Source organism: Aegilops tauschii, chromosome 6, assembly GCF_002575655.3.
Source record: "Aegilops tauschii subsp. strangulata cultivar AL8/78 chromosome 6, Aet v6.0, whole genome shotgun sequence".
Lineage (NCBI taxonomy): Eukaryota > Viridiplantae > Streptophyta > Magnoliopsida > Poales > Poaceae > Aegilops > Aegilops tauschii.
Window position 1 is genome coordinate 475,912,207 of NC_053040.3, and position 69,809 is coordinate 475,982,015.

Below are 69,809 nucleotides of genomic sequence, written 5' to 3' on the forward strand. Positions count from 1 at the left end.
TGCTTCGAAAGAATCGACGGATTTCTAGAGATCAACTAAGGAATTCTCAGATTGTTGGCTCGCTTATGTATTTGGCGAGTGCCACGAGGCCTGACATCTCTTTTGCTGTGAGCAAGCTGAGTCGGTTTGTGTCAAAACCGGGAGATGATCATTGGCGTGCACTTGAGAGAGTTATGCGCTACTTGAAAGTCACTATGAGCTATGGGATTCACTACACCGGGTATCCAAGGGTACTGGAGGGTTATAGTGACTCGAACTGGATATCTGATGTTGATGAGATTAAGGCCACAAGTGGTTATGTTTTTACACTTGGTGGTGGTGTTGTTTCCTGGAAGTCTTGCAAGCAGACCATCTTAACGAGGTCAACTATGGAAGCAGAACTCATAGCATTAGACACTGCCACTGTTGAAGCAGAGTGGCTTCGTGGGCTCTTGATGGACTTACCTATGGTTGAAAAACCAATACCCCCTATCCTGATGAACTGTGATAATCAAACTGTGATCGTCAAGATAAATAGTTCTAAGGACAATATGAAGTCCTCAAGGCATGTGAAGAGGAGACTAAAATCTGTCAGAAAATTGAGGAACTCCGGAGTTATTACGTTGGATTATATCCAAACGTCGAAAAACTTGGCAGATCCCTTCACAAAGGTATCACGTAATGTCATAGATAATGCATCGATGGAGATGGGTTTGAGACCCACCACATGAGATGTCCATAGTGGTAACCCACTCTATGTGATTGGAGATCCCGTGAAGTAGAAGTGGGAGACAAGCTGTTGGTCAGCTGGGAGGAGAGTATCCCTATTTTAATTATCCCACTCCGTGAAGATGCAATACTGTAACGCCCGGGACACACCCGCCGGTGGTCGTTACTCCTGGCGGGATCTAGACTGGCCCCACAAATCAATACTAGTCTTTTCTGCGCACTTTGTCCTCACTCGTGCGCACCCGGGAGCAACTTCCCGGTCGGTCACCCATCCTGAAACTACTCCAAGCCGAGCACACTTAACTTTGGAGTTCTGTCCGAATGGGCTCCCGGAAAAAAAGGAATTCCTTATTGATATGAGTAATCTATCATCCCTAATAAGCCAGGCTATCACATACACCCCCACTCAGAGGAAACGACGTCCTCGTCGGGCCATAGGAACGCTCCCTCTTGGCACATACGTCTGTGCATCTAGTCCGGTACATGTTCCATGCCGTGTGCCACGATGGGTCACAAACGTCATGAACAACATGATCGCGCACCTGTCCGCGAACATCCATGTAACCGCGAGGGTCGGCTCTGATACCAACTTGTAACGCCCCGGACACACCCGCCGGTGGTCGTTACTCCTGGCGGGATCTAGACTGGCCCCACAGATCAATACTAGTCTTTTCTGCGCACTTTGTCCTCACTCGTGCGCACCCGGGAGCAACTTCCCGGTCGGTCACCCATCCAGAAACTACTCCAAGCTGAGCACGCTTAACTTTGGAGTTCTGTCCGAATGGGCTCCCGGAAAGTAAGGAATTCCTTATTCATATGAGTAGTCTATCATCCCTAATAAGCCAGGCTATCACAAATACTCTCCTGATCTGCATGGCAGGTTGATATTTATCTTAATGTGTTCCAAGTGGCTTATTTGAGTAAGCAGAGATGTTGTCCTGCAGAGCATCTCCTGAGGAACACACCTATATGAATTTGACTGTTAACGTCACAGTCTGTGAGAATTGAGTGTTCTCTAATAAATTCATGAAAGGCCCTGGAGTATGACGTATACGCTCCACCCGCGGGGAAGCCTTGCGGCAGCCTAGTATCGGTCAAGAATTTGTGTGAAACTAGTCTCGCAGAAAACTTGTAGTTCAGGGCATAGTCCACTATTCAAGTTGTGATCTAGTGTAGCATAAAACTCTAAGTGGAAGTTCAACTTCACAGTCTCCACTAAGCACCAGTATATAAACAATATTTTGGAACTAAATGGTGAGATGTGCCAATGAGACTTTGTGGGGGATTGTTGGAATTTTGCTAGTAGGCCTTTGGCCCAAAGCCCAACTAAAATTCTGAAATTCTCTTGGCCCATTCATGCACACATGTGAGTGGAGTGAGTGAGACTAAAGTTTAGTCCCACCACGGAAGTTGAGTGAGACTTGCACCTCTTTATAAGGTGAGCTCTTCTACCACTTGTTTGAGAATGAGAAGAGGAGACCTACACGCGCGCACCTCCGCCTCGCTCGCCTCGCCATGCCACGCCTTGTCACGACGCGCCGCGGGTTGCGGTATTGAGCCGAGCCGAGGACAGAGCTATGCACGTTGTCTATATTTTTGCTGCTCGGGAAAAATTAATGAGTCGGTAATTAATAATTAACGGACGCGTTAATTACTGAACCGTTTCCGATTCTTTTGGATCGCGACTCGGACGTGGGGTTTACTCCCACGACCTAGCCGGCCCGCACTATATAGTCAAGCAGACGTCTACCCTAGCCGCCAATGTATCGTATGGTTTCGCACCACCGTTCCAGATCATTGCGCCGCCATGGCAAGTCTTCTCCATCCCTCCTTTCGGCGTGCACCACAAGAAGGGACAGCAGGCCTCCGGAACCCCGCCTCTCGTGATCTTGTACGGGAGAGGGGCGATCAGGTTTTTGGGGAGCGCACTCGTGCGATTGCTGCTAGCGACGACTTCGCCAACGACGACTTCTTCCCTGACCTCGGCAATCTCATCCTCGACGACATGGGCGACAATGTCAACGCCGGCGGTGCTGCACCCGCTGCATCGTATGTGATTCTATCCTTCTTGTTCGAGATCATGGTAGAATTCATGTTTCTAGTATGTGCCCTAGATGTGATCTGTTCATCTATTAGGCTAGTTCGCATGATTAGTTTAATCTCTGCTATTGCTGTCATGATCTATCTTCTGTTTATTCGGATAAAATCTCGTAGTAATTTGCTCATATTTCCAACACCTACGACTGTGTGGATTTTGTGGATGGATGATCCCCAACGCCTAGGGTTGAAGGTGTCTAAATAGCCAGTCTCCTCATGCCTCCTCCATGGATATGCATGCTTGCCCCCTTTGATCCATGGGCTTTAGGTGAGCCCCATTCTCTCGCAATATCTCCCATGAGGTCCAAGGATCCCTTAGGAACAAACAAGGATGAAATCGATGAAGATGCGAAAGTTATTGCAATTCCCGTTGCCAGAATCACCTGGTACAGGCACTGTGTGCGAGTGCGGATACTCGTACTGCTGGAGATAGGCCCTATAGGAAATCATGTGATGATGATTATTTCCTTATGTATTATCATCACTGATATGTATAAATAAGTATGTGACTTGTTTGTGAGACTACATATTGTATATTGATAGTTCTGATGGTACGTAGTTCACAACGTTATGCGAACACAGATTGTTTGACCAGTATACAATTCGGTTGATGACTATGTTTCACAAGTCATGGGAATAGAGACGCTAAACCGTTAGTATGGACTCGGGGGTGGAGATCACCTACACACACAATAAAACAACGAAAAAACTCTCCATGTAAGCCCTTTATTAGTCCTTCAATTTTGGATGGTTGGGAAATATCTTTTGTCAAACTCCATGAAAGGCCTCCGTATCGATTCCATCTTGGGTCATTCATCATGCTAAGTCCATAGGAATTCCAAATCACCTACATACACAACAAGAACAAAGAAAACAAACTCTGATACAAATTAAAGACTGTGCAATGCTCACAAAAAATGAGTGCGAACCAGAAATCATGCATAATGGACATGAAAGTGGTACATTGGGACATAATATGAGGAGTTTTGATGGAAAAAATGAGCTCTAAAATGTGTCATAAAATGGAGCCATCACACGATGAACCTGAGCTTGTTGGGCTATGGATGAACATGGTGCTCGAAGGTAGGGGAGAATGAATCCTAGGTTCGGATGAGGGGAAAGATGAAGGGGTTGCCTAGGTCAATTTGCTTTGGGGGGTGGGGTCATTCAGATGTGGGAGGTCCAAACCCAACATGGTAGGCCGGTCCCAACTCCCAAGCCCAGCCGACACGCAGGCAAACCCAGTAGGCACCAAGGGATGTTTTGTTAGGTTTTAGATGTGGGAGTGGAAAGGTATGGGGTGGCGGTTGTCTGCACTTTTTTCTTTCTCTTAGAGGTTGTTTGGTTTGTAACTAAGATCACTTAGGTTGTCACACCTAAGCTTAGGCAAGTTCGACCAACTTAGAAGGATGTTTGATTCAAGCCTCACCTTAGGAAAGATGATTTTTGCAAAATTGGAGCCCCAAATCACATACACTCAAAAGTGTGGCAAGATTTCTTTAGGCTTACCAACTCGTAAATTTCATTTATTGAATTTAGCTTACACAATTTTGCCAAGAAATGTGTGGCAAAGTGTGCAGGACAAGGTCTGGAACCAAATGACCCCTTACTCCACTTCCTCCTGTTGAATCTGCTCGATAGTGAGCGACACCAAAGCTAGAGAGGGGCAAGGGAAGGCGAGTGCGAGTGGGCGGCAGTGGGTGGTGGCAGGTGGCTGGGGACTCATCTAGTCGACGTCGAGGGGGCAGCCACCACCGCATGACCTGCTCGAAGATCTATATAGGATCATGACCCTAACCCAACCCTGACCCCATCACTCTCTCTCCACAAGTTCATCCAACCCAAACCGAATCCAGTCTCCTCGCAGCCACTTCATGATGAATATTTCCAAGGAGGACTTGGAGTCCTTTGAGTGGATCCTATTCCTGCTGTATTAGGTGCACTGGTTCTACGAGGAGAACTCTGTGGAGCACAACCCCTCCCTCGAGTGCCTCTCCTTCGAGGACTATCCCGCTGAAATGCGGGTCGCGCATCGAGCTTCCCATGCATGCACATCAGCCGTGACTTCCGCCACGTCACCAGGCTCTTCCACCACCCACGATGGGTTATGGCAATTGCGACGGTAGTAAAAATGAGGGTTGGAGGAAAGGGGTGGTGCACCGACGACACTAGTATAGGGAGATGTGGCTCAGAGGGGTAGGGTTCTATGACGTCCCAATCGACTTTAAATAGCCGACGCCCGGGCTGACGGAGCGACGACTTGAATGCGAGCGCCTGGATTTGGCTTATCCTTCACCGCACCACTGTGAATTTCGGGTAGACGCACGGCTGGTTAACCGACTTGAATGCGGTTGGAAGCCGTTCCGTTGTCCTGTTTGGTCATGTCTGCTATGAACCGACATGAATGCAGTGCATAGAGCGAGCGGGTGCAGCGGGAGAGGCGACTTGAATGTGGAGCGGCGGTGTGAATGACGGACAGGGGGCGGCTGGTCAGCCGACTTGAGTTAGGTAGAAAGTCGTCACGTCTGCTTTAAACTGGCATGAATGGGGCGCGAGTAACTCGTGGACGCGGCGGGAGAGGCGACTTGAATGTGGAGCGGCGGTGTGAATGCCGGACATGGGGACGGCTGGTCAGCCGACTTGAGTTTGTTAGAAAGCCGTCATGTCTGCTCTCAACTGACACGAATGTGGCGTGACTAGCTCGTAGACGCGGCGAGAGAGGCGGGACAAGGGTTTTGGACATGGGCCATCGGTGTTGGCGGCGTACGTGGTGGATGTTCGGACGCCCACAAACCACCCCTATGTTTGGTTCCAGTTTGTGGGATTCCGAACATCCGAACCGGTTCGGACAAATTTGATGGTCGGCGTTTGATGACAAAAAAAATGCAATCCAGCGATTTAGGAGTGATTTGATGAACCACCTTAGAGTTGCCCCAAGGGTTTTAGTTCGCTAGAGCCTGGTTCAACAAAAGAAAAAAAAAACATGGCAGATAGTTTGTGCAGCAATGAAGTTTCGATTTACGTAAAATAGAGAGTACGCTTTCCGGCTTGAGTCACAGCTCCCATACTCCACTTCCCCCCTTCTCGAGTCCGGCCTACAGTGAGGAGACCGGAGCCAGAGGGGCGGGCGAGCGCGAGAGCGAGTGGGCGGCGGCGGGCGGTGGATGGCGATGGCGGGCGGCGGGGGACTGAACCGGTCATCATCGCGGGGGCAGCTGCCGCCGCAGGAGCTGCTCGACGATCTCTGCAGGTGCGTATCCCTAACCCATACCCCGATCCCCATCTCCGCAACTCCATCCGACCCAAAACCGAATCCAGTCCAATCCAATCGAATCCAATCTCGTGCCGCAGCCGGTTCGTGCTGAACGTGCCCAAGGAGGACCTGGAGTCCTTCGAGCGGATCCTGTTCCTGCTGGAGCAGGCGCACTGGTTCTACGAGGACAACTCCGTGGAGCACAACCCCTCCCTCAAGTCCCTCTCCTTCAAGGACTTCACCTCCCTAAGTAAGATTCCTCCTTTTTGTCCCCTTCCTTTCCCTTTAAATCCCTCTCGTCACGGTCCGGGACTCCGAGCCCCGTCGAGGATGATGATTCTTGGCGGCTTCGTCGCTAACTCCGACATTGTCGCCGTCGCGGTCGCCGTCGTCCTTGTGTGTGCAGTGTTCAACAGCTGCGCCGCTCTCAGGCCCTACCGCGCGCACCTCGACGACATCTACAAGGACTTCACCCACTACAAGTTCCGGGTCCCCGTCTCCGGCGCCATCATCCTCGATGACAACTATGACAGGGTAATTCTTTGTGCGCTCTGTCTTTTATGCCCATCCGAGAGCATGTTACTGCATCCCTAGATGTGGTTTAGGATTTATAGGAGTGGGCTGCTAGGTCGGAACAGCAGCAACGGCTGTACTAAAGATTGGGATTTGGAGATAAGCAGCGCGTCTGATATCAGTCGCTCTGCTCGAAAGGATGCAATTTAAATCCTAGCATGTGATACCTGTTAGCCTCTTATAGATGAATCGCTTAATTTTCTCAATTTTTACATAGTACAATTTCACACTCTGCTATGCAATAGCCCTCAATTTCCTCAGGAATTTTGTTGAATCTCAAGGTTTGCTGACTTTTCCCTTTTTCTCTGCAGTGCTTACTTGTGAAAGGATGGAAGTCTAGTGCCAGCTGGAGTTTCCCCCGCGGAAAGAGGAGCAAAGATGAAGAGGATCATACTTGTGCAGTTAGAGAAGTAAGTTTCTGGGCTTGATCCATGTTGTGCTTTACAGTTTCCATCAGATATATTGCGCTTGTAGTGAAGCAATAATGTCTGTAGATATTGCTGGACAGTCATTTTCTGGTTTGCTGAACATGGAAGTCCTTGATTTTTACAGAATAGTTTCCTAACAATTCAAATTTCAAAGCTCTAGATATTCTATGCACCCCAACACATTGCATTCTTGAGTTAACGCCTGCATCTGTTCTCTACATATGGGCGTCTTCTTATGCCAACGATGGACCACATCAATTTTCCTTTTGGCAATGTGTCACTGTCACAATGTCAAAGATAACAATTGAATCCCGAATTCGTAGCATATTCAGAAGTAAAAGTATCATGTTTCAGCTTCATTCTTAGATGTGTTCTTTTCTAGGTGGGACTATCAAGCTCTCTAGTCATCTATACTATTTTTCTCGACCGAGAATGAGGCAATTTAGCACCAATTAGCTGTATTTATGCCTATTAGTTCTCTGCATAAATTACATGAAGATCTGAAGTTTATCATATTTTTTCTTTTGTCCAATTACGAGCTCGTCCTGTCCATGTTTTACACTTCCCTGCTTTTCATTCTGTAACCAGTTTTACCTAAGCGACATTTATTTGCATAACTATGCAGGTTCTGGAGGAGACTGGGTGTGATGTTTCTAAGCTTTTGAAAATGGATGACCACATTGAAGTTTCAATTGGACAACAAAGAGTTCGACTCTATATTATTACGGGTGTTAAGGAAGATACTGTTTTCGCACCTCAAACTAAGAAAGAGATCAGTGTATGCAAATTCTCAAATCTTTCCTCATCCTTCTATTCGGTAAAACAATTTTTTTCCGCACCTATCAACATCATGTTATGAATATATGGTATGGTGTTGGTATGCATGTCATGGTTCCTTAATCGGTAGTCTTCAATTGTATTTACTACTGTATGTAATAGTTTCTCCTTTCTGAATAACATATTGTAATTGAATGGTCCTGATGTTTTGCAACAGTGCATCCCGGCTGAGAAGTGGCACTATGTAGATATGTGTTACTATTTTTGTAACCGCTGACACATGCCCAGACTCTTTGCAATTTCACACATGTTTTTTTAATCAGCACATTGCATCCCCACATGTTCTTATTTCCTTGGTTTGAACATTGCCACATGACCAAACTGCTTGCAAATTTTTATTATCCCGTATGCTATCTTAGGTATAGCATTGTGTTAGTAATTTTTTTGTTTGCTCGAGCTTCAAAGCTATTGTCTTTGCATTGTTTGGTTTTTATTTACTATTCTCTTTCTTCTTTAAACCTTTTTTTTGGTAAATCAGTGAAATTGCCACTGCTAACCTTTTCTCTCTGTGAATATGGCAGGAGATCTCATGGCACAGAATTGATGATCTTCTACCTGCTAGTGATGATGCAATATCTCGTGGAGTGAATGGGATGAAGCTTTATATGGTTGCACCATTTTTGACGTCAGTACTTCTTTACACTATTTTTTGTGTCTTCCTTTGTGCAGAAGTTGTTATATGCATTGCTCCCATTGTTGCTGTTAAACTCTTAGCATGTTCGATTGGTTCTGCTTCTTAAATGTATTTTGTTGGTTCCACATTATTTGGTGCCTTATGGTTTTGCTTGTCCCAGGGGTCTGAAATCATGGATAGGCACACATCGGTCCCAAGTATATCAGAAGCCAGATACATCTGCTAGAGGTTTCTTCTGCTCCCTCTTATGCCCATTGTGGTCATTGGCCTAGATAAAGACATTCCTGAGTACCCACGAGTTAATTCTGTATTAACTGTTTTGCTTCGAATTTACCAAGCCCTGTTCTCTAAAGTCCAAAGTCAATCCACAGATGACTTTCTGAAGTGAACCAAAGCTAATACACAAGTATAACATATTCGAGGGCAATATTATATTCATGAGCAACTATTGGCGCTTGATATATACCCATGTTGAACCTGTTGTGACATGTACTGCTTTCCTACATTGTTGTTAACCCTGAGGTAACATCACTGCACAGGTACTGTGTGGAAAGCGAAGAATCCCTCGGGTGTCTTTGTGCCTGTTGAGAACCCTGTTATTACTAGAGCAGGATCCGACATGCAGAATCCTGTTATTAGTAGAGCAGGATCTGGCACGCAGCACGTCGACAACCGCCCTGGCAAAAGCTTCAGAAGCTTCAGGTTCGATACGGCCAGTATTCTGCAGTCAATGGATGCTTCCTTTCTGCATACCTAGGATCCTGACAGATCATCAACTCCTGTACCCTTGATGTGTATAGACTATGGAATGGCGTCGTCGCTCGTTGTTAACTGGAATCCACGACGCCACGATGTTTCGTCTCCCCGTGCTGTGTTTAGTTGGTATCTGTAATCTAGAACACTATAATTGTCACACCTTTCTTGAGCTGTTATAAATGTCATGTCTTTTGCACACTTAAGTTCTTGCTTTTGCTTGAGGTGATATATGTGATGTCTGAAATTGTTTGCGTGGTAACACTGGATGGTACAGGAAGAATTCTTGTGCGTTATGGCCCTCTTTCTTAGCATGTGGGTCATAGATTAACCAGCCTTCTAATCGGTCAGATGCTGAATAAGACTGTCCTTACTTATTACAAGCCTCTTCAGAAATGGTATAAGGGCCAGTTCTTTTGAGCCTATTTGGCTAAGGTTTACGTACACAGCTTTCATATTCTCTTGCAACATCACTTCTCTTATGCCACACTCTCCTGGTAACAAACATAGGAATACATATAAAAGTGAACTGCAGGAACGGCATAGGTGAAAGCACATTGATTTTACCGAAAAAGGGTTTCCCCCGCTTTGTATTCCAAAACAACCAACACCGACACAGGATCGCTGGGGCGAACAACACAACAAGCCCAAAAGAAAAAGAAGAAGCAAATGCCGACAACGGCAGCTCGACAGAGCGCGGATGACCCGTCACCGCTACGCCCACTAGAGACAAACCACTATAACCTGAGGCTCCGGACCACCACGTACAAAACAGCACCTCCAAGAAGGAAAGCGACGCCGACGACGCTGCTGCCCGGACATGTCCTAGGGTTTCCCCGGCACGCGGAGGGAGGTGGGGGATGGATATCACCGACACCCTCCAGGAAGGAATGGTGGCACCCGCAGGTGTCACCGCATCGGGGCCGAAGACCGGCAAGGATTTCTCCCGTACTCCAATCCCCACCGCCCAACGGACCGGAGCCGACCAGCCAGACCGCCGCCCACCACCATGCGCCATCATGGTTGCGCCGTCACCCACGCCGCCTCACTGCGAACACCAACACGAGGCCAAGAGGGCCGGAGAGAAGCGCCCCGCAAAGGGAGAAGCAGCACCGAAGCTGAACGGGAGGGAACCACCTCCACCGCCGTCATGCGGGAGGCCAGAGCCTCCGGCACCGTCGCGGTAGCCGTCCGGACGCGGTAGCAGGGCATGCCAGGCCACCCCTGGCCCGGCCAGGCCCGAAACGAGCCCGCTAAGCCCCGCCGCCATGCTGCAACAAGCCGGCGATGGCGCCGCCAGCACCCTGCCGCTCATCGCCTCTCCCGCGCCTCCCGGAAGCAACGAAGCAGACCCACCCCGCCGCTGGCCCGCCCTGGCCCAGATGGGGCCTGAAGGGCCTAGATCTGGGCCGAGCGGGCGCCGGCAGACCGCACCGCCGCGTCGCCCCGCCGTCCAGAAGTCCACCCCCGCTCGCGCCAGGAGCCCCCGCCGCCGTGCTGGACCGCCGCCGCCTAGAAGCACCGCCCGGGGTCGCCCCGTCCCGCGCCGGCGGACACCCGAGAGGGGAAAAGCCAGGGGGCCGCCGCCACCAGCGTCGCCCGGCCCAGGCTACAGCGGGCGCCGGCGACGACGGCAGAGAGGAAGGGGGAGGGAGAGGCGCGCGGGGGAGAAGGCTGGGCGCGGTCGCGGGAGAGGAGAGGACATTGATTTTTTGGAGCTAGCAGTGCATAAATCCATGAATGACATCACTACAGGAATAAATCATAACACTTGCAGTTCTTCTGTTACCACATGATGAGCTTTCTTTGCAGCTATTACCGAAAAAGGCTTTCGCCGTGCTTTATATATAAAGCAAAGATCATCAACAAACCCGGTACAACCGCACGCCAACAGAACACACACACCCAAGGCAGGATACAAAGATGCTGAGCGCAGCAACACCACCCCTAGCACTACAAGAGTAACCGGAGATCTAAGCCGTGAACACGCCACCGCGAAGAAGTGAAGCCGCATACGGCGAACCGAGGGCTCCAAGGCGGCGCCTTCAGGAAGAGAACGACACCGGAGCGCCGCCACCGCCCGACACGAGGGTCAGGGTTTCTCCTGGAGCAACCCGACGGGCAATGAAGGCCGCGACGACGTCTTCAAGAAGGGGACGATTTGCAGCTATTTCCTATCACAAATGCAGCAAGAAACAGTGAAAAGTATGACAAAAAAAAAATCATAGCAACAAGTCTTGTAGCACCCATGAACATAGGTTTTAGTAATTCAACAAGAAGGCTTCAAATTAGCATTCACCGCAGCACACCGATATCACTAATTCAACATTGAATCAAACACAAGTTTGCTAATAACTTGCAGCATTACGCAGGTGAAGTAGGCATCGTCTGATCAAAACAACAAGGAGTCCAGGACTCTACTAGCCAACACGAAGAAGTACCACCATGACCAAAAGTGTCCTTGCTATAGAGTTTAGGGATAGGGAACTCGGTAAGATGGCAGTATGGCATATCAATCTATTACCATTATTTGCACGGATAATATGGACTTCCGTGGTGCTCGTTTGGTTGGTCAACAGCTCAAAGAGGAAGATATCGTCCATCTTTTGTTTTTGATTTTGCGGGTGATAAATTGTATTACTCAAACCATAGTAGTGTTACACTCAGCATTTGCTAGTTCCAGAGCGCAAGAGGGACCAGAACCTATCCAAGTCATTGTTCTACCTCTATGCGAGCGAAATTGGCTAAGCTATTGCTAACCTTATTTTGAGACCGACTAATATGAGTAATACAATTTTCACGAAGAGATAAGAGATACCTAATCTCTTTAACTAGAGATGCACAAATAGACCTGTCTTGATCACGCCCCTCGATCATCTTGACCGCAACTAATGAGTCCATCTCAGTGACAGATTCCATCTTCAGATCATTGTCTTTGACAAACTTCTTCCATCCACTTTCAACTTGATAATCCTCACATGAACCGCTGAACTTCCCCTTCCATTTCTTCCCAAGTAGCTGGAAACGGACGACTTCCTTATCTCCAAGAATGGTTAATAGATACTCCCTCCGTCCCAAAATAAGTGACTCGATTTTGTACTATGGTGACCTCGTAGGTCATGCCGGGCTGGCCGGCGGTTCCTCCTCGGTCATCGGCGGCCGATCCGGCGTCATCGTCGTCGTTGGGCTTCGGGCGACGAAAGGTGGCGGTGTCGCGGCAGGGCTTCCCGGCGGCCGACTGATGCTTGTGGATGATCCTCTCCGCTTCCTCCTGCGCTGTGCACAGTGCGGCCGCGGCCACCGAGGATGTGGGCTGGGGGAGAGGGCGGCGGTCGTTGGAGGAGGCGTCGGTGGTGGCGTCGATCTCGGCGAGGGACCATTCCTCGATGTACCTGGCCATCTCCCCGTCGAGGTGGCGGAGCGTACGCCAAGTCCGGGTCCGCCGCGATGTGTGGCGGGGGGGGGGGGGGGCGTCCAAGTCCGCGAACTTGGTCGGCGCGCGGCGTTGCGACTGTCCCGCCAGCGCTGCTCCTGGTCGACGTACTCCTGCACCGTCATGGTGCTCCGGGAGGACGAATAGCTCCGCTGATGTCCCCGCTGCAGAGGTAGTTGACAATGCGACCACACGCCTTGGTAGGGGCGGCAGCGAGCGGCGCTCCTCCTTCACGACGCGCCAGGGCGGCGGCGAGAGCCGCTCCTCCTTGACGCGTCGGGGCGGCGGTGAGAGCCGCTCTTCCTTCACACGGTGGCGGAGAACGTGGAGGGGATGCCGACACCGGCTTCACGGGGAGGAGCGCCCCCGGTGGCGGAGTCGGGCCGTTGATGTGGACGAAGGAGCGACGGAACATCAACTCCATCTGCTCCTTGAACTCCATGTCGGTGACGGCGTAGACCTGGCCTGGCACCACCAGCGCGGACTGCAGCGGCGGTGGCTGCTGGTCCTCCTCGTCACTAGAGGACATGACGATCTCTGCTCGCGTCGAGTCGCCGCCAGCCGATGAGGACAACGGTCCTGGAGTTCGAGGGCAGCGTCGCCACGATCCGCCAGAACCCGCCCCAGAAGGTGCTTGCCGGCGCCGACGCCCAGGACTTGCCCATCGCCGGAAATGTGGAGGGAGATGGGCGGGACGGGGAGGAGGAGGAGGAGGCATTGTGGACGACGTCAGAGCGCGGCTTAATAGTCGTGGCTAGGCCATGCGAAGGGCCGATCAGCCGCTTCAATGCGATGCAGCGGCTGGAGTTGGTTCCTTAGGAACATGCGTCCGCATTGAAGCGACGGCTACGGAGAGGTCGCATCGGTCAGCGCCACCCTCCCTCCCTCCGGTCACATCACGACATCAATGCCGGCCTCCGCGTGCTCTGGGTCGGCATGAATGCGACGCGGTAAGCGGCACATGCATCGGAAGGAAAGCGCGGATGACGGGTTTTTGGTGGGCCAGGGCGGTCAAAAGCAGGCATGGGATCGGTGCGGACTCCCGTAATCCTCGCCCACGTTAATCTCCGATTTGTGAGAGAAATCATGCCAGGACCGCCCCGCGGACCGATACAGGACCACGTTGGATAGCTTGCACGGTTGCGGGAGGTTTAAGGATCAGCGTTAAGATGCCCTTATGGCCTTATCTCACTTTTTAGGCACCGGTTTGGGCATATGTACATGCTTAGCACCTTGCTCATGTCCTTATGAATAGTAGTAAGATCGTTACATAGAGACCAGCATTCGAGAAAGGCATTTTGGAGCTCGGCCTCCATGGAGGACGTTTTTTTTGAAAAATTTAAAATTCATTTTTTTGTTTCAAAAATCTGAAAAAAATTGTACAAGGACACAAGGATGTGATGCGTCTACGTGTAAAATTTCAGAATGAAATATCTTGAGATACGATATGTGCAAAAAGAACAAATTCATAGACTTTTGGGATGAATAGTATCATGTGTTAAAAAACCATAGATTTGTCTTTTTTGCACAGCCCCCATTTCAACTTATTTCGTCCTGAAAATTTACACACATGTGTGTTATGCCTCCATATATGTATGCATTTTTTCAGAATTTTTTAAAATGTAAAAATATGAATTTTGAATTTTTCAAAAACCGGCCTCCATGAAGGCCGAGCTCCAAAAGCTATTTTCGCCAGCATTCATCGTTACAAGTTATGGCATAGTGCTCCGAGTCTTAGGCCAGGTAAATACTCAATAGACCAGCATCCATCGTTACAACGGTATCTTGTTTTACTACGGTACAACCGAGTAATACATATATATGGCGTAAAAAGAGGAGACTGTAATTGGCTTTCTGCGGAACAGTGATCCCAAGAAGACTGCTGGAACGATGTACAATCAGTTATGACCACAGCTGCATGGTCGGCAGCAAGTACAAGGTGGACAATTGGGTTCAGTATCTGCAAGAAACATATACAATGTGGTTATAAACAAATACAAGGTGGACAACAGCAACCAATATTCATTAATGGCCTGAATTTCTAGCTTGACCGGAAAATTCTGAAGAAGTATATCCGATACTTTGTAATGGAATTGAACTCCATGTTAGCTCACCGGCAACAAAAAAGGGTTTCAATTATTACGCCTAAGGTGATCTATTCCTGATGGCTGATGGCAGTCACGGAGTGTATCAGGTGAAAATGAGTTTGGATAAAACATTGCTGGGATCAAACTAATTAATCAGGATATCATGAGATGTAGGGAGATTATTTGTCCTGGTAGTTCCCGCAAAATGAACAGATAAAAGTAGAAGATAGAGATTGTCATATAAAAAAACTCGATTTTCTGTGAACAAAACTGGTATATCAAAGAGAGGTACAGGTTGCACATGGTAGAATCACAAGGCAGAGCACATACTCGAAGATGCCGGGTGAAAGAAAATGAGCAGCATGATCCCGGTTGTAACAAGTCGAAGAACCAAGAGGTACCTCCAATCCATTATGAGGGAAAATGAAGGCCGTTGCACTCACTATGGTTGGGCATTATGCTTCATCTCCGTCTAAATAAAGGATCTGTACCAGGACTAGTTCAAAACATACCTACGAGACAAGAACTTTCAATAACTTTGACTGGAAAGACAGCAGACAAAACTGATATTTCGATAACTTCGACAAGAAGTTTCTATAACTTTTAACAGTGATATATACTGTATAAGACAGACAAGTAACAGAGAAAAATCTATTCAAAGACCAATCATGTTGACTGGAAAATGCTGTTCTGATGGCAGCGCAATGACTTTGCGTGCGACTATTTTTCTCCATCAACTATTTAGGCAAGACAGTGTGCACAAGTTAGAGAACCTGCAAAAGTTTGATATGATCACACTAGTTTTCAGTCTACTGACGAAGTTGGACAGGAACTTCTCACAGGATTTTCATACGCGTCATTGCCCTCAAAATCTACCAAACTGGGGGCAATAAGTAGGAAGAGAAGTCGTTTGAAATGTACTACAAATATCACACTCCTAGTGCGAAAACGTTTCAATAGAAATTAATAGGAACTGTAGCACGACTGTGACCTCAAAATGGCATAATCCAAGTCAATCTGATATAGTCCATGTTTATACTACATATAATTTCACACACCCAATGTGGACAGACTAACAAACAAACTGGTACTCCATCGAGGAAACTCCAACCGTAGGTCCAGAAGTTTATAAACGGCACGTTTGTTGGTTTCAGTTCTGAACACAAAGCTAGACTTGTATGCACCAAGAACAATCAGCCAAAGGCTTCTATAATCCAGCAGCAAACCTCTATAAAAGGCAATTTACCGCTCTTCCAGAATCAAATCAGCCCAAGATCCATGGTTGCTCACATTGCATATCAACCAGATGGCTTGTGCATTAGTGTTAGCCATCCTTGTCTCATCGGTTTTGCATCCTTTGTCTCTGACAACATTAGCTGATGAATCCGACAACAACCGAGACGCTCTGCTCTGCCTCAAGTCTCGCCTCTCCATCACCACATGGAACACCACCTCGCCTGATTTCTGCACTTGGCGCGGCGTCTCGTGCACAGGGCAGCCACAACTACCCCTGGTGGTGGCCTTGGACATGGAGGCACAAGGCCTCACCGGCGAAATCTCGCTCTGCATGTCCAACCTCACGTCGCTGGTGAGAATCCACTTGCCGAACAACCAGCTCTCTGGCCATCTCCCACCAGAGATTGGCCGGCTCTCTGGACTCCGGTACCTCAACCTCAGCTCCAACGCGCTCAGCGGCGAGATCCCGGAATCGCTGTCCTTATGCTCTAGCCTTGATGTCTTGGCGCTGAGCAGCAACTCTGTTGGAGGTGCGATCCCACCTCTACTCGGTACGCTTCGCAACCTATCCTCTCTAGACTTGTCCAGCAATAAACTTTCTGGTGAGATTCCACCTCTACTCGGGAGCTCACCGGCTCTGGAGTCTGTCAGTCTCGCCAACAACTTTCTCGAGGGAGAAATCCCGCTGTTTTTGGCAAATTGTTCCTCCCTTCGCTACCTTTCTTTACAAAACAACAGTCTTTCTGGGGCCATACCGGCAGCTCTTTTCAACAGCTCAACCATCACAGAGATACATGTTTCAATGAACAATCTTTCTGGACAAATTCCACCTTTCACAAACTTCCCTTCAAAGCTCAACTACCTCCATTTAACAGGGAATAGCCTAACTGGAATTGTGCCGCCCTCAGTAGGAAATCTCACACGGCTTACAGGTCTGTTAATTGCGCAAAACCAGTTGCAGGGAAACATTCCGGATTTATCCAAGCTATCAGGCCTGCAATTCCTTGACCTCTCATACAACAATCTATCAGGGATAGTGCCACCGTCCATTTACAGTTTACCTTTGCTGAGCTTTCTTGGGTTGGCCAACAATAATCTTCGAGGAACACTTCCTTCTCATATGGGAAACACTCTTTCTAACATAAATTCATTGATTATGTCTAATAATCATTTTGAGGGTGACATCCCTGCATCGCTAGCCAATGCCTCCAGAATGGAGTTCCTATATCTCGGAAACAATTTGCTGAGTGGGGTGGTTCCTTCCTTCAGTTCCATGACGAATTTGCAGGTCCTAATGCTGTACTCAAATCAGCTAGAAGCTGGAGACTGGACATTCTTCTCGTCCTTGGCAAACTGTACACAGCTGCTAAAGGTGAACTTGGGCGGAAACAAACTACGTGGCAATTTGCCGCCTGGTTCTGTAGCAACCCTGCCCAAAAGTATGGTTAACTTGATTTTACGGTCAAACTACATATCTGGCACTATTCCTTTGGAGATTGGGAACCTGTCTAAAACTTCCCTACTTTATCTTGATAACAATATTTTCACAGGGCCTATACCTTCTATTCTTGGCCAGCTAAGCAAACTGGTTGTTCTTAGCCTATCACGGAACAAGTTCTCCGGAGAAATTCCACCTTCCATTGGTAACTTGAATCAGTTGACGGAACTTTATTTACAAGAAAATGAATTAAGTGGAAGCATACCTACAAGTTTAGCTGGCTGCCAGAAATTGGTGGCACTAAACCTTTCCAGCAATGGCCTCAACGGAAGTATCAATGGGCGCATGTTTAGCAAGTTGAACCAACTGAGTTGGTTACTTGACCTATCACATAACCAGTTCACAGAGTCCATACCTCTGGAAATTGGTAGCTTGATAAACCTTGGCTCCTTGAACCTTTCGCACAACAAACTCAGAGGCAAAATCCCATCCGCACTTGGTGCATGTATCCGGTTGGAAGCACTGAACTTAGACAGGAACCTCCTAGAAGGAAGCATTCCAGAGTCATTGACAAACCTCAAGGGTGTCAAAGTATTAGATTTCTCCCAAAACAATTTATCCGGCACAATACCAGAATTCCTTGAGACGTTTACTTCGCTGCAATACCTAAATATGTCCTTCAATAACTTTGAGGGGCCAGTTCCGATAGGTGGAGCCTTTGCTAACACAAGTAGTGTTTTTGCCCAAGGAAATGCACTTCTTTGTTCAAATGTTCAAGTCAACGATTTGCCCAGGTGCTCCACCTCGGCATCTCAGAGAAAGCGCAAGTTCATTGTTCCATTGTTGGCAGCTCTGTCAGCTGTTGTTGCATTGGCCTTGATCTTAGGGCTGGTTTTCCTGGTTTTCCATATTTTGAGAAAGAACAAGAGGCGGAGATCAAGTCAGTCCATTGACCACACATATACGGAGTTTAAAAGATTAACATATAATGATGTAAGCAAAGCAACGAATGGCTTTTCTCCGAACAATATAGTTGGTTCTGGGCAATTCGGGATAGTGTATAAAGGTCAGTTGGACGGAAAAGACAGCTTGGTGGCTGTTAAAGTGTTCAAACTTAATCAGTATGGTGCATTGGATAGCTTTATTGCTGAGTGCAAAGCTTTGCGGAACATCCGGCACCGAAATCTCGTGAGTGTCATAACTGCATGCTCAACTTACGATCTGATGGGGAATGAGTTCAAAGCTCTCGTATTTGCATATATGGCAAATGGTAGCCTTGAAAATCGACTTCATGCTAAGATCCAGAAGAATGCTGATTTGAGTTTGGGGACAGTGATATGCATAGCAGTTGACATTGCGTCTGCTCTGGAATACCTTCATAACCAATGCATCCCACCAGTGGTTCACTGTGATTTGAAGCCAAGCAACATACTCTTTGATGATGACGATAATGCGTATGTCTGTGATTTTGGGCTAGCAAGGTTAATTCATGGTTATTCATCTGAAGCTCAGAGCAACTCAACAAGCATATCTGGACCAAGGGGAACTATTGGATACATTGCTCCTGGTGGGTAACTAAACCTAGTCTGAATTGAGTTTTTTTTTATATAATAACTTTATTATAGTGCTTGTCATATAACTTTTTGTTTCCAATCGTTGCAGAGTATGGCATGGGCAGTCAAATCTCAACCGACGGCGACGTCTACAGTTACGGCATCATACTTTTAGAAATGCTAACGGGGAAAAGACCTACTGATGAAGCCTTCAGTAATGGCCTTACACTCCAGAAGTATGTGGATGCATCACTTTCAGAGATTGAACACATTCTTCACCCCAGCCTTATGCCAAAAACTGGAGATCAGCATACTGTTACCCCCAAAATAGAAGAATACAAGCCAACTACAGTGATGCATATCTGCGCTCTGCAACTCCTTAAACTTGGGCTGTTATGCTCCGTCGAGTCACCAAAAGATCGCCCAAGCATGCATGAAATTTATGGCGAAGTAATGGCTGTAAAAGAAGCATTTTTCTCTATGAACAGTTGAGAGCTACAGTACAAGCCTAGAACAGTTTTGATATACTGTATACAGATTTATGTCGCAGCTACTTCCGTTTATTAGGGTCTTTCTTCATTGTAAAAGCTAGGTAGCTAATTTCTGAATCTTCTAATGTACTCCCTCTGTTCACTTTTATAAGACGTTTTAGATGGTTCTAGATGGTTCAGACAACTCCCAAAACAGTTCAAAATCAGCTGTCTAAAACGTCTTATAAAAAGGAACGGAGGGAGTAAATTTCACTATGCATTGATGTTAAAGGCCCTGAGCTATTATGTAAAAGCGAACTTCACTTGGGATAAAAAGCTGATGGCTATGTTTTCCTATTGCTTTCATCAATGCCAAAGCAACTTAGCCTCCCCACCCAACCGTGTGGGACAATAATCAACTATTACCAATATATTTCCAATTGAACTATCTGCATTGGTGTTGGAAGTTGCTGCTTTTCTAATCAGAAATCTCTGTATTTGCCTCCCTACCGAATAATTGAAACACTAGCTAACATTAATGTATGATGTGTCAAGTTTGGACCACCCAGTACTGGTACTAGTAGAGACTGCAACGAAGCCTAATCTTTACGGACTGAGACTACAAGTCCGGTTAAATCAAATTTGAAGCAAAAAAGTACACAATCGATACGGTAATTTTGGTATCTAACACGGAAATAACAGGACTAGAAAAGAAAATAGTACCCTAAAAAAGGAAAAGAAGAGAAAATAGCAAACCCTAGGAACTCACTTTGGCGTCAATTTGGGAATGGGGTTTCCCTGCACGTCGTGACGATGGCCGTCGGCCGCGCAAGGCGGAAGGTGGCCGCCGGACGTCGACCTTCGCCGGCGCGGTCTTGGCGCTCCGCGGCAGCTCCATGTTCTCACTGTCGTCCCGCGGCCTGTTCCCTGACTCGGCTGCCTCGCTCTGCTACTTGAGAGGCGCACAGTTGCAGACGAGACGACAGGCAAGAGGCTTCTTTGGACTCGCTTTTTCCTTGTTAGTTTTTCAAAAAAGAAAATCTGAAGACAAATACTGTAGAATATTCTCGTCTGCTCCGTGGAAAACCGAAACGGAGAGAAAATATGAAATGGGACAGATTCATTCTATCGGAACGAAAGAGAAAACAGAACAACTTCTTGCGCAGGAACGGGGACAGGAACGACCGTATTTTCCGGCGGAATAGTCACGAAAATTGGGGAATTTCCCTTCTCGCCATGGTTGCCTACTTTTGTGTGTGTGTGTGGCCTAATCCAGCGGGCAACAGTGAACAGTTTGTGGCCAGCGCGAACGCTAATATCATTCCGAACTTGATCCCCTTCGCCATTCCTCCACCCGTACATGAAGAGGCCGTATCTTCCGGCCGGTGAAGTTCCCATTGACTCGCTGCATATGCGTTACGATTCTGATTCTGGCGTCTCTACCTCAGCCTCGTAAGTCGTAGCCTCCGTGTTTTTCTCCTTTTGAGGGAAGGGATGGATGCCCACGGTCACCGAAAGTGGACGCCTCCTGATCAAAGTCAACCCACAAGCTAAGCTAAGCTAGGTAGTGCTAAAAGGAAAAGGTAGCCTCATGCTTGCACGCTAATGCAGCACAACACAGTTTTTGAGCTGAAAACTGTAGGGGAACTGTACAAAACATGTACTGATAGCAGAGCTCGGTCGATCAGAGTGCATCAACATCCTGTAGCTCGCTCCTTGGCGAGCACCGATGCATCAAGCAAAATGACCATGGCTGCTCACGTATCTGTAATCAGAGGGTTAGAGAGTTATATTAAGGGTATGCCTAGATCTCAGTCGATTAAGATTTAATAAAGTCTCAGTCAAGTGACAGAACATATACAAAGAAAAAATAAATTACATGGATCTCCATGTAAGAGCATCTATAGCCGAGCGCCCCAAATCGGCCTCAAACACTCGGGCGGCCCGCCCGGTCACGAAATTTCGACGCAGATAGGCGCCTCAAATGGGCCTCAAACGCCTGGGCTGACCGGCACCTCTCATTTCCAGCCCAAATATGGGGCGGATATGGGGGCGCCCGAGCGCGCCCGCCACGTCGGACTCGGCCCATGCTGGCCCACCCGACCCCATGTATATTCCTCCCCATCCGCTCGCCGGACCAAACCCTAGCCACTTTACTGCATGGCGGATAGCGGATTTGAGTGCTTCACCTCCAGATCCGTCGACCCCTAACTCACCCCACGCGGCCCTGAGGAGGAGATGGCCGTCTGGCTTGCGCTCTGCCGCTCCCAGGAGAAGGCTTGTGCGAGGCAGCGCTTGGACTCCTTCTGTCAGGAATCCACTGCGTCCACCTAAATGGCGCATGGATCCGGCGCTAGGTGTGCCGTTGCTGCCTCACCGGAGGTGTGCGCACTAGTAGAAAAAGTCCCATTTGTCCCGGTTCCAGAGGGACTAAGGGCCCCCCTTTAGTCCCGGTTCTGTTACGAACCGGGACTAAAGGCCCTCCACGTGGCCGCTGTCTGGAGCTCCACCTTTAGTCCCGGTTGGTAACACCAACCGGGACTAAATTTTTTTTTGAATTTTTTTCCCGATTTTCAAATTTCTGAATTATTTTACAATTTAATCTCTAATCACCCCTCATCACTGCTCAATTTAATCTATAATCTCTATTCTCTAATCACCCCTCATCATTCCAAATCGTCTAACTTCTCGGCCGGTCACCCATCCTCTCACTACTGCAGCCTGAGCACACTTAATTTCCGGGTTCTATTCCCCCTCGTCTCCAAGTCTGCACTTGTTGTTTTCCTGACAATAGTAAGATGTCAATCCTATTAACCCTCAGGAGTTTAGCTTGAGCATGAAGTCACACGTTTCATTGTTTGAGTTTGAAACTATTATTCTAAAAAACAATAATTATTTAGTAACACTAATATTTCTTGAATAAGTAGTTTGACCATAGTTTGACCAGATTTGACCAAAATTCAAAAAAACTGACATAATTATTTAGTAACACTAATATTCTTGAATAATTATTTAGTAACACTAATACTTCTTGAATAAGTAGTTTGACCAGATTTAACCAAAATTCAAAAAAAACTGAAATTTGAGCATAACTTTTTTCCTTTTAGAATTTGAAGATTCTAAAAATTTGCAAAACAGCCTATGGCGTCAAAATCGGATGCGGATTTTCGTGCTGAACATTTTGATATATTATATGGTTTTTTCCGACATCGTATGCAAAAGTTATAGCCGTTTTACTCTTTCATAACACTTTTTTGCAAAACATGTCCAAATTTAAGTTTTTTTATTTTCCTAACTAGTAGATGTAGTAATATAACTACATCTCGAAGGATTTTATTTTTGAAGTTTTTATCATTTTCTTTTGTTTTTTTCAAAACTAAAATGGCGATACACGCGGGGGGGGGGGGGGGGGGGGGGAGGTTAGACTTTGAGACACGAACCGGGACGAAAGGGCACCCTTTAGTCCTGGTTCGTGTCTCAAACCGGTTTTAAAGGTCTAATGTTTAGTCCCGGTTTGAGATACAAACCGGGACTAAAGGGTGCGATGCCCTTTAGTCCCGGTTGGTGTCTCAAACCGGGACTAAAGGTCTCATTTGAACCGGGACTAATGTCTTTAGCCGCTCGAATCGGGACTAAGGCTCATATCAGTCCCGGTTCGTAATGCAACCGGGACTAATGTGTATATTGAGCTGTGACCAAAGCTCTGTTTTCTACTAGTGGTAGTACATCTGGCGTCCGAAAGCTAGGTTGAATGTAATAATATGGATTTGAGGTTTCTACAGCCATTTGAGGGGTTGAATTTGACAAGTCCAGTTGTAGATGCTCTAAGATCTCATGGATATAGCACCGAATGTATTGAGCACTTAGCTAGCCACATGACACTACCGGAATAATTGGCTATCCAACAGTAATTTCTATGCCAACGGCTTATTGTCAGGGGCGTCGGCTTAGATGGACATATGCCGATGGCCCTGTCCGACGTCAATCAGGTAGTGTGAAGTATCGTATCACACAAAACATTATGCATTTAAAAGGAGGGCGGATTCAACCTAAAAAAGTAGACAATATCTTCCACTAATGCACTCAAGGCGAAAGTTAGGCGGCGGGCGCATGCCTCTTTTGGCTGCACCTTTAGTTTATAGATCATCCCACATTTTCAGTGTGAGTGCTAAAAGGACGGAGAACAGAATACATACTCATATTAGTTGTTGCTGAAATGGACGTATCTAGCACTAAAATCATTGCATCGTAAAGCGCGTACTCAGGGGCGAGCCCACGTTGTGCCAGCAGGTAGCACAGGGCACCGGGTAAAAAAAATGTCTTACGTTATACCTATAGAGCCCACGTACCCTGGGACACCCCTAATTTTTCTAGAGGGGCACCCGTACAAGGCTCCACCCAGCACAACTCAAGTGCAGCCCAGCGCGTGACGAAGGCCCAGTCCAACCTGTCTAATGCATGCAGTGGATCGATCGATCAAATACATCCATACGTGCTTTCCTATTCGTCCGCTCCACGCTGCGCTTTGTGCCCTTGACCTTTGGCTTTCGTCCGTATTCCCCCGTACGCCGTACTCGCCGCCTATCGCCATATCACGGCGAGTCGTCGAATCAGTGGAGAAAAGAAGGAACAGGTACGCTGCATCAGTCCCCAAACCCAATGCGGTCTGCCTCAGCCTCTATTGCATATCCGGTTCTAATTATTGCTTTTTTTCTCTAACCCTAGGGAATTAGGGCTACTGAATAAGACTAGAGATTTTGATTGTATTGGGTAATTGGACTATTTTAAATAATTTTGCATCGAGTGGAGACCAATATTGCAACACTCTAGGACGGCAGCACAATATCAAATAGTTTTTATGTTACAACCGTGCAATTGCAATTCAAGTGTTCTGTGCGTATACATGCTTCATAGTTCTTTTCTTCCTTGCAAATTTTAATTATTTGAATAAATTACAAATTTCAGGTGAAGCTCGGTTTATTGAAAGGTTTCTAAAAAAGAGGAGAACCTCAGTGCAAGATGAAAATGTTGGTCCGTCACACGAACATAATCAAAATGATGTCTCTTTCCCGCCCTCACCGCATGAACGGGATTAATGTCCCGCCCCGCCATCACCAAATGGACAAAATAATGCCTCCAGATATGGAGTTCTGCCAATAATACAAGGAATTCATTTCAAGCTGAAGAAGAGATCAATTGGAAAGGAAAAAAAATTGATCAAAGTAAAAGGAGAAGCATTGATGAGTACCATCCAAATCAGCAAGATTTGGTAAGAAGGAAATATTTGGCCAATGGGCCTTCTCAACCTTGTACTTATTCTTAAGTGGATTGTTCTAATGATGTTATTGATTGGTTGCTTCAAGAATTTGATAATAGCTTCACGGAGAAAAATTCTGAACTGCTTGTTTGCTTGGTGACTTTGAGCCCAAATGAATTATTTCGTGATTTCAACATAGTATTTGACGAGTCTTGCTAAATTTTATCCAAAATATTTTGATGATGGAGAACTCAGGGACCTTAGACATCACCTTCATCTTTACATTGTTGTGTCCGAGCAAGATGACCGCTCCTCTGGTTTAAGTAATATTTGTGAGCTCCCTCAAAAAATGGAGACAAGAAAACATGTTGTCTATCCCTTGGTTTATCAGACTTATTATTGCACAACTGTAATTAATATTTTTCTAAGTGGTTTTGCTTCTTTTGATTTGTAGGCAATCAAGATCTAGTGTTGCATTTTCTTGTCATCGGTTATACTTTATTCATAATCTGGACACTTCGGTTCTTCTTCAACGTTCAATTTCCTGCTATCAACTAATATTTCAAGTGAAACTCTTTATTTTAGATCTCTGGTAAGCATATTCATATTGCATTCTTGGTATATTGTATTGTTATAAGTGTGTTACTTTTATCTATATAATTACATGAGATCGACATATATGTGATAGAGATGGACCCCGGGTCATTTTTGTCCTGGGTCCGCCCCTGCGCGTACTGAATTAGCAAAGAATCGATACAAACATTCGACCAACGGGAAACAAATTTGGAGAGTCTGATGAGGATGCATGCGAATCCGATGCAGCCCGTAGTTTATGCTATGCAATGGGATCGGAGGAGGGAAGCTCATGGAACTCAGAAGGCGGTGCAGTTCTTGGGCAAGCCGGTGACGTGGTCGACGGAGACGAGCTGGGTGGCGACGCAGCTGAGGACGTCCTGCCGGAGCTTGGCCCCGGCGGCCTTGAGCCCCTTGATGGACACGGGCTGGTTGAAGAGGTTGAGCACGGGCAGCTTGGACGCCGGCGGCATCTTGCCGGACGGCAGCAGCGGCGCGAAGTCGTCGGCGACGAGCGGCACCTCGAAGTCGCCCTTGTCGTGCTTCAGCTTGTTGTCCTTGGCGCTGATGTGCGCCCCCGGCTCCATGTGGTTGGTGGAGAAGCTGGTCTGGTTGGGGAAGTTTGGGTAGAGGCTGACGTACCCCCTAAGGTACATCATGTCGATGAGGAACTTCTTCCAGGACGCCTGCCAGCCGTTGGTGCGTGACCTCGGGATCTGCACGGGGTTGGTCTTGGCGTCCTCGGTGAAGCGCGCGGCCATGTAGGCGTAGAACTCGCGCCAATGCTTGGGGAAGAAGACGGCGCCCCAGCTGCAGGGGAGCTGGTGGAGGTAGGGGGTGTTGGCGCCATGCTTGGTGGCGCCGAAGAAGGCGGTGGCGTTCCACCGCGGGCGCTCCTTGGTGACCTCGACGAGCCGCGGCGTGTAGAGTGAGATGGAGGAGAGCTCCGGGAGGGACACGGTGGGGTCGTAGCGGTAGGCGAGGAGGGCGTACTTGACCCAGAGGTAGTAGTAGGGGGACACCTCGATGTCGTCCTCGAGGAGGAGGCCGTAGTCGTCGTCGGAGGCCGGGTACCAGCTCTCGCTGACGGCGCGGATGAGGCCGCCCTGGATGATGCGACGGCGCAGCGTCTTGCCGCCGTGCGGCCAGGCGAAGGCGTTCACCGTGTTGAGCGTCGCCGCGTCCACCTTGCTGTCCATGTTGAAGCTGATGGGCACCTCGTCGCCGAGGTAGTAGGCGTTCTTCAGCGAGCTCAGCAGCCGGCCCAGGGACCCCGCGCGCGTCTGCGTGATGATGTTCACCGAGATCCTCATCTTGTTCCAGTCTGCAACGTAAGTGTTCAGTGAAATGATTGTAGAAGATGATTGGTACGACGAGGAGAAAGAGGGAGGTTGATGTGTTATATAAGATTTGTCTCAAGTCAAATTTCATGAAGTATGACCATGTTTACAGGAAAAAAATATTAATGTTTACGATGTTAAATCAAATATTGTTAGATGCATTATGGAATTAGTTTTTTATTATATAACTTCAATTAAATATTGTAGGCGTTCATAATTTTAATATAAATTTGATCAAATTTTACTAAGTTTGAATTCAGAAGCATCTTATATGACGAGTAAAAAGAAACGGGGAGAGTACTTACTTGGGAGTGAGGCAGGGCGGAGGGTGGCCATCCAGAGCACCTTGGGGATGGTCTTTCTGGGGAGGAGGACGAGGGCGGTTTGGTTGATGGCGACGTCGGCGGCCATGCGGAGGGCGTCCTTGACCTTGCCGTCGATGTCGTCTACGGCGACGATGACGCTGGGGTTGTGCATCCGGACGAGGCCGCGCATGCTGGAGTAGACGGCCTGCAGCACGGGCACCTCGGACCGGGACGGACCGGAGAGCGCGCCGAGGGCCAGGTCGAACACCTTGAAGCGCCGCTCCTTGCACACCACCTTGGGCCACTTGAGCACGGCTGCGGCCTCCTCGCAGGGGCAGTGCCCGCCGCCGGACACGACGAGGTACGCCTTCCTGCCGGAGGTGGTGCGGAACTTCTCAAGCAGCGGCGCCAGCGCCCTGACCTCGCCGAGGGAGTGCGCGTAGAAGAGCGCGTCCACCTTCTGCGGGTTCATGGCCGCCCACTGGGTGACGTAGCCGGAGGTGAGGGCGCGCCACCACTGCTCGTCCCGCACAGTCACGATGTCCTTGAAGATGACGGTCGTCTCGGAGACGTAGGCCAGGCGGTGCTCGCTGTCCCCCCACGTCTCCTTGTCTTTGGGGTTGACGGGGAGCACGAAGGAGCCGGCGCCCATGTACTTCTGCAGCTGGTAGCTGAGGTGCAGGTCCTCGCCGGTCATGAAGGTGAAGGGCGTCTCGATGAAGAGCGTCTTGACGAGCTCCGTGGCGAGGAACCAGGAGCTCGAGAGGAAGTCCACCTGCACGATCCGGTCGACGGTGATGTCGTAGGCCGGGTCGGGGAGGTAGAGCCCGGCCTCCCGCGACCGGAACTTGCGGTAGCTCGGGAAGGTGAAGTCCTTGCCCCGGAACGGGAGGATGCGGCCGATGCTGCCGAGCACGGCGTTGCGGTACTTGTCGGTGCCGGCGACGTGGCAGAGGATCTCGAGCATGCGGGTGCCGGGGATCATGTCGTCGTCGAGGACGTACACGAAGTCGGACTCGGCCTGCAGCGCCATCTGGAAGCGGCCGTAGTACTTGAAGTCGTAGCCGGAGGCGACGAAGCTGACGCGGGAGTCGTTGTAGCTCTCGACGATGCGGCGGAGCGAGGCCTCGTTGGGGCTCCCGAAGGCGAGCACCCAGGCGCGGTGGAACGGCAGCGTCTGCCGCCGCAGCGTGTCCAGCTGCGCGCACAGCGTCCGCCGCTTGAAGTGGTTGAGGATGACCGTGACCCGCGGCCGGCCCGCGTCGTCGGACGGCGGCGAGGGCCAGCGGGAGCGCATGCGGAGGAGCTCGGGGAGCGTCTCGGCGGCGAAGGAGCGGCGCTGGAAGGTGAGTACCTCGTCGTAGAGCTCGCGCTTGAGGCGGATCATGAGCGCGTCGGTGGACTTCTTCTGCTCGAACTCGATGCTCTCGTGCTCGCACACTTCCTGCGGCGACAACAGCGGGTCGCCGACGCCGTCGGGCATGATGCTCTGCTTCCAGCGCTGAGCGATGCGGGTGGCCCAGGCGAAGTCGGGCTTGGCGCGGAGGTCCACGGCGGGGCTCATGTAGTAGAGCAGGAAGGTGGCGTAGATGGCGAAGGCGAGCTGGAGGCAGGTGAGCGCCGCCACGAGGCGCGACGAGTGTTTCGACGCCGACGAGGCGCGCCTCGGCTTGCCGCCGACGTAGTCGCCCAGCCTGTCCTCCAGGGAGTCGTTCTTGACGATGTGCGCGCGGGTGATCCCCATGGCGATGGCGGGAACCTACTAGTTTGAAAAACAACTATTGAGTACTGAGAGAGACTACTCTGCTACTGGCTGACTAGTAGCTTCACTTATGCTGCTGACTTGCTTGCTTAACTAGCATGCAAATGCGAAAGTCTCTGCTACTTTGAACAGCATGCAAGCTACGTACTGTGATGAATTGCTTGACTAGCCAGCATTAACATCTGAATTTAAACGATGCAGTAGGAGCTCAGCAAAGCGAACACGGGTTCAGACAAGAATAAGCAACATACTACAGTACTACTACTTCTGTATGTTTTACGTTTTCTCCAAGAAAAAAGAACAGGCGACAAATTAAGGATGGGCACTAATTACCTTGGATGCAGAGCAATTCCCCAGCAAGAACGCTAGCTCGATCTTCACATGGACATACGTTCGGCGAAGGATAAAGAAACTGGTATTTTTCAGAATGCCAAAACAGCAGTGTTGTTTGCTGGAGCAGAATCAGCAGGCCAAAGGCAAAAGGAAGAAACAAAGATCGGAAGGATAAAAGGTGGTAAGATACACGATCGAGTTCAGGTCGGCCACAGAGAGAGAGAGAGGACTAGCTAGTCTACTCTAGTTTGTGATCATGCTCTGCGTGGAGGGCTTGAGGATCTAAGCTAGGGTGTGGTGCATCGTGTGCTCCCCTTTTATAAGCAATGGCGATCGATGCGCGGATCAGCTAGCAAGCAACGCGAACGTACATTGGGGCATGCATCACGAGGATGAGTGTGACGAAAGCGGGCTAGCCAGAGCTTCATGCGCCGCTCCCGATCGATCGCCCTCACATGCATGCATGGACGGAAAAGCATGCATGCATGCATACCTAAGTTACCCTGTCATTCCAAGCACGTACGTGCACCATGGCAAGTGAAAACTTCCCCAGGTACTGAGATGATTTACTCAAAAAAAGTATTGAGATGATGAAAAAATGAGAGACTAGTGTGCTTTTGGTCCCTCAAATTTCGCACCTCGACTAATTTTGCCATTTTCTCCCCCGCAAACTTACAATATTGGATAGATATGGTTCGTGACAGTGGCATTACTAGTTTTGACTTGACGTTGCCCGATGGAGGTGGTGTTCTACGAACGAAAGCTAGTTTTACTCCTCTATGGTCACCTTTGTTTCATCCGATTCGTCTCCTTATTTTGACGCGAAGTGTACGTTAGAGAGCTGTCGTAGTAGTAATTAGCAACGTGACAAAGCACATTAGCTAGCACCTAGAGTAGTTATGCGTTCATGGGAGTAAACATTTCCGTCGACTACGAAGGCGTCTATAACAACTTCGTCAATCTCAACATGATGCGACGGCTCAGTTTCTCAGAGATGCTCATAGTGGTTGGGTGTGCATGTATGCATTCATACGGATGAGTGTATGAGCGTATGCGTTTGTCTGTGTTTAGAAAAAACGTGACAAAGCACATTTGCTAGCACCTAGAGTACTTATTACTGACTTTTTGTTATCCTTGTCACACGACCTCTTCCCTACCCTAGCCGCCGCTACGCCAGGCGACTAGGGAGGCGATTTTCATCCTCCGATCTTAGCCGGCCAGGGCGTTGGCCCCCTCTCCCTCCGGCTGCTCCGGCGGCAAGAGGGAGGGGGGACCTCGTTCCTCCGCTCTGTAATTAGGTTTTGGATTTATAGGTCGTGGTGCGCCGTTGGGGTGGTGGGAGCGACGCCCGGACGAATAAATCTGCCTCAGCTTCACTCCTACACCGGCGGTGCCGTTCAAGGCGGCGTCTCGGAGTTGATGGCATCGTGTGATTGCCGATTCTTCAGATCGACTGTGTTAGGGTTCATGGATGATGTCGGCGAGGCGGCGGCGGCGACTCCATCAGGTGTGTCTCTCCTTCTGTTCTGTCCCCATTGCTGTGGCGTTGTCTTCGACGTCATGGTGGAGCAGGAAGGTTTTGTCATCTAGGAGTACGCGCAGACGGTTGTCTGCGCAAGTGACAGCTGGAAGATGGTGCATCCCGTGCTGGGTTTGTGGTTGGTGGCTGGCAGTTCTGGTTTCCTCCTTCGACGTCATTGTCGTGCGGGGTGTCAAATCTAGAGTTCGATGGCGTGTCCGGGGACATGTTGCCCCGGTCTGATTCTTTCAACGGCAATGGTTTTGCTTCTGGCAAACTACTTTCGAGGTCCGTAAAGCTGCTGATCAGCGATGGAGCCGCGTCGAGTTCGGGTGAAGAGGTGATCTGTTTTCTTTCCCTTTGGTGGCCGCTTCGCTGATGTCGGAGGAGAGGAACAGGCGCTGGTATTTTGCATAGGATTATCCTATCTTTTCAGTCTTGTAATGTCGGTGCTTACGTGCCTGTGCCTTGTAACCGGATCTTTATTTTATAATTGAGACACGTATTACCAAGCAAAAAAGAGTACTTATTACTCTAGAGGCATTTTATTTTAGATTAATCAAGCCTAGTACTATAAAGATATATAAGAGTGTTTAGATCACTATAATAGAGATCTAAACGCTCTTATTTTTTCTACGGAGGGAGTAATACTTAACCCAGCATTTTTCATAGCCTTCCAAAACGAAGTAACCCAGCTGGATCGTCTCCCGAGAAGGTAAGGGAATGATCGATCAACGATGCCCGCCCAAAATGTCAAACACGTAAACCCTCGCTAAACCATGGCAGTAAGTGCAATACAGTGTGCCATCACAGTAATTACTTGCTAAAGTTTTCTCCAAGTAGTACATACATAATGCGAATGGACGAAGGAAAGGGCCGGGGCATGCAAAAGCGCAGCCTGGCTTGGAGCTAAACCCAAGCGATCTATCGCATGCACATTGGACCACCGGCATTCGTGGATCTGGCGACATGGCGCGCATGAATTGTATTCGTGGTACGTAGGCGAGTAGCACCGGGCGGCATGTCGTCGCATGTGTACGCGATCGAGGAACGCGTACGCTGCGATCGAGTTTGCTGCAGTTGGGGGGCAAAGATGCTAGTTTTGCTTGGAAAGACCTCGATCTCATCTTTTTATCGGTCGCCGTGCCCCCCATGCCAATGGATTATTGGCATACAAGAGAATCCTAAAAGAAGAGAGGTTGAAGATCTTTCCTGCCTATTTTGCTCTGATTATGAAACTGTTCAACACTTGTTGTTTGACTGTGTGGTAGCCCAACAAGTTTGGGATTTTGTTGCAGAGTTTTTTGATATTGACAAAATAACTGGTTTTGAAAATATTGTGTCCTTCTGGCATATGCATAAGAAAAATGCTGTTTTGAATTTGGTGACAACTGCTACCTTATGGAGCCTGTGGAGACTAAGAAACGAGTTTTGCTTTCAGGGGCGCAAATGGAGAAGTGTGAAATGCATTCTTGCAAAACTAAGCTGCTATTTACACCAATGGAAGGTTCTTTGCGACGATGTGCAAGCAAATCTACTGCAACAATGCATTCTCCTTTTGGACAAACGGCGTGGGGAACTTCTCCGGATCGCATGGAGGTGATGCAGGAAGAGACCAACTGAAGACTAGGCGCGGGAGATGATGGATCAATCCTTTCCCCTGAAGATCTGCTTATTTGATTCATCCTCCTGTGTTCTGTTTTCTACTGGTGCTCTGTAATAAGTAGACTTGGAAAACTTATGCGCCCAAGCCAAGACTTCTGATCTGTTTGCTGTAGGTTTCTATCGTTGCTTTAGCTGCTTTGTAGTAGTCGATTCCCCTCAAACTTGTGACTGGTTGCTTTCTGCTTCATTCTATAAAGTGGGGCGGGGGGGGGGGGGGGTGGCTTTCATTAAAAAAAAATCAGGTAGTAACAAGAAAAATGAGTCAATCACCAATCATGTTATTGGATTGCTATCCAATCCGGTTGAAGAAATCCCATCAACCATCTCCGGTCGGTTGTAACCAAACTCTAGCTATAGATCCTCCGTCCTCCACAAGAAGGATATACCAAGTACACATTAACGACCTGTTCGGATCCTCTCCGCTCCACACTGCAGCTCCGGGAGCGGAGGGAGCAGTAGCACAATTTGACGGAGTGGCTTAAACCGAGCTCCTCTTTTCCTCCAGAGCGTGGAGCGGAGTTTGAGATCGGAGAGATTCCAAACAAGCTCTAAATTAGTGGCTCCATAGATGACCTGAAAAAGTTTGAAAATTTCAATCAAGGTCATTACAACAATTCCATAATGTTCGAACTAAAGCACAAACATCGAATCGTTCAAAATGGAGCATCAAGGGGATACAAACACCGAATCGTATTTGTGCTTTAAGTGATGATGAAACTTCCTCAATGAGTTACCGAACATATTCGTTATAATAACTGGGGTGACCTATTTGGAGAATCAACTATAGGGTGATGGTTATGCTTTCTGTAATAAGCAACATAACTGTCGACAGCGACCTGGCTGTTAATTACCACGATTACCAGCATATTGTTAAGCTTGGCACCTCCAGGATACAGGGGTCAGATTTTGACCCGACCTGCGCCCGTTAACATGGCTGGCACGATCTGCCTTGCTCGTGTACAGTTTTCATCTCAAAAAATTGTGCTGTGCTGCAGTGTACATGCATTAGCGTGCAAGCATGAGGCAACCTTTTCCTTTTAGTGCTACCTAGCTTAGCTTAGCTTGTGGGTTGACTTTGATCAGGAGGCGTCCACTTGCCGTGACCCGTGGGCATCCATCCCTCAAAAGGAGAAAACCAGAATCATAATGCATATGCATATGCATAGTCAAAGGGCTTTTATTTATACAAATCGAGAATACCTGCGTGCGCAGGTACGCACATACGTGCTAAGCTTTTCTCTTTGGCCGTCCATGATGTCGGCTGCTGAGCTACAAGTGCTCCTGTGTTCCAGCCAGACCCAATTGCTTCAGATCTTGGGAGTTAGAGCACAACGTTAGGTGCATCCGGTTCAGCATGACTTGGTTCGTGAAATCTGAAATGAAACCCTGGTGGTTCAGAGCTCACGATCGAGCTGCAATTTTTCGCAGGAACTTCACTGGCCGGACGATACAAAATCTTCGATTTTGTTCCAAAATGGTGGGAGGATATGTGCAGAACTATTTCCGATTTCGAGGAACTGGCAGGAGCATTACCTTTTCATTTAGAGGCAAAAGAGGACTCATGCTTATAACCATTGTTAATAACTGTTTCGCTCATTGCTTCTGTTGCTATCAAACACATTAATCTACGGGAGAATGGCGGCCAACCAGCATGGCCACGTAGCGCATGCTGGTTGGCCATGGCAAGAAACTTTTTGACTTTTTTTGAAAGATGAAATTGAGAAACTTTTTTATTTTTTAGAATATGAAGTTGAGACTTTTTTTCTTTTGAGAATTTTTTTGAAGATCCTTTTTGAAAGAAGGAAGTGAGACTTTTTTTGTTTTTACTCATAGCCATTTTAAGATGTTTTTTAGGCTTTCTTTTTTTTAGATCGATGTGATGTTCACGTGTTGTGAGAAAATTTTCTTTTTAATTTTGAGATGCAGTTGAGGTTTTTTCTTCGAGAGGAAGAAATATATGCATAGCTTCCTCTCAAGAGGCCCGCAATGGCAGGCCCCAACCACTAGTGTACATCAACTGTCCAACACAACAACATGCATAGTTCAGAAAATGTGCAGTGTGATCTCTAACTACAATTGATTTTGATGAGGACTAACCTGCTAATAAAATGGCGGATCCTATTTAACACGCAGGCGATGGATACCGACAAAACGCGCACCCTCCTCAGCATGTACACAGGCTACATGGGCCGGCCCATTACGAGGTTTTTCTTTGTCGTTTTCCAGCCGGTTTTGGGAATGTTCTAGACCGTTCCCTGAACCACTTTTCACAAAACAAAATTCATGTTTTTATTCCATTTCATTTTTTTATTCGTGAACACTTTTATGTGTTTTTTTCTTTCATTTCTATGTTTGCTTTTGTTTTCTTCTTCTCTTTTCATTTTTTCAGTTTAAAATTCTGAACAATTTTAAATCCATGAACATTTTGAATTTGTGATCTTTTTTGAAATCTGGGAACAATTTTTCAAATTCACAGATATCTTTTGAATTCCTTAAACATTTGTCAAACATTTTTTGAATTGAGAAATTTTAAAATTTTATTTTTTTAAAATTCAGTAACAATTTTTGAATTTGTGAGCATTTTTTGAATCGATGAACATTTTTTTATTTGATTGCATGGAATAGAAATATTTAGATTAATCACACGTGAACCAAAGTTAAAAACACAGACGAGATTATGCATATTGGTAAAATGTTTATTGAAAATAAGTAGAATAATATAATGAAATATATTTTTCCATGCATGGTTGCATGAGGTGGTGGGTTTTTCCCATGCATGATTGCATGTTGAGATGGGTCTCATCCCATCCATAATTATATGGTGATGTGGCATGCTTGCATGTTGAGATAAATAAGTTAGTGATGATCAATCTCTTAGGTATATAGGATAAATGATACCCAACCCTTCTAACTCCAGGGCCCATACTTGGGAGCTTCTCCAAAACTATTTATAAAACCTCTTGGGAGACATTTATTGCCCAAGAGTGATGTTGACAAAAAAAGTTATTGAAAAGAAAAATGATATTGTAGTTGGAGGTAGTAATGTTTTTGAAAACAATGTTTTGAAACAAGAAAGATGTGAAGGATGTGATGGAATTGTTATAATGAAATTATGATGAAGATGGCTATGATGGATAAACTGGTCTAAGGTGGTTTTTCAACTCTAGGAATAAAGCTAAGTGCCGCTAAGCTAGCCTAAGATGTGAAACCACATTACCCTGGTATGGGACGGAGCTAAACTTAGTAACTTGGATAACCTAGCTTGGGGCCACACTAATTAACTTGGATAACCTTGCTTGGAGCCCACACTATAGTGACGAGGGACAACATAACTTCTCTCTGGACGGGGCCGACTCCAAAGGAGGGGTCTTCAATGTTTCTTACTACTAGGCACAACAGTGGCACCCGTAGGTTACGGTTGAAGGACAGTAATGATCTTGTTTGCATCTTACCCGAATGGGGAAAATGTGTTTGGATGGGGTGGAGGGGAACATGCCAACGGGTAGGCTCAATGTTAGTATTAGAATTGAGAAAAGTTTAGATCGGGTGCTTAACTCGGGTACTTAATGTATGGCGAGTCGTGGCTGACACGGAAAGCATCCTGGACCTTGTGGGTAAAGTGTACAACCTGGGTAGAGTCTCAAACTAATCAAATAGCCTTGTCCACGGTCATAGACGAGCTAGCAAGGCCACACTTCATAGATTTTTTGGTTTGTAAAAATTGTTTTCAAACAAAATGGAGGCAACGTTTTGGGATGACACCGTGAGGGTGGTGTTGTGGTCTAGAATGCTTGAAACTTGGATTATGATTTTATATATTGGAATTTAAGCATGACAATATTGGATTTGAATTATGAATGTTGGTTGGATTTAGTGTAAGAAGATTGACTAGTAGAGTCCCTAGCCGATTCCGAGCCTGATGCCATGCTCCCGCTCCCGCCCCGCAATGTCAATGGTAGCTGTGACAACGGTCGACGGTTCGGCGAGCCGCATAGTCGCGCTCTGCCTGTTACTGCCACACATGCCGGAGTCCAAGGTGGCATGCACGAAGGCGCCCTTCGGGTGCACTCGTGTCCGAGAGCGTGGCCACCGTGCACTCCTTTGACCTCTACACAGTCGAACACCTCATTACCGCGGTGTGAGAGCATCAACATGCACTTGCAGCCATCGTCACTGCTCCTCGTGTGGAGCACCCTAAGGCTGTGAGCCCATGGGGACCAGGTGTTGTCGGGTTCTTCTTGGAGGCGCCTCTGTGAGGAAGGAATTCGACAACGTCGGCTTTGCGCTCTAATGCAGCTGCGCGGTGGTTGTCTCATCGCCCAACGTCGACGTTGATGTCGCACAGTGTTGAAGAGTGAGAGAAAGAGAGAAGAGAGGAATAATTCGAAGGTGAGGTGGACAATGATGCGGCATGGTCAACGGTCAAAACCATGCCACTTTAACACAAAACCAACCGAAGCAACTTGATGAACGAAAAATATCCGGTTTAGACAATTGAAGGACCTGTTTTTTCTGGCTTTGGAGTTGATGGACTATTTCTAGACTATCGGTGAAGTTAAGGGACGAAAAATATTTTTCTTAATATATTTATATGTTGATGCATATGGCAGATAGGAATGGCCATTTACTTAAATCTTCTACATTATCTGGTACTTGATAATATGTTATATTCTAGAGAAGTATATGTTGCCACTAGAATTGGATTGATCAAGACTTTAGCTTGATTATATTTTTTGTGCTTGCCTGCTTTAGCTGATTGCGAATCATTGGTCACCTGCAGGATGCTTCTCCTATTTGCTTCATCCATGTGGAGCCCTCCCACGTCATGGCGCCGAAATTCTTGAGTTAGAAGAATTTATTGTACCTTCTGTGATGTGATAAGCCTTTGGTTTGTACTGGAGCCTCTTGTAGATGGTATTGGGCCATTTGCAAATGGTACTAACCTTTCGCTTGCTTTGGTCTTGTTATTATGATGTGAGAACTATATCCTTAATGTGATGGAAGACATATATTGATTTTAGTCTACTATAAAGATGGATGTGTGCATCGCTCGATGCAGAGGTTGGAGGTTATCCTCCTTTAGAAAAAAAGGATCACACTGTTGTTTTTTCCTCGGGATCTCCATCAGTAGCACGAAGCTTGAGCTACGGCTGCATATAGGAGTTTCAGCAATGCGAGCCTCATTAAGACCAGAATGATCAAGGAGTTCCTGAACATACTTCTGTTGAGGACTGGAAGCACCGGTCGGTGAGAGACTTTGTTGTGCCTGGTCAGTGCCAACATAGTCATCACAGGTGAGAAGCTACTGACAGGTCACCGGTCGGGAGAAAATTTTGCCGGTTAGTGATGACACACTCTATAGTAGTGGATGTCTATTTTCAGGAAAGAAGTACATGGAATTATTACCACTAATCCACATATTTTTCATGGCACAATGGTCTTTTTTTTTCTTCATGAAAATGAGGCACAATGGTACACCTATCAATTTTTAAGGTGATATATACGAGCAAGAAACAATCCTTCCATCCTTTGCATCCGCATGTTGCACACGACCGATAAGTTTTATTCCATCCTTTGCATCTGCATGTTGCACACAGCAGATACATTTTATTTTAATGTTTCATGCAGCCACACAAGCTGCCGAACATTTTACATGAAGGAGTACACACACAAAAATTGGGGAAAAGGGTACATGAAAAATATAAACTCGTTACAAACTGGTCGACGGAAGATACTTCACCATGCATAGTTCTTCATTAGCGGACTTGTACACATCAGAATCATATTCAGATCTTCACGCCGTCGATGGCTAGTGTCCCTGTGGCATAAGTGTCATGATATTTTTCCATGTAGTCGTGGAGCTTGATCTTCATGTATCGTGCAGGTCTCTTGTCATCCACCAGGTCTGACACCGGCTCAAGCTCTGTCTCTAGCTCCAATGTATAGACCAGCACCAACGACAAGCGCTCTTTCTCCGCGTTGGTCACAACCCTATGCACCAGGCTCTTGAAGAACCCATTGCTCAAAATCTGCATGCATCGGGATGGAATAAAGAGAAGTATTATATCTCAGCTTGTCAATCCACAAAACAAGGTCAAACAATTATATATGGAGCACATGGAATTACTACTGCTAATCCACATTACCTCCATTATATCCCCTACGTTCATAATCAATGCATTTGGAACGATGGGCACGTTGTACCAGACGCCGTTTCTCTGAAGCTGGAGCCCCTCAGCATCGGCGAAGTTGACTGTGATTATGGAGCCATCGGTATGGGCCTTGAGGCCCAAGACGTGGTCCGGCCTTGGACACTGAGGGTAATAGTTGAATATAGCTTGGGTGATGGAGTTCTCCCCGATCATGTTTACCAGGTGTTCCTCTTGTAAATTGAGTATCTTGGCCATGTTTCGAAAGACAAGGTTAGCCGCCGCTTTGCACCTGACCGTGTACTCAGACAGGATGTCTCTGCACAATTATGGATGATAATTAAGAAAATTGTACTGGGTTACTCATCAACTGCCGGACTACTGATGTACAGTATAAGTTTGAGAAAATAGATGTCGCTTTAGGCATTATGGAGCAAGTGCATGTATATGGTAAAAACCTAGAGCTAGACGGTAAGTACCTGAAAGAAGGGGGTTGTGTTGGCCACAGTCTGTAGGTTCTTAGGGCCTCGGGTTCCACTAGGAGATTGAGCCGGTCGTTCCAGTCAAGGACCTGATTCTCTTTCACGACCATGTCGTTACCGTATCCATCCATGCCCAGCTTCTCGCCGTCGACAATGTTTGAGTACTTCTGTTTCTCTTCCAGTGGGAGGTTGAAGAACTCTCTCGTGGCCTTCATCGCCTCGGCAAGAAAGCTAGGCTCCATTCCATGTCCAACAGCCTGGAGAAACATCGGCCGGAGATGAGATGACCACTAGCTGTCTAGCTTCATCACATGAAAGAAATGAAAACTCAAAAAGAAGTTTACCAGGAAGAGGTCCCAGTTCTCCAAGGCGGACCGCAGCTTGTCGAACTCTTCGGCGCTGCCGGCAGACAGCCGGCTGAGGTCGATGATGGGGATGGGCTCGGGCATCTCGGAGACCGCCGCGGCGGGACGGTCTTGCTCAGGAAGCACGTACTGGCTCGGTGGCTCCTGCACGCCGGCGCCCACCAGCTCTTGCACGATCGGAGGTACCTCGAGAACCTTGAATTGTTTGTCATAAGAAGCCATGGTTGCTTGCTGTTGGTTTTGAGCTTCCTCTTTGGTAGTTCGATCTATATATAGGCATATTAGTAAGGAGGAATGTTTTTTTTTCTGTCCGCACCGTGCAGTAAGGCTATTATTTCTGCGTCGATTTTTCTTTGAAATTTTCTTGTATTACATTATTCCACTTAACTAATGCAACTGGTCGCTGGCTGGTCCCGTTTGTCTGGATTGTCTGAACCTTTCCATATCCAGAGAGTTTTTTTTTTCATAAACAGTCCATGCATGAAAATGCTCTCACCAACCTTATCGCCCTCGCCCCCATTATCTCCAGCTTCACACGCAGCCGGTCTAGGCTGTACTGATGTAGCCAGTCGTTAGATAGAATCCATATACATGCTTATCTGTATAAACTGTCCAAGAGAAAGAAAAGTCCAACCTAACGCTGCTGGTTCTCCGCGTGGATATGGTGCACTTGCCCAAAGAGTAAAGAAGTACAATCTTTGCACCGCTATCTCGCTGAATTGCCGCGAAACTTCCAAACAAAAATCCTGAATTTTGATATTTATATCGGATAATCATAAAATAAAAAAAATAAAAATTTTTATAGGATCCTGATAAGTGTCACACGTGTGTCACGAACACATGACAACTCCGAATGTTTTTTTATGGCAAGTTTATTGATGCGAGGATGATAACTTCTTTTTTGAGGGACGCGAGGATGACAACTTTAGTTGTCAAGCATGACAATTTTCTTTTCGGATGACAGGTTTCAGTTTTTTTTCTTTTTCTTTTTGATGTCAACTTTAGTCTAAAAAATGTCAGAACAAGATTGATTTGTGTCACGTGTTAGTTGTAAAAAACGCAAGAGTGGGATTGCTTCGTGCCACACGTGCAACACTTATCATTTACGAACTTATATTTATTTGGGTCAAACTTCCTCTCTATTAACACGGATGTTTTCCAGATACAAAAATAATAATTTGATCAGTTCTAAAGCCCTGTCATCTGCCCGGCTGTTCCTAGCAATAGGATCACAACCAGGCCACCCACGCGGCTGGCTCTTCCCAAGTCAAATGGGAATTGAGAAAATTAACTCTCTTTTGAATGTTCAACAACAACAACAAAAAAAGATCCCACTCTGAACATATTTTGAAGGAAAAGAAACACAGAAACAAGAATTGTTCTTGAAATGACGCTATTCAATCCTACCCACTTTAATTAAATCTGATCAATTTGCTCAGCATCAACCATTTCAGCGTTGAAAAAAATGCATGCAGACGAACAGAGTGCTGGAGACATCCAAAGACGTGGGTTACGTGCAGGTGCACCAAAATGGAAGAGCCGCGATTCACGGCCCATTCCTTGTGTTTATAAGCTTCTAATTGGTCAAATGATCCACATGTACCAAAGAATATGCCGTTGGTGTTGAGCTTACACGTTGGAAGAGATGTCATTGAACAGTGAGCTGTCTTTTCCCCGCAGACATCTCCAATGCCGACCCGCAAATCTCCCGCAACCGTTCGGACCGCGCTGTCCGAACCGCGGAAGCCATCCAACGCTGACCTGTATCGATCCGCGGAGTGGTCCGGATGCGATTTCTCCCGAAACCGGAGACAAACTTGAGAGAGGTTTGCGGGATTCCGGACCCGCGAAACGTCACTCTCCACCCCCTGGCCCACCCAAAAGGAAGTCCGAGCCCGTGCTTTTGTAGCATCCCGCATTGTTTCCGCGCCAAAATCCCCCCACTCTCTTCTTTCACTCTCCGTCGCTCTCCGCCCAATTCCCGCTCATTTCTCTCACCCTCTCCTGCCCTCTGCCACCGACGCATGGTACTGTCAGAGAACCTGTCGAAGATGGAGCTGGCTGAGGTGCTGGAGGATCCGAGCATCACAATCGCCTGGAAGATTAGGTCGAAGACGCAGCAAAATCGCCGCGTCAAAGCAAAGGCTGCAAAGGAGGAGAAGATGAAGAAGCGCATGGCCGCCGGTGGGCCTGGTGATGGCGATGGGCGTGGTGGGCATGGAGGACGGGGCGGTCGGCGAGGCCATGGCGGACACCGCCAGACGGGAGCGCCCACAGTACAGACGGCGTCGTGGCCGGAGCCTTACAAGCCTCCGTACTACTACGCCACCAAGCAGCTCGCAAACACCGCCGGTACGGATCCTTACATCGTCGATGTTAACACGACGCCGCTCTTCTCCGAGTATTCTTTGCTATCGTAGATTTGAATTTGAATTTGCTGGCGGATAAAATGCGGCTACGGTTGGATGGCGTCCTCCTGCATCCGCGTCCGCGGACTGGTCCTCTTGTCTGCGAACAGAGGCGGAAAGAAATTTACGGGTTACTGTTGAAGATGCCCTAAAATGCCAGTTTTCCTTAACGCGAGTATGCATGGCGCTCGTGTGGCTTAAGTTCAGTGGCGTTGGACCACAAAACCGTCGTTTCCCCGTAAATTTCTAAGGATTTTCTTACCCAGTATGTGGCGTGGCGGGTTGGTGTGGTCAAGTTCAGCACCAAAATGGCTGGCGCTCAGCAAAATGGTCAGCTTTGGTTGAAACTTCGAACTAGGATTATTCCTTGCTGAACCATGCTTACGACTCGAACGAAACCCATCGTTTTCTGAGATGGGAAAACTCGTAACTGTGACGAAGGTGAGAGGACCCAACAAAATGGTTTGTCATATCACTGTACAAAGCATGCGGCCTTTGACTGCTTCAAGCTCCGCTTTGGCTGGCGAAAACATGACTTGATTACTGGAGACATGTTGTGTGGCTAGTGCGGGTGGGAAGGGGCAGCCGCGTGGCCCCCCTTTCTTTTTGACAGTTCAGCAAAGAGTGTCAACTAAATCTGACCATTTTGCTGAGCGCCAGCCATTTTGGTGTCGAACTTGTCCACAGTCCACACCAACCCCACGCATGCCGTGTCAGAAAAACCCTCGGATTTTAGCGGGGGAACGAAGATCCGTGTGGTTCATCTTCATCGGTTCCAACGTGTAAGCTCAACACCAACGGCATATTCTTTGGTACGTGTGGATCATTTGACAAATTTGAAGCTTGTAGACACGAGGGATATGGGCCGTGAGTCGCTGCTCTTCCACCGTTGTAGGTGAACGGCTTGAATTGGAGGCCATCGCAACGGGAACCTGTTCATCTGCATCCATGCATGCACTTGTGTAGTCAGCCACATGCAACACTTAGCAGGCCATAGCCCACGCTCACCGCACTTGCTAAATAGAAGAGGTTAAACACTGAATAATATGGCTTCGAGCTCACAAATCGCAATGCCGGACGATATTTCCCCAGTCAAAATGCTAATTTTTTTCATAACGCTAGTATGCGTGGCAATGTTGCCAAGTTCAACGCTAAAGTGGTTGATGCTGAGGAAAAGGATCATATTTAGTTAAAGTGGATAAGGTTGCATAGTCCACAAGAACAATTCTTATTTCTATGTTTTTTTTAAAAAATAGTTGAAGTGGGACTGTTTTTTGTTGAACTTTCAAAAGAGAGTTATTTTTCTCAATTCCCATTTGACTTGGGAGGAGCCAGCCGCATGGGTAGCGTGGGTGTGGTCCTGTTGCTAGGGACAAACGAGCAAGATGACAAGGCTCTAGACTAGAACTGTATCTCAAAAAACTTCCACGTTAGTTTGACTGGAATAAATATTTTTATTTTTTATTTTGATTTTATGATTGTCTGATATAAATATCAACAACTTTATATTGGACCTTTTCTTTTTAGAGAAGTTTAAAAATATATGTTTTGCTTATGATACAGAAAGGGGTTAGTTTTGGATCCAATTCAGAATTTTTCTTGGGAAGTTCGGTGACCAGTCGGTGAGATAGGAGCGCAAAGGTTGGACTTTTTTTCTCTTGGGCAAGTGGCACCATATCTCTTAAAAAACATGCGGCGAAAGAGCACCGTGAGATTGGACTTATCTTTCTCTCTGACAGTTTACAGATAAGGATATGAATTGTCACTCCTGGGCACATGGTTACATCACTGCAGCCTGAATCGGTTGCGTGTGAAGCTGGAGACAATGGGGGCAAGGAGGTAGGTGAGAGCATCCAGGATGCTCCCAAATCTTCCCTAGTTGTTTCCATGGACTGTTCAGTAAAGAAAAAGCGGCGTGGAGTTTCTACACCCGGGCTCAAATGCCTCAAATGCTTATGGATGAACAATAAATTTGAAAAATAAAAAAAAATCATGGCATATTTTAAGTAATGTTTGCTGTGCATGCAAAAACTCATCATAAAATCACATTGATGAAAGGCATGGTAAAAAAATCGATGCTATGAAAACGTTACTTTCAAACATATTTTGGAGCTCTGGTTTTTTGCCACGACTTCCACCAATGTGATTTCGTGCTGAAATTTTACATGCACAACAAACATTTCTTAAAGTATGCCCAAAAAATTGGAGTTTTTCGTTTTTTTTCTATTTTTAAAACTTTACTATTCACACCAGGAGCATTTGAGCCCAGGTATAGAAAGGTAATTTCTCTCTCCATGAGTCTTTTCAAACGTGCCTGTTTGTCTAGATGGGAATGTTCGAATAGTTGGCCACGTCAACTTGGGCCCACCCAAATCACTTTCTCTTTTTTTTTCTTTTTTTTCTATTTCCCATATCTTCACCCCCCCCCCCCCCCAAATTATATGCATTTGTTCAAATGATTTAGAGATATTTTTCTGAACACAATATAATCACAGATGCTCACATACGCGCACATACACTCACCTCTACGAATGCATGCCTGCACACCCTACCCCTATGAGCATCTTCGATATACTGAGCCGATAGAACATCTTGAGATTGAAGAAGTCACCATAGGCGCCTCGTAGTCGATGAGAACGTCCCCTCCTACCGAACGAACATCCCGGACTGTCTGAAATAAATCTGGAAAAAATGCGAGCACCAGTGCCAAGCCTACGACTTGAACCCAGATGGGTTGCTTCCACCACAAGGAACCTAACCATCTGACATACGACCAGTTCACAATTTGGGGATAAACTAAGGGACAACATTGGAGGACAGGACAAATGCGGGAGAGGAGTAGACATGCGGTGTTCAGATGTTTTCAACAAAAAAATTGGGGGGAAGGGGGCAGCAAATTTAAGGTCCGTGGTTCGAGATGCTCTGACAACTTGTAGAAAATATGCTAGTGTCCCTATCCTTAGACTTGGTTCAAAGGAAGGGTGGAGGAAAAACACAGAAATATGATATGATATGACACACACACACACACACACATGGGTCAATTCCATTTCCCCCCTAATCTTGCCCCAGTCTCATCTTTACCCCTAAAAAAAGCATGTGCTCAACTTTGCACCTCTTTCGTCTGGTGCCGTTTCAGAAATACCCCTCCGTGCCGTTTCCGTCCAGTCAAAGTGGTTTGACCGTTTTCGGGACAATTTTGGGACAAGTTTGCCCCTAATTACATGTGGGGCCGACCGAACAGTTATCTCTCTCGGTTTTCTTCTTCCTCCCGACGCTAAGAACAGAGTTTAGGAGGAGGCGGCCGCACAGGCGATTTCGACACCTCAGTGCTGGAGAGCTAGGAAAGGAAGATGGCGTCCATGTCCTCGACGGCTCAGTGCTTGGTGACTTCAACCGCGGACGACGAGGTTAGTAAAGTCTGCATATTTGGGGATTTGAGATCTAGGGTTTGTGCGGATTTGGGATTTTTTATCCATGTGCATCTGATTTCGTTTGTAGGTGGATGGTTGCGGCATTGTGCAGTTTAGTTCAGAGCATTTCATTCCCAATCCGATCTTCTGTGGCCTTGAGGAGCGCTCGAAGCGTAGATGCCCAGGGCACGGGCTAGTTCCGGCTCGGCGTGTAGCTTGGGGAGGAGCAAGCACTGGTAGACGTTTTTTGGGTTGTCCAGTTGATGTAAGTGCTAGATTTCCCTCAATTTGATATATTTTTCCGTCGAATTGATGCTAAGGTCTCAGTTTGACATTATTTTTGAACTATGCTTTTGCAGCTTCCTGATGAATGTGATTGGGTTGTATGGATTGACCCCCCTCCTACTGACTATGTTGGGCTTGCTTTTGAGGATTTGCATGCTGCCCTTGAACACAGTTGGATCAAAGCAAGCAATCTGGAGAGGAGGGTTATGGATCTTACCACTAAAAACAAGAAGCTGAAGCAAAAGTTGAAGAAAAAGAATGAGCTGATGGAAACAATGTGCTTTGTCATTGTTCTTGGCATAAGCATTGTGGCTAGTCTTGTTTCCATGTGGTCAACTTAGGTTAATTAAGTGTTTGCTGATCTAGGTTATCTAGTTATGTTCTGAAGCCTTTATGTAATGGAGCCTTTATATAATGGTGTGAACTATGAAATTGTAGTAGATGTAATGTTATATTGTGACCTTTGAATGTACTGATGCTTAATGTGGTTTAAATCCTTTATGAATGGACATTGAGGTACTTTTGGCTAGTCTTGTTTCCATGTTGTATATATGAGCACAGATATATATCAATCCAGGGGCAAATATGAGCACACTAGTGTAGCACAAGGGCAAATATGAGCACACAAGTTTAGCACAGGGGCAAATATGAGCACACAAGTGTAGCACGGGGACAAATATGAGCATACAAGTGTATCACGGGGACAACATTGGCACATTACACATGAGTTCACAATAGTTTGACAACATGGAAAGCAACCAACATCAGTTAACACATTACATCTAACATAGCAGTTCATCACTCTAGTTGAACAGAACCAACATAAGTTGATCACACTAGTTTGGCCCTCTTGCTCCTATTGTTGGCAGCAGGATTTGCACCTTTGCTCCTTGTGCTGACAGCAGTTTTTCCGCCTTTGGCCTTCTTCTGTGGTGACCCCCACCTAGTTCCTCTCTCAGCAGCTCTTTTGGTATATTTCTTTGGACTGAGAAGCATGTAAACAATCAAGATGAGTATGAAATAATGAAGTTACACAATGAATGCATGAACATGTAGTAGAAAACATACCTGACAAGTGCTGGTGGAGAGCTTGGAGCTGGTGGAGAGCTTGGAGAAGTTGGTGGAGAGCTTGGAGCAGTTGCAAGAGCATTTTCTGCACCCCAATGCTCATCTTCTCCAAATGCAGGATCAATTGAGTCTTTGCAATGGGTGCCTCTGTGACCAAGTCTTCCACATCTACTGCATTTCTTTTGCCTTCCTCCAAGGCCCTGTCCTTCTGCCTGTGCTCTTATCCTAGCTTTCCTTGGTCTTGCAGGTGGTCTATTTTGCACTGGTGCACACAGTTTAAACCCAGTATCAACAATGTCCCACTGCTGCTTCCCCTCCATTGCAGGCAAATTCTCTGCATAAGTAAGATTGAATCTTTGCACAGAGTAAAATTCATGCACATACTGATCAATCTCACTTGCTGGACCTCTGAGTGAAGTAACGAAATATAATGCATGAATGCAAGGTTGTCCAGTGATTTGCAATTTTCTGCAGCTACAAGTTTGTGCTTGCAGATCAACAGGATACCTCCACTCTCTCTTGTCTTTATCAATTTGTGTCAGTGTGTATGACCAGACCATCTGGGTGGCCTATCAGGTTTTTCAAGTGCTCAAAGAACCATGTCCAACTCTCCAGGTTCTCTACCTCTAGCACACCATATGCAACTGGAAATATCCAGTTGTTTGCATCTACATCACAGGCACTGACTAGTTGTCCTTTGAACCTACCATTGAGTGCAGTGGCATCTACTGCCAGATATGGCCTACAACCTTCTAAAAAACCCTTCCAACATGCCTTAAATGACACAAACAGTCTCCTAAAGCACTCTTTGGACCTGCTCTGACCATTCTTTTCAAACTGAACAGTGTGCCTATCAATGTGAACTACACTACCAAGTGATGCTTTCTCTACCTCAACCTTGAATGTGTACAATAATTGAAAACTGTAAGTCCACTTACCATAGATGTTGTCAATGACCATCTGCTTACCATAAAATACTCTCATGTATGGCAGCTGCAATCCACACTTCTTCTTCAGGTCAACTTGAAGTTGTGTGACAGTTATACTGGAGTTTTCTTTCACCCAGTTCTTAACTTGATCTGCAATTCATCTGCACTTTGCTTACCTCAACCTTTGTCTTCTTGTCACACTTGGGCATGTGTGAGGATTTCTGTTTACTTTGACCTGCAATTAAACATTGCAACAAGGATCAGAAACATAAACAGCATCACAATCATAGACAACATGCCTAGTTAACTGTTAATCTACCTGAAATAGTTTGGTATTTTTCAGAAAGGATGCATGCATCCTCCACTTACACCTTCTATATGCAAAGTGTATTGTTAGCCTACCATGCTCACTTTTGTCAATTTTTAATTCACTTTGAGTCTTGAGTGCATAAGTGGCTAATGCATTTCTGCACTCCACAACATCAGAGAATATAGTTCTGGCCTGGCCTCATCAGAACTCTCAGAGTAACCCATGTCATTCTCCTCCTCTCTCTCATTTGAATCTGTCTGATCAAACTCTGGAGGGGCAATGTAATCATCCTGTTGAGCTGCTTCCTTCCCCTTTGGCTTCTTCCCTATTACAAATTCAGGATGCATTAATTCATCCTCAATTTGTGGGTACATCATCAGGTTGTTCCTCTTCTATGATTGGGTCAGCATCTGCTTGTTTGCTACTACTAGGACCTGGTTCATGCACTGCACTAGTTTCTGAATTTCTTCTTCCACCAGAACTACCTCTGCCACCTGAATTCCCTCTTGCACCTGAACTCCCTCTTGCACCTGAACTCCCTCTTACTCTTGTTTGACTGCACCTAGCTTGAGAACTGTGATCTTGAGATCTAGTTCCTCTCCTCTCAGTCTCTCCTCTAAGCCTTGTATCACGTTAATTTCTAACTCTACTGTCTTAGTTTCAGCATTGGTTGCAAACATAATTCCCAATTCATCATCAAACTGCACTGACTCCCAATTAGTATTTCCCATGACCCAATACCTAATTTCTACAGCATCATATAGGCCTCATGGATATTTATCTGAGATTGCAGCTCTAAACTTCACAAATGTTGATGTGGAGTCAACTACAAGACGAAAATTAAACCCTGTGCCGTATCCTTTTGTACCAGAACTGCCTAACACGGCGGTTTCCATCCGACAGTTCAGATAGAAAGCTTTAGCTGGATCCATCCTAGGGTAAATGTTGAGAAAAATTAGAGGAAGACAAAGACAGTGAGCATAGCAATCACGCGAGTAAGCTAATGGTGACTGTGCATAGACACTTACCCCGTTGGAACAGCCGGTGTGGTCGCCGCTGTGGTCTGAGAGCTCTCAGCTCTGCCGCTGCCGGCGCCGCTTCCACGAACGGCAGCCATCCGTGAAATCCCTCGGTGAAGAGGAGCGGCGGGTCAGATCGAGCCGCCACGCATCTCAATCCCCACGTTATCCCTCCACGGCGGCCGACGGCGAACGAAATCGCGGGCGGGCTAGGGTTAGGGTTCTAGTCGCCAGAGAGAAGAGAAGAGATGAGAGGAGATGAGACCTGCGAGTGAGGGTAACTGTCCGAAGGGCCCCACATGTAAGTACCAGAGGTAAGTTGTCCAAAATGTGTCTCCAGCACGATCAAAGCTCTTTGACTGGACGGGAAGGGTACGGAGGGGTATTTCTGAAACGGCACCAAGCGGAAGAGGGGCAAAGTTGAGCACATGTTTCTTTTATAGGTAAAGATGAGACTGGGGCAAGATTAGGGGGAAAATGTAAATGTCCCTACATACATACATATATTTCTCTTATCATGATACGTTTGGTTCAATGGAATTGAGTCAAGGAAAATGGAGAAAATTTTCTTTGATCTCTGTTTCTCAAAGAAAAATGCAGAAATTTTACAATCCCTTTGGACTTCTTTTCAATTTCTGCGGACCAAGGACGAGACTAAAATCCTTAGTGGCGTAAAAACATTCTAAATTTACTTTTTCATGTGGTTTGATTTTGATTTGACCATGTTTATTAGGATTCCTCTTTTTTTTCTTTTCACGTAAACCATGGGGTTAAATTTACAAAATTCTTATGTTCTCCAATTCACAATTTTGCACATTCATTCCAAACATATCCATGTGTTATTCCTATTCCTATGTTTTCTTATAATCATGTAAACCAAAGATGCCCTTAAGATGCACTAACGTATAGGTAAGCGCATCTCCAACAACTTGTATGTAAATGTGTTGGTAAATTTGTCCATATCATCAATTAACAAGTTATCATAGAACATTTTCAATAGGTTGTATTTAAGTTGCCCAATACAAAATAATTTAATAAATGACTTTGTTCTCTCATGTTGGTGGTTCCTACTGACAAGAATGGACATGGGGCAACACACATGTGGAAGACTCATAGGGGAGCACACGAGACAATGATTTATCTAGGTTCAAGCCATCAGAGAGAGGTAGTACCCTACTTCCTACCTTGTGTCTATATTGATGGTTGGCTCGTGTGAAGCTTGGGTTTGGTGTTATAGTGAGTTCATATGATTTGGGTGTAGGTAAGGTAGTGATGGGTGGGGGGCTGCCTTACCATATCTACATGGACAATGGTAGGGTTGCGAGGAAATCTTGTCTGTAAAGAACCAATAGTCCTAGTTGGAGACCACTAGTTCTACTACAATACTTTTTGATATACTCCCTCTGCCTGAATTACTTGTCGAAGAAATGGATGTATCTAGCATATTTTAGTTCAAGATACATCCATTTCTATCCATTTTTGTGACAAGTAATTCATGATGGAGGGAGTACATGTCTTGTACTCTAAGTTCATGATGCAACCCTCTATAGTCGGTGGACTCCAAGTCGTGGGCTTGGCCCACCCCGTAACTTTTTGGCCTAGTCCGTCTTCCGTGTACATACCATGGAGGCATGCTTTCGTTTGGACAAAATTGTCTGAGTGGAATCCGACAGGGTGTGCCGTCTTGTTTAGTTGCAGAAAGATCTTGATGGGCTCAAATAGTTTCTGTTGACAAGAAATAAGCCGACTGGCGTTCACCATGTGGGGCAGGAACGTCACAACGAGTGAGATTGCAATGAGGTAAGTCCCTGGTAGTATTTGTTCACTTTTTAGTGGTCAGGGTCAGCTAGTGGTCTGAGTGGGGGCATACCATTAATTCTACTAGATTCCCTGAGAGATATTTGGTTTTCCGAGTGGGTCGGGGCCAACTAGCGTCCTGTGGGAGGAGTATCTCGAGGATTCTAATTAGAACTAGAGTTAAAGCTATAATGCATTTGTCTGAATGAGATGGATATCCGACTAGCTAGTAACATGTTAGAGGCACATCATAGTCTCCCTTCACCCAAATGGTTGTGAAATTGACTTATGGAGTTGTACAGGCTAGTCCCATCAAAACATTTTTGACAAAATGAAGTAGTGAAACTAGCTACTCTCGGCGACATCATAGGGTTTGGCGTGAATGGAACAAAGACGGTAAAACTAGCATGAAGCACCGTGACCGGTGGCGTGTGGGATGTCGCCAACCCCCGCAACCAACATCAATGTACACACACAAATAAACACGCCAACAAAGATCAAAGTCATACAAGACTAAAGCTATGCCTTAGCAAAAATAAATAAAAAATTAAGCGATCAAAACAGCAATTGAAAAACTACAAGAATGACACCAACCATCTCTTAACAACATAAGGGAAACAAGGTTCCTCAACAGCAACGCTTTCAGGAAGGGAACGACACTCAAGCGCCGCTATCACCCTATCCAACCACAAGAGGCCAGATTCTAGGTTTTCACCCTGAAGAATGAGTCAGAGCATATCCTAGCAATGCCTTCAAAAAGGTAATGATGTAAAAACATTTCAATCGCAAGGTATAACCAACTCGGGTTAGACCTAGAGTTTTCACCACAGAAATTGAGATTGGGTACTCGAGAAGCACCACCAAATTGAAGTCAATCATGTGTTGTCTCCACCACTTCTTGATGATCCCAGCAGCTACCTGTGTTGGGATAGAAATCCCGCTGCAGCCCTTTCACAACCATACCCTCTGGCTCAAGTCGTAGTCCATAAATTACATTTGGTAACCGAAGGCAAACTGGCCAGAGTGAGAGCCACTGAACCCCACAAAGGGGCCTTCCGTCTACATCCCGCAACCATACCAGTACGAGCCGCTAGCAGCAACCGTTAGATCTAGAGAAAGGAACCATCACAAAGACCCTCAAGCGGCCACTGCAATCCGCAGCTCGAGAAGCTAGCCAGTGCCGCCACTGACAGATTTGAAGGAGAAATATCGCTACCGGATGGCGCCGACCATGTGGATGACGCCATCATAGGATGGATCAAGGCAGTGGAGGCCCCCCATCCAAAGCCAAATTTTTGCCTGCCACCATATGGATCAGCATCGAGCACATTTCGCAGCCACACTTGCGTTGGCCGCATGGATCTGGACGGTGCAGGCCCGAGATCTTATCCGGGCGTATCGGACATCGGTAGTGACCTCATGTCCAAGGCCTCACCAGTCACCATTAATCCTACCATCGATACCTTCATAGCGCCTGAACCACCAACCACAACCACGAGCGCCCCTCGGCAGCGTGCATGCCCCTCGCTGCCATCGTCCTCAGGTGAGGGGGTGGGGAGATGGTACGTTGCGGTAGCTAGGTCTTGCGAGGAACATTGCACATAAAGAACAATGAAAAAAGAGAGTGAACCACCACGTGTACCACCTCTAAAGGAGGAAAGGTCTGTCGTCACCACAGGTGCAAGGGCAGCAGTGCCCTACTAGCATTGAATTTGACTGTGCCCACAAATCTCAACAATCGATCCAAGACCACTTTGCAGTCACCCATGTTGGGGTGTACAAGTAGAACTCCGAAGCAACACCGTTATGGCACCCATCGCCCATGAGTAAGGGCAAGTTCCTACGCATGGGAGGCGGTGGAAGATTGACGGCAACTGCTAGGGTTTCGGGCTTCTGGTGTCTAGAAGGGAAATATAGTTGGATTTTTTTTACAACAATCTCTTCCTTTATTCATTCAAGAGCAACGTTGCATCATTTACAAGCAAAGATATAATATCATCAGGGGCGTTATCCTTCCAAATGCTAGGAGAAGAAAATTGCTATCCTAGCTAGTTCATGAACTACTTGATTACACTCTCTATTACAATGATCATAACTGACATGACTAAAATATAGTGACATGAAATAACAATCATCAATGATGGCAGAAGCAACTGAAGAAGAATAGCCATCACCACCTCGGCACTATCCGAATCAACTTCAATCTTACTGCATCCGACTGTGCGAGCTATGTACAAGCCAAACCTTACTGCATTGGCTTCCGCTCTAAACGAATCAAAGAAAATATCAATCCTCTCGTTTGCAGCATCAATAAATTTATCATGATGATCTCGGATCACTTCTCCAACCGTTCCTGCTAGTGCGTCATTGCCGAACCCCATATCAACATTTAATTTGACGTAACCGTATCTTGGTTTCAACCAAACATCATGTCGGACTCAAGCCTTTGTGCTATAGGAGATAATATAATTAGCAGCTAGACCCCTCGCTCCCACATTAATTTGAGCTGCATTTTGAGTCTCTTCAACATGTGTTTGTTTACGCTGTTTGTACCATGGATACCAAGCTGCCGTTGCTATTGTCTCCATGATTTTTGGTAGACCAATTACTTGGAACAGTTGTTCAGGCAGACACAACAGATGATCCAAAACTAATTCACCAGCCCTTTCAACTTGCATCGCTTGTTTGATGAGGCCCTTGAGCCCAGGTAGCTCCCACACTTGCAAAACTAACTTATTTTCAAACAACATATGTCTAATGTTACCAAGCCCCTGATTGCATGTGCGGAAACTTGGATTTATTTTCACATGCTTGTTAGCCAGGATAGAACGACAGGAATATAGATGGCTTCTGGCATCTAGAAGGGCAATATAGAGGGCTTCTGGTGTCTAGAAGGGAAACATAGATTGTTAGCTTAATAGGAAGACACTTTTGAGTGGAGCGTTTTGGCGACTGAAATACATGGAGCTAGGGTTTTTTTTAGCAACAACATGGAGCTAGGTATCTGGGTGGTTGAACAATCGTTTGTGATCTGTGCTCTGACAGCTTTCAATAAATGTGAGAAATAATACAAGGGAATATAGTGGTGTCGTAGCACGTGATGCATAGGGCATACGTGTTCGCCAACGCATCATCTAGGGCGTGTTTGGTTGCCTGCATATGGCCCAGCCTGGCCCGCGTGGGAAGAACTTGGCCTGTTTGGTTGCCTATGTTTACTGCGGCCCGCATCGCACGGAACTTAAAGCACGTCCAGACCAGGCCCAGCGGAAACGCCCGAATCGGCAGTAGCTCACGAGCCTGGCTCGGGCGAGGCAGGGAAGGGCGACGCACTTCTCTCCTCGTGCGACCAGGGAGATGGCGCGAGCTCGCCCGCGTCACCGAAAAATCGATGGGAGGATTTCGGCTCACCTCCCGCCGAGTCCACCCCTATTTAGCCCCACCCTCACTTCCCAACACCCGCCACCATTCTCCCTCCGTTCGAGATTTCCCGCCGACGCGCATCGGCATCGACGAGCAGGTAAGCAGCGCATCTTCACCGGCCGGTGGTCCATGGCTCCGGCGCTCCTTCACCGGCCGGCGTTGATCATCTAGGATCGCCCCCCCTCGTCCTCGAGCTGCAGCCATGGCCTCTGTGAGTTCAATCCCCCTTTCTCTCTGTTCCTTCCAGCTAGATCTGAGCTGCAACTAGGGTTTGATCTAGATGCATGGTTGATTAGTGGTCTGATCTGTGAGTTGATATGGTTGATTGCTATGCTACGGTTGCAATTTGTGGTAGGGCTAGATGTTCAAGCATGTGGTAGGCTAGATTATTAGTAGAGTTTGAAGTTGAACCTTGTGCTTGTGTTGATTCCTGCTTAGATCTGTGATTTGTAGCTATTGGTGGTCCATTTGTAGCATGATGTTTGTTGTAGATGTATGTTCGTGCTCATAGAATGTCTGGTATGCTTAGTATGATAGCGATGAACCATATGTGCTTAGTATGATAGTGACGAAGCATGTTCTTGCTATGATAGTGATGAACCATGTACATGTATGCTCCTGTTTCATGGATTGTCCGGTATGTTGTGTGCTATGCTTATTGTCAATGTGTGCTACGATTGTAGGACATGACCACGCAGTGCAAGATCTTAGTCAGGCCCTTGTCCTGTCCGACAACCAATTTGCTCCATCGTTTGTCGAGGACTCGCGGCCTATGTCCGAGATGGCACCTGATTCAGAGGTGTTCGCGCCTGATTCCCTCTATGTGCCAGTAGTGCTCGTTGAGCCAACTCCTCCTGCTGCCGCTGCTGCCGCTGCACTCAAGGTAGCAACAGCAAAGGCAAAGAAGGATGGTAGGTCGAACAACATGAAGTGGCAGCCGTTCATGTCCACGTTCGTGCTGAACAAGATTTGTGAGCTCATCTCTAGCGGAGTTAGGACTGACAAGGGCTTCAAGGCGGTGCACTTGAACACCGTTGCGAAGCAGGTGTTTGAGTTCTGTGGGCAGGAGGTGTCTCCCACCAAGGTGTACAACCACCTGAGGAAGTGGAGAGGTTGATGGATCCAAGTGTCCAAGCTGAGAGACCTTAGCGGCGTCTCATGGGATGAGAACACTTGCTCCATAGTTCTGGAGGCAGAGCACTACGCCGGCCATGTCGCGGTTAGCTCACATCCCTCTTCCTTTTCATACTGTCCACCATTGCCTACTCCTAATCGCAACTAACAACACTTGTGTTTCATTCTTAGGACCACCCAAGGGACGCTGAGTTCCTCAACACACCCATACAGAATTACAGCCAGATGCAACACATCTTCTCCTTTGGGCTGGCAACTCGGAAGCATGCCATGGGCTCGGGGGAGCCTCTTGGTTCTCCCATGCCAGAATTCCCTGGGACCCCGGACGTCGAGGTCCTTGATGGCCCTGACAAGCCCTTCATGAAGCCCTTCGACAAGCCATTTGACTCCGTTCATGATAGGAAGAGGAAGAGAGGAGGCCTGATGGAGGAGGAGATCAATGTCTTTTGCAGCATGACTGAGGCGGTGAAGGAGGTGGCAACAACCATCAGGGAGTGCAAGCCCCTCGACGTCCACCCTGACCTGTATGGCGCTCTCATGACCCAAGGTGGCTTCACCGACGAGGCTCTCATGGCAGCTCTTAGCCACCTGCTTGGCAACAAGGCCTAGGTGTTGGGTTCGTTGCCATGGCAGACGCTCACAGGGTGCTGTGGCTCAGGAGCTGGCTGGGCAAGCACTACTACTAGAGTAGTGTTGCCTGTGAGCGTGGATGATCCCCGACGGCGATGGCGGTGGCGACGACGACGACGACGATGACGACGTACATTTTGTGTAGCTAGGGCTGAGAACTATTTGATGGTCTGTACATTTTGGTGAGGTGGTATATACTAACCCCTCACGCTGATGGTGAACTTGCGGTGGTAGGACGACACCCTCTTTTGGATATGGTGGTAGGTTAACACCAAGGTAGTGCTAGGTAGAACTTGCTATGCCGTATGATCATGCATGCTTTACTTCTTCTCTTCTGCTCCATTGTTGTTTGTGTGCTACTTTGCTTGCTACATGTGTGCTCCATTGATTTGCTGCTTCAACTCTTGCTCTTGTGCACTGCTAGGGCAAGTGGTATGGCGTGTTCATTGGTAAGGCTCCAGGGGTTTACAGTTCATGGGAAGAAGCAAGTGCACAAGTGGCATCGTATAGCAACAACAGCCATAGAGGGTTCAAGACTAGGCAGGCAGCAGAACAAGGTTACTCCGACTGGGTGTGAAAGCACGGAGGCAGCAGTGTTGACAGTGGCAAGGTTGGAGGTGTCAAGGTGGATCGTCGGTTTGGGCTGAAGCTGAAGAACTTCATCATCTTCGCCCAGTGCATCGCCATTGCTGTGTTGTGGCGTTGGTGTGCTACGTGTGATCATTGTGGGTAAGCTCACCAGCTAGGTACAAGGTAAGCACAACATGTACGCCGTATGCAACCAAACGCCATGTTCATATGCCGCTTGGGCCAATGCAGGCAACCAAACAATGTGCACTTGCGTATTACCTAATGTAGGGACACTAGATGCAGGCAACCAAACAACTTGCAGATGGCGTATTAGGGCCTGTTTTTGCTCAACCAAGCTGGGTTGAGAAGTGTATGCAATGCAGGAACTGTTCACAACGGCAACCAAACACGCCCCTAATGGGTGGATCATGATGGGCCACAACCAAAATATTCGAAATGGCTCATGATCTTGGTGGCGATCAGTGTTAGAGTTTACACTATCAGACCAATAGTGTTTGATGTGTTCTAGCTAGCCAAAAAATGCTAGATTATTCCCACACAAAAAATGCTAGGTTATGTCTTCCACAATAGCTAAACGCCAATCGCCTGAAAATCCTATTTGGATTAGTCGATTTTCGCTAGAAGGAAGAACCGCCGGAGTGAAGGAAGGAGCTCATCGTCAGACTACCCCATCATCTATCTTAGGGTGGGGGGTAGCGGCGGCACGGGGGTGGTGGGGGCGGCGGCAGGCGGTGGTGCAGGTTCGTTGGAGAAAAAAACCGGCCATCGTCGGGGCCATAGGGATGGCCGGGGGCGGCGGAAGCACAACGGTGGGCGGCGGTTGAGGGGAGGGCGGGGCGGCCGGGCTGGCGCGGGAGTGCAGTTGGCCCCGCGTGGCGGAGGAAGGCGGCTAGGCTGGTGGTACGTGCGGCGGTTACAGGGAAGAAGATGAACTGGAGATATGGCTGGAGGTTGAAGAAATCAATCTGGCCGTTCATTTCGAATCTGACGGTTGAAAACAGATTCACTGACCCAAATCAAAATTTCAGTCAACCTACCCCTAGCCAATCCCTATGTCTTCAGCTCGGTATGATTACGTGGTTCCTCTTGTTACCTCGATGTAATGCTTCCTATTGCATTGTGTTCTACCCAGAGTTTTGAATTTTGGTCGACAATATTAAATTGCGGCCGAAATTCGGTCATCTCGATTGGCTAGCGGTAAGTTGACTGAAATTTTGATATATGTCCTTTTGGCCCAAAAAAGTTGGTCGATTTGAATCTTTTAGCCTAGCCTAACTTTTGGAGTATTCCCCTCATGGCTTGGCTGAGCCTGAACATTATATTTGTATAGTCCTCAGGGTTATGTTGGATCGTTAAACTTTTTTTCTGCTTGATTTTTAAAAAAATGTCATATTAACTTTTGTTCTACCCAGATTTGTTGAAATTTTTACATGGACGAATTTCGGCCATCTCGTTCGGATGCGAAGAAAACACACATAAACGGAAAACCAAAGCCTTGGTTCTTCCAAGCAAATACTCTAGAAATATGTGTTCAACCGGGTATGATTATGTAGTTCATCTTGTTTCCTTGGTATAAAAAAGACCTTACCACTAGTAGAAAAAGAGGCTTCCATACGCCCCCATTAGTCCCCAAAACAATCGAACCGCGACAAAAGGGGCCTTTAGTCGCGGTTCGGGAGAAGACCCGCGACCAACTATCTGGGCCCAGCGCGCTCGGTCGACAGCTGGCGGACGGGAGGGGCTTTAGTCCCGGTTGGCCTGGCCAACCGGGACTAAAGGTCCCCGAAGGCCTTTAGTCGCGGTTGGCCAGGCCAACCGGGACTAGGGGGGGGGGGTCTTTAGTCGCGCATATTTAGTCTCGGTTGCACAGCCGGGACTAAAGGCTGTTGCGAACCGGGACTAAAGGGCTTTTTTCTACCAGTGTACACCGGCGTTTGATGATAACTGGACTCATGCATCAATGTTTGGCAGTACTTTAAGCAATAAAAAGTACTCCCTCCGTAAATTAATATAAGAGCGTTTATAGAATACTAAAATAGTGATCTAAATGCTTTTATATTAGTTCACCGAGGAGATAATTTTTAGAAGAAGTACTTAAGTAATTAAACACGCTGGCTACTCGTATAGGAGCATTTGGCCCTACGCTGAGACAAACGGCTCCAATATGTATTTTCGGATGCTTTTGTCTAATCACCACGCATGATGAGGTCACTCTCACGGATAGACCAGCCAACGACCAGTCGCATTAGTTAAGTGGAATAGTATAATACAATAGCTCCTTACTGCACAGTGCGTACAAACAAACTTCCGTGTTAATAGAGAGGAAGTTTGACCCAAACAAATATAATAAATATCAAAATTCGGGATTGGTGTCTGGAAGTTCGATGACAATTCAGCGAGATAGCAGCACAAAGATTGTACTCCCTCTAATAAACAAATATAAGAGCGTTTAGATCATTAAAATAGTAACCTAAACATTCTTATATTAGTTTACGCTTCTTTACTCTTTGGGCAAGTGGCACCATATCCACGGGGAGAACCAGCAGCGTTAGGTTGGACTTTTCTTTCTCTTGGACAGTTTATACAGATAAGGATATATATGGATTCTCACTAACGACTGGCTACATCAATACAGCCTAGACCGGCTGCGTGTGAAGCTGGAGATAATGGGGCGAGGGCGATGAGGTTGGTGAGAGCATTTTCATAGGATGTTCCCAAATCTTCCCTAGTTGTCTGCATGGACTGTTTGGGGAAAAGAACTCTCTGGATATGGAAAGGTTCAGACAATCCAGACAAACGGGACCAGCCAGCGACCAGTTGCATTAGTTAAGTGGAATAATGTAATACAAGAAAATTTCAAAGAAAAATCGACGGAGAAATAATAGCCTTACTGCACGGTGCGCACAGAAAAAAAAAACATTCCTCCTTACTAATATGCCTATATATAGATCGGACTACCAAAGAGATAATTAGGGAAAATGGAAGTCTCGGACTCTGGCAACCCTGGCGACGCGGCGCCCGCCGAATTAGGGAAAATGGAAGTCTCGGGCTCTGGCGACCCTGGCGACGCGCCCCCGCCCCCGGCGGGCGCCGCGGCCGGCGTTCCCTCCCCGCCCGGCTTCTCGTCGGACCCCCGCCCGGCTTCCCCGCCTCCTGCGTCGCCTGCCTCCTCGCCGCTCCCGTCCTCCCTCGAGGTGTTGCCGCGGATCCGTTGGGCGGACCTCGCCGAGGAGGACGAACCCCCCCTGGCCGACTGCCCTGGCCCCTCCCGTCCCCCCCCCCGCCCCCCCCCCCCCCGTTCGTGCGTCGCCGACCAGCGTGGCCGCTGGCTCAGCCTCCCGTTGCGGGAGGTTCTGCCTCCGGCTCGCGGCGGCGCGCGCAGAACCGGCCAATGAGCTCTGCTCGTCCGCCTCGGGGCCAAGGCGCAGCCTTGCGGGGCTCGGGAGGCCGCCGACGCCGCTCCTGGGGAGTGGCGGGCCGGTCTGACTTGGGTTCGGCTCGGTCCTCATGGCGGGCGTCCACGGCGTCCCCTCCTCGGCTGGCGCCGGCGACTCCCTCGGCTCTTCCCGCCTCCCCGCCCGCCGGCGTGATAGTGCCCCGCTGCTCCCCGTTCCGACCCTTCATCGCCGCGTTTGGCTCCTTCGCGCGTCAGTTCCGTCCTCTCTCCCTCCCTCGTCGCCCTTGGCCAGCGGCCTCGCCCCCTTGCCCCGGCGACGGTGGCGGCGGCGGCTCCTCCCTGCGAAGGGGAAACCCTTCCGCGCGGTGCCCCGCTCCCTGTCCTGGGCCGTGCCCCTCGCGCCGCGTAGCTGGCCTGGCCCTCCGGGCTCATAGGCCTCTTCCCCGGGCCGCGGCGGCTGGGCCTTCGATCCTTGGGCTGGCTCCGTGCCCTAAGCCCATTGAGCCCCCTCGATCGATCTGGCTACCCTACGGCCTGCCGCGCCCCTCGTCCCCCCACCCCGCCGCCACGGTCTCGCCCTCTCCCGAAGAGATCTCCAGTTCCTCCCCATCCCCCGCTCCGCTCCACCCGCCTCCTCGTCCTCCCTCGCCGGCGACCGCCGGCCCGGATTCCTCCCTGTCAGCCTCCCTCTCCTGTCCGCTGGCTCCGCCCATGACGCGGGAGTGGGACGACGGCGAGGATCGCCGCGAGCGGCGCTACGACGACCGCCGCGACCCCCCTCGTCCCTCCCCGGACGCCGCCTATCGCGAGGATGAGCTGCGGCGCGAGCTCCGGGACCGGGAGAGCCGCCGCTCGCAGGGCTTCGACGACCGCCGCGACCACCGCCGCTCCCCGGGCCGCTCCGATGGGCGTGCTCGGTCCCGCTCCCCTCCGCCGGCGGCGGGCGACTGGCGCTCCTCGCGGCGACGCTCTCCTTCCCCGCCCCGACGCCGGGAGCGCAGCCCATCCCCTCCCCGCCCGGCCCGTCCTCTCTCCCCGCGTGCGCCTCCCCAACCGGCTGCTGCCCCGGCCAGGAAGTACGTCCCGCCGCACGCCGCAAACTCCTCTGGTCCCCCTGCCGCTGGTGGTGCTGGGGGTGGCCAGGCTCGCGGTCGCCCGGGTGCGGCCAAAAAGAAGAAGCGGCGCGGGCAGGCTCGGGCAAACCAACAGGCAGCCACTGTGCCGGCCTCCAGCCGCTCGGCTATGTCTGGCCCTGTCTCTGGCCGCCCCTGGCCGCCGTGCTTCAACTGCGGCATTGCGGGTCATTCCCAGGTCAACTGTGTCAACCCCCCATGCTGCTACATTGGCAAGGATCCCTCCCACCCCGCGCTGTTGTGCCCGGACAAGCCTATCGACGAGAAGTTGATGATGTACGGCCATGGGATCGAGGGGCTGGGGTTCTTCCACATCGAGCTCCCGGACGTCCCCTCCCCCTCCCCCTCCCTCCAGGCGCTCGTCACGGTGATTGATGGTGTCGCCTCCCCCGAGATGATTGAGGCTGAGCTCAACCACCTCTATCGTCGCCAATGGGACTGGAAGGCCACCCTCACCACCAATGGCGCTTTCTCGGTGGTCTTCCCCGACGCTCTCAGCCACGGCTACGCCACGCGCAGTGATCAGATCACTCTCGCCCTCAACAAGTTGGTCGTCGACATCTCCGAGCCGATCCTCGACCCCAAGGCCGTCGCGGTCCTTGACACTGCTTGGATCCTGGTCGCCGGGCTTCCTGACATTGCTCGGTCCGAGCGGGTGATCCGCAATATGTCTCGGATCCTTGGCAAGGTGGTGGTGGTCGACGAGCTATCCCTCCGCAAGGAGGAGGAGGTGCGCGTCAAAGTCAAGTGCCTCGACTCCTCTAAGCTGCGCGCCACCATCCGAGTCTTCTTCAACGACCAGGGCTTTGATCTCCCCATCGCTCCCGAGCCGCCCAACCATGTGGGTCGGCCCCGCTTCTTTGACGACGCCCCCCCCGGCGCTCCTCCTGGGACCCAGGATGACTACCGCGGTCATCATCACCCTCGGTCGCACCACTCCGATGATGAGGAGGGATCTGAGGACAGCCCTTCCCGCTCCCCTTCGCCACCTCGCCCGGTCCCATCCTCAAGCCGTGGGGGGCGGCAAGCTGGGCTCGCTGCGCCTCCTCCTTCTCCGGTTGCAGCCGCCTCCGAGGGGAGTGATGCCTCCGACATCAGCCTCATCGTCGCCCCGGCCTCCTCTCCCCGCTCCCCCGACGCGCTCCCTGCCGTGACGATCCTGGACGTGCAGCCGACCGCCTCCGTCCGGGCCTCCCCTACGGCTGGGACCCCCGTGGCGACGCGCGCCTCCCAGGCCACCTTCTCGCCGACGCTCCAGGGTGCCGCGCCACTCCTCCCCAGCTCGCCTCCCCTGGCGATGGTCCCCGAGGACCCCCCACCCCCCCGGCAGCCGCTCCCTCCCCGTCGCCACTGCCGGCGGTAACTGGGGTTCCTCCCGCCCCTGATCCCGCGTCGCCAGCTCCTGCTTCATCCCCCCGGCGCCTCGACTGCTCCCAGCCGCTTCTCCTCCTCGCGGGTACGGCGGACCCCGACGGGGAGGGCGAGACTCGGGTGACCACCCCCGTGGCTTCCCAGCCCCCTCCCCCACGGTCCACGGCCTACTCCCGCCGTGGTCGGTCCACCTCCACCCCGGTGACGGCCTCGCAATGGAGTGTCAGGCTTGAGGCCGCCCGGCCGGACGGTAGCCCTGCTCTGCCCATCCCCGAGCGGGCGGAGCTTCGGGCCGCTGCCCGGAACCTGGAGCCAGGTACGCCAGCCGCCCCCCCTTCAGCTTCTACTTGCTCATTCTCTACGCTCGAAGCGGTTCCTCTAGGTCACCTTGCAAAGGTTGCGTCAGACTCCGCGATTGTTTTCAGGGGGGGAATCCGCTCCCCCCTTAGTGCAGATTGTGGCCATCCAGGCTCGCGAGATCCTTAATGGGAAGTTGGCGGAGGCCCGCCAGACCCTCCTCGCTCCCTCCATCCCCTCGGGCCCTCCTTCGGTGGCTACCCCGTCACAACCCCGTAGGGCGGCTGGCCGCCCACCAGTGGTGGAGGCCGAGCCTCGGGGCCGCACCGCTCTCGCACTGCCGCTCTCCGCGCCCAAAGCGCCTCCCGCGTCCTGGGGTCAAGCAGCCCCCCAATGGTTTCCTAATGCGTGTCTTATTCTGGAACATCCGCGGGTTCGGCCAGGACGGCCGACGCCGCCAACTCATCGAGTACGTGCGCGATGAGCATATTGACATAGTGGTGATCCAGGAAACCATGCGCTCCGACTTCTCATTGCCAGAGCTTGACCGGCTAAGCACCCACCTCTTTGCGTGGCACTGGCTCCCTTCTAGTGGGAACGCCGGCCATTCGGGTGGCATCCTTCTAGGTGTGAAGGATGCCACCTTCGAGGTGGGGAGTATGGACCGGGGCCAGTTCTTTGTTAGTATGGAGCTCTATGAACGAGCCCTGAACTTCAAATGGGAGGTTATCATCGTCTATGGCCCGGCTGACCACAGTAGATCCGCGTCCTTCCTCGAGGAGCTTAACCGGAAGGTCTCTGCGGCCTCCCTGCCGGTGGTTGTCGGAGGCGATTTTAACCTCCTCTGATTCGCGGAAGACAAGAGCAATGACCATGTCAACTATGCACGTATGCAGATGTTTAATGACTGCATTGCCGATCTTGGTCTTCGCGAAATAGATAGGATCGGTGCCAGGTTCACCTGGACCAATCGGCAAGCCTCCCCGACCCAGTCCGTCCTGGACCGGGTCCTAGTCTCCTCGGAATGGGACCTCCGCTGCCCTTTGGCCTCTCTTCGGGCTATCACTCGGATTGGCTCCGACCATGTCCCTCTTCTCTTGTCCTCCTCCGACGAGCGTCCTCCGATCCCTCCTCGATTTCGGTTTGAGACATTCTGGTTGTCCCAAACTGGATTCGTGGAGGCTGTTGGGGCTCGCTGGGTGGAGACCAGGACTCTTCCTCACCTCTGCCCCCCCCCGTCTGCTATTGACTCTTGGCACCTCTGTGCCAAACGCGGCCGACAGTTCATGAAGGGATGGGGTGCCAACCACGACCTCCGCGAGCGAAAAAAGGCCTTGCTGACCGCCATTCAGGCACTTGACCTCCGTGCTGACACGGTCAGCCTCTCCCCTGATGAGTGGATCTCTCGGTATGACCTGGATGACCAACTCTCCATCATCTACACGGACGAGGAAGCTTACTGGCGTTTGCGGGGTTCCCAGAAATGGGTCCTGAAGGGCGACGCGAACACGGCCTACTTTCAGGCCATAGCAAACGGCCGCCGTAGACGCAACACCATCCTCCTCCTCTGGGACGGTCCGTCCCTTCTGCAGTCCCCGAGCGACATTAGGACCCATGTCGACGGGTTCTACCGATCCCTTTTCTCTGCCTCTCCTAGGAGCGGCCTTTCTCTGGCCCTCGATTGCTGGTCCGGCCGCTAGCTTGTCTCCGCTGCGGAGAATGCCACTCTCACGGCCCCATTCTCAGAGGATGAGGTCTGGGCGGCCATTAGAGGCATGAAGCCCTCCTCGGCCCCGGGTCCGGACGGCCTTCCGGTGAAATTCTTCCAGACCTTCTGGAATGTGATTAAGCCGGAAATCATGGCCATCTTTGACGAGTTCTACGTTGGGACCATCGACCTCGGGCGCCTCAACTATGGGATCATCTTGCTCATTCCCAAAGTGCCAGGGGCCTCTGACATTCGCCAGTTCCGCCCGATCACGGTGATCAATGTGATCTTCCGGATTCTGGCAAAGGGGTACGCCAATAGGGTAACCCTGCTAGCAGACCTCATTACCCACCCCAACCAGTCCGCCTTCGTGAAAGGGCGGTATATCCTGGATGGGGTATTAGTTCTCCATGAAGTCCTCCATGAGGTGCGGTCTAAACACCTCAAGGCGGTCTTCCTAAAAATTGACTTTCACAAGGCCTACGACACTGTTAGTTGGTCCTTCCTTCAGGAAGTTTTGCTCTGGAAGGGCTTCGATGATCGTTGGATCACCCGGGTGATGCAGATGGTGTCCTGCGGGCGCACTGCCGTGAACATCAATGGGGAGATTGGTCCTTACTTCCCCACCCTCTGTGGGGTTAGACAAGGCGATCCTTTCTCTCCGTTCCTGTTCAACATGGTGGTGGACGCGCTTGCCGCCATCCTAGATAAGGCCAAAACCGCTGGCCATATTCGTGGGATTACCCCTCATCTGGCGGGCGGCTCCGGGATCTCCATGCTCCAGTACGCTGACGACACCATCATCATGGTCGAGGGCTCGGACACGGACATCGCTAACCTCAAGTTCCTTCTTCTCTGCTTCCAACAAATGTCTGGCCTCAAGATCAACTTCGACAAGAGTGATGTGATGGTTATGGGCTACTCTCCGGCTGAAGCCCTTGACATCGCCAACCGCCTCAATTGCCGCCTCGGCTCCTTTCCCACGACTTACTTGGGAACCCCCATCAGTGACTCTCGACTCACTGTCGCGGACTTGCGCCCCACGGTCGCCAAGTTACAAACGCGCATGGAGCCTTGACAAGGCCGATGGCTGTCAAAGGCGGCTCGGACGATCCTCATTAATTCCTCCCTCACTAACCTCCTCCTGTTTCTTATGAGCTTCTACAGCCTCCATGAGACCCTTCACCATGAGATCGCCAAAATTCAATCTCGTTTCTTCTGGGCGGGTGACAACAATAAGCAGAAATACCACATGGTTAGCTGGCCGGACATCTGCAAGCCCCGTGAACAGGGAGGCCTCGGTATCATGTGCTCTAAACGCATGAACATCACCCTCCTCACTCGCTGGCTTTGGCGCATTTCACAAGGACACGGTGTTCTCTGGCTTGACCTTATCCGGAACAAGTACCTGCGCGGACAGCCCCTCGCCTTCTGTCAGAGATCCGGCGGCTCCCAGTTTTGGCAATCGGTTGTCCAACTGTTTCCCGTCCTTCGCATCGGAACCTCCATCGCGGTTGGATCGGGTACAGCGACGCTGTTCTGGTTCGACCGGTGGGCGGGAGACTCCCCCTTTGCGGCCCGTTTCCCCGACCCCTTCTCCATTGCTGTCGCCCCCTTAATCTCCGTTGAGAGGGCCCTTATTGACTTAGGGCACCTCGCCTTCCGGAGGCCATTTGGGCCCCCGGAAGCCGCCGCGTGGCTTGAGCTGCTTGATTGCGTCGCTCTCCACGAGCCGGCGGTGGATGCGGGCCCGGACGAGGTTCGGTGGCGTCTTGAGCCTTCGGGCCAATTCTCCACCAAGTCCCTCTACTCGGCCATTGCCCCTCCTCCGCTCCTCCCCCCTCCCTGCGGTTTGCTCCATCTGCTTGCCATTGAAAATTCGGATATTCATGTGGCAATGGATCCGCGGTAGGATTCCGTCTGGGGTGGAGGTCCGCAAACGCAATGGCCCTGGGTCCGGCATCTGCCCCCTGTGTGGTACCCCCGAAGATTCGAATCACATCTTCTTCTCCTGTGTCTCAGCTCAATTCATGTGGAGCTGCTTTAGGGAGGCAGTGGGAGGAGATTGGTTTCACACCAACTTCCCCGACCTCTTCGCCGAACTCCAGAACTCCCCTTCCCCCTCTCGCCACATTAGGTGGCTCGAGATCAGGGTTCTAGCGTGGACTCTTTGGACGATTCGCAATAAGCTTGTGATCCAGCGTATTCCTCTTCGACGGGCTACTGACGCTCTCTTCAAACTGTCTGGTTACTTGCAGCTTTGGCGGCCGCTTAGCCGCCCTCAGGACCGCGACGCCATCACCGCCTTCATCGCCGACCTTCGCTCGATGGCCGTCCGTCTGTCGCCGCCGCCCCCTCCGCCGCCCCTGGAGCCGGATTAGACGCCTTGCCTCGGCCTCGTCCTTTTTGTTTATTTTGGGCTTGTTGAGCTGTGCCCTCAGCAGAACCTTTGTACTTCTCGTTTTGTGACTTGGGTATGTGTGTTTTGAACTAGTCCGTGTATGTGTGCTCTTGGCGGTTTGCTTTATATATAAAACGGAGCGAAAGCCTTTTTCAGTAACTACCAAAGAGGAACTCAAAACTAACAGCAAGCAACCATGGCTTCTTATGACCAACAATTCAAGGTTCTCGAGGTACCTCCGATCGTGCAAGAGCTGGTGGGCGCCGGCGTGCAGGAGCCACCGAGCCAGTACGTGCATCCTGAGCAAGACCGTCCCACTGCTGTGATCTCCGAGATGCCCGATCCCATCCCCATCATCGACCTCAGCCGGCTGTCTGCCGGCAGCGCCGAAGAGTTCGACAAGCTGCGGTCCGCCTTGAAGAACTTGGACCTCTCCCTGGTAACTAAACTTCTTTGCGTTATCATTTACTAGCAAATATGCCCATGCGTTGCAACGGAAGATTTTTTTTTCCTTTTCACATACCCCTATCTCAATAAGCATCGCTCAAAAACAAAAAATAGCAGACAATAATGAAGGTATGTTCGTCCGTTCACTCTTGGCTGAGGACATAATGGTTTTTGACATGACGTTACTATTAATTGTCATAGGTCTAGACACAGAAACGGTAGAGACATTTCTATTCACTTCTAGAAATTTAATAGTTAAATTATTGGCATGAACATGATCAAACAAATTTTAAGAGAGTGGATTTTCTACTCTCGGGTGTACTACACCTGAGTTGTCAATTTTTTTTTAAATACGTGATCAAACAACTTCCAAAAAATTTGAAATTTTGAGGCATCAAACACTATAAAATGTTTGAGGATCTTACAAAATTTCATCCAAAAATAACATCTGATGAGCTGTCACCAAAAATAACAAAATCGCTGCTCAAAAAGTGCACAAAACTTTAAGCACCATTTTTTTTGTGAGAGCTCCTCGGATGTTATTTTTGGCTGAAATTTTGCAAGAAACCTGAAACTTTTTATAGATTTAATGTCACAAAATTTCAGATTTTTTTGATGTTGTTTGACAATGTTTTTTCAAAAAAAAATTACCAACTCGGGTGTAGTACATCCAAGAGTAGCCACTACTTTCTGAACTTTTAACCTAATGGAAGGCGCATCTCCACTAATGTATATGTGAAACAACACTCGATATCACAAATTACTTAGCATGCCAAATGATCAATAGCTAATACTACTGGAGTAAACCGTATTGTAAACAATTATTCCCTCATTTTGGTTTTGTCAATTATCATCTCAATGAACTATTCTATTCCACCGACTACACTGATATAACACTAAAGCCATAACTTAGTTCTTATAGCCTGTAAAATAACTAAGAACAGTACCTATAATAAAAACTAAGAACAATCACCACATTAAAGTGTAACTGCAGATTAGCATTTCTCTTAAAGCACCATTACACTGGCCCCCAACCGATGGTGCCCCATAGGTAAGAAAGTCAAGCTTCAGACAAACCGAGCCTTCCCACTGAGTTGTGCAATTAGATTTAAGGAAACAGGTACCAAGTTTGATCATAAATTACGCCAACTAACTTTTCATTTGTAGTCTTTGGTCTGGTGTACACTATTGATAGTTCCAGTGAAGTGAAGGACAAAGGCAAACTCACACCAGATTTAGTAATCCAGTGCCTCGGGGAACATGCAGTGTCCCTTCTGAATAATGGTTAGAACACTGAAAAAGGAACACTACGGATCAATAAATATGTTGATCGCATGGCCTTGGGAAGATTGTGGAGGGCGAGAGGACACGGAGGGGGCCTTTTAAAGAACAAATGCCAAGTGTACGTGAGCTAAATATACTTATACTGATGTAGGGGATACGATGAAACAATGCTTCCTAGCAAAGAAAGAAGTACATGATCTGCAATGGCAAAACCAAATCTGCACATAGTAATTAAATAACATGATACAGTATAGACTGTCTACTAGAGGAAACTACAACAAAACGATTCACGAAATGTACAAACTTTACTGTACAGAGTCCGCTGCCTATAAAAACTTTACTCAGGTGTAGGTTCTTGAAAGTAACTTCAATTGGTTGCACCTTTACTCAAATCAAGTACAAAGTAGTAGCTGCATTTATTCAGAAAAAAGAGTGAAGCGTTCAGAGCTTACCTGCCCTTTGCTTCAGTTAAATAACAGGTGCTAGCTTGCAATATGGATGTGCCCAAAAAAATACAGTGAACAACTCTGAACCTGACTTTGGCCAAAAGCACAAAATCATTGGCTTATGTGTTCTGCATTATGGACACTGTGAAATGAGTAGCAACTTGAGTAAAGATAACCTGGAAGAATAACATCACCGAGGCCTCTCACCAAGCCTCCAGCTCATTCTCTCATCTGTGCACAATTTTCCAATTAGTGCAACATCCAAAGCTTTGATGATCTGAATCTGAAGGAAGTGTCTGATTTGGTCTGAAGCAAGAAGAACAGTGGGATTAAAAGTGTTGGAGATATGCCCTAGAGGCAATCATGTATGATGATATTTTCTATGTGTTTACGAATAAAGATAGTCCTTGGACATTATCAATGATGTATATCAGCAAGTACATGACTTGTTTGTGGGACTATGCATTGTATGATGACTGTTCTAAAAGGTCCCTAGTCGACAGGGCTGTGTGGACGCGCAGCCAACTAGACTAGCATATGACACGGTCGATGGCTTGGTCTCACTAGCCATGGAGCATTGGATGCTAAACGGATAATATGGACTCGGAACGATCTAGTCGGATTCGACGTAATCGGATCCGAGTCAAGATAAGGTCCGAGTCGGACTGACCCAACTATGAGACGCAGCGATATGTCATCTGTGAGTCTCTAGTACAACATACGTTCTATGTCCTAAGACCTGAGCTGGCGCATGTACTCGGGATGGTGACAGACCTGCTTTGGGCTGACCAAACGCTACTCCGTGACTGGGTAGTTACAAAGGTAGGTTTCAGGCTTGTCCAGGCCCATGCTGCGAGACATGGTCGAGCAAGATGGGATTTGCCCCTCCGATCAGGAGAGATATACTCTGGGCCCCTCGTGTGATCCGACCAGGAGAAGCATGGCCATGCGACAAGGATTCTGAGATAATCCGGATAGTGGTCGGCATCACTGGAACGAGAAAGAGGTCGGGCTAGCACAAGGATGACAATCTCGCCTTGAGCCCGGCAACATATATCATGTGGAAAAGGG

General features: G+C 48.6%; 6 protein-coding genes and 1 long non-coding RNA gene across 9 annotated transcripts; 4 read left to right on the plus strand and 3 right to left on the minus strand.

Annotated features, from left to right (window-relative positions):
- Positions 1-5,841: 5,841 nt before the first annotated feature.
- LOC109737407 (mRNA-decapping enzyme subunit 2) lies at positions 5,842-9,489 on the plus strand. The gene is made up of 8 exons (XM_020296541.3): positions 5,842-6,055; positions 6,157-6,308; positions 6,465-6,592; positions 6,943-7,041; positions 7,685-7,837; positions 8,418-8,521; positions 8,691-8,758; positions 9,070-9,489. The coding sequence occupies exons 1-8, from the start codon at positions 5,970-5,972 to the stop codon at positions 9,285-9,287; spliced, it is 1,008 nt and encodes a 335-aa protein (XP_020152130.1). The 5' UTR covers positions 5,842-5,969; the 3' UTR covers positions 9,288-9,489.
- Positions 9,490-14,421: 4,932 nt separating this feature from the next.
- Positions 14,422-21,153, minus strand: LOC141026313 (uncharacterized). Of its 3 annotated transcripts, XR_012188219.1 has the most exons (4): positions 20,270-21,153; positions 18,109-18,374; positions 15,134-18,020; positions 14,422-14,676 (listed from the first exon to the last, which is right to left on the minus strand). It is a non-coding gene; the product is annotated as an uncharacterized lncRNA (long non-coding RNA). The 3 variants fall into 3 exon arrangements; XR_012188217.1 differs by having other exon boundaries at positions 15,134-18,374; positions 20,270-21,151; XR_012188218.1 differs by lacking the exon at positions 18,109-18,374 and having other exon boundaries at positions 15,134-15,315; positions 20,270-20,822.
- On the plus strand, positions 16,110-19,689 carry LOC109737405 (uncharacterized). The gene is made up of 2 exons (XM_020296540.4): positions 16,110-19,044; positions 19,140-19,689. The coding sequence occupies exons 1-2, from the start codon at positions 16,110-16,112 to the stop codon at positions 19,520-19,522; spliced, it is 3,318 nt and encodes a 1,105-aa protein (XP_020152129.1). The 3' UTR covers positions 19,523-19,689.
- Positions 21,154-25,364: 4,211 nt separating the features above from the next.
- Positions 25,365-29,344, minus strand: LOC109745169 (uncharacterized). Its single transcript, XM_020304306.4, has 3 exons — positions 29,071-29,344; positions 26,976-28,734; positions 25,365-26,654 (listed from the first exon to the last, which is right to left on the minus strand). The coding sequence occupies exons 2-3, from the start codon at positions 28,717-28,719 to the stop codon at positions 25,630-25,632; spliced, it is 2,769 nt and encodes a 922-aa protein (XP_020159895.1). The 5' UTR covers positions 28,720-28,734; positions 29,071-29,344; the 3' UTR covers positions 25,365-25,629.
- An 8,452-nt stretch (positions 29,345-37,796) lies between these two features.
- Positions 37,797-39,531, minus strand: LOC109745163 (protein LATERAL BRANCHING OXIDOREDUCTASE 1). The gene is made up of 4 exons (XM_020304301.4): positions 39,230-39,531; positions 38,883-39,142; positions 38,401-38,722; positions 37,797-38,283 (listed from the first exon to the last, which is right to left on the minus strand). Exons 1-4 carry the CDS (start codon positions 39,470-39,472, stop codon positions 38,041-38,043), a joined length of 1,068 nt encoding a protein of 355 aa, XP_020159890.1. The 5' UTR covers positions 39,473-39,531; the 3' UTR covers positions 37,797-38,040.
- A 23,325-nt stretch (positions 39,532-62,856) lies between these two features.
- LOC141026217 (uncharacterized) lies at positions 62,857-63,300 on the plus strand. Its single transcript, XM_073502214.1, has one exon. It carries the CDS (start codon positions 62,857-62,859, stop codon positions 63,298-63,300), a length of 444 nt encoding a protein of 147 aa, XP_073358315.1.
- A 42-nt stretch (positions 63,301-63,342) lies between these two features.
- On the plus strand, positions 63,343-64,152 carry LOC141026218 (uncharacterized). Its single transcript, XM_073502215.1, has one exon. It carries the CDS (start codon positions 63,343-63,345, stop codon positions 64,150-64,152), a length of 810 nt encoding a protein of 269 aa, XP_073358316.1.
- Positions 64,153-69,809: the final 5,657 nt, after the last annotated feature.

Excerpts from the sequence above, each read along its gene's own strand:
- LOC109737407 (XM_020296541.3), top strand. The coding sequence starts at position 5,970 with ATGGCGATGGCGGGCGGCGGGGGACTGAACCGGTCATCATCGCGGGGG. Across the intron at positions 6,593-6,942 it reads TCGATGACAACTATGACAGG|TGCTTACTTGTGAAAGGATG; the intron begins GTAATTCTTTGT and ends TTTTCTCTGCAG. Across the intron at positions 7,838-8,417 it reads AAACTAAGAAAGAGATCAGT|GAGATCTCATGGCACAGAAT; the intron begins GTATGCAAATTC and ends TGAATATGGCAG.
- LOC109737405 (XM_020296540.4), top strand. The coding sequence starts at position 16,110 with ATGGCTTGTGCATTAGTGTTAGCCATCCTTGTCTCATCGGTTTTGCAT. Across the intron at positions 19,045-19,139 it reads TATTGGATACATTGCTCCTG|AGTATGGCATGGGCAGTCAA; the intron begins GTGGGTAACTAA and ends CAATCGTTGCAG.
- LOC109745169 (XM_020304306.4), bottom strand. The coding sequence starts at position 28,719 with ATGGGGATCACCCGCGCGCACATCGTCAAGAACGACTCCCTGGAGGAC. Across the intron at positions 26,655-26,975 it reads CCGCCCTGCCTCACTCCCAA|ACTGGAACAAGATGAGGATC; the intron begins GTAAGTACTCTC and ends CTTACGTTGCAG.
- LOC109745163 (XM_020304301.4), bottom strand. The coding sequence starts at position 39,472 with ATGGCTTCTTATGACAAACAATTCAAGGTTCTCGAGGTACCTCCGATC. Across the intron at positions 39,143-39,229 it reads AGAACTGGGACCTCTTCCTG|GCTGTTGGACATGGAATGGA; the intron begins GTAAACTTCTTT and ends ATGTTTCTCCAG. Across the intron at positions 38,723-38,882 it reads ACACAACCCCCTTCTTTCAG|AGACATCCTGTCTGAGTACA; the intron begins GTACTTACCGTC and ends ATAATTGTGCAG.
- LOC141026217 (XM_073502214.1), top strand. The coding sequence starts at position 62,857 with ATGCGTGTCTTATTCTGGAACATCCGCGGGTTCGGCCAGGACGGCCGA.
- LOC141026218 (XM_073502215.1), top strand. The coding sequence starts at position 63,343 with ATGCAGATGTTTAATGACTGCATTGCCGATCTTGGTCTTCGCGAAATA.